We start from the raw sequence: 54,179 nt of genomic DNA on the forward strand, positions 1-54,179 counted from the left end.
TTCCACGTGTAAGTCTGGCGTTGTGCTGACACAACTGCGGAGGAATCCGCGTGTATTCTAGAATGCCATGTCGACGCAATTGCGCATTTTATCCCTCTTCACTGCATCAGCGTGCGGGATGAGTTGCTCATTTGTCTTGTTTCTGTGCGGGCTGGCAAGTTTCTAGATCCATGAACGGGAGTCGAACGTGGAAATTTTAACTGAGGCAGATAGAGTTGTGTTTTATATTACTACAACTTGTTTATAGGCCTGTATGGGATGTGAAAGGCAATTGAATACACGTATTTAACATTAATAATAAATAAACAATAAGGCCTACATCTTTGAAACTCTTTCCTATTGTATGTTCGTTCAGAGAAAAACAGGGGATGGTTGCAATAAGAGAGTATGCTACCGAAGCAGTGGTTGTTGTTACACAACTAGACATGCGACTAAGGAAGCAGCGTTGCAACATCTAATAGAGTACGTCAGTCAAACGTCCCACTTACAATTTCTGTTGTTCACACCTATGGAGTAACGGTTAGCGGGCCTGGCCGCGAAATCAAGTGATCTGGGTTCGATTCCCGGTTGGGGCAATTTACCTAGATGAGGTTTTTTTCTGGGGTTTTTCCTCAACCCAATATGAGCAAATGCTGGGTAACTTTCGGTGCTGGACCCCGGACTCATTTCACCGGCATTATCATCTTCATTTCATTCAGACGCTAAATAACCTAAGTTGTTGATAAAGTGTCCTAAAATAAAGTAAAAGTACCATCTATGTTTATTTTCAATAAAAGCATTTGCCATCCTTGTTAGGCTATTATTATTATTATTATTATTATTATTATTATTATTATTATTGGTGGCCGGGTAGCTCAGTTGGTAGAGCAGTGACTACGGACTGGAAGGTCCGGGGTTCGATCCCAGGTGGTGACAGGATTTTTTCTCGTTGCCAAACTTTCAGAACGGCCCCGAGGTTCACTCAGCCTCCTATAAAATTGAGTACCGGGTCTTTCCCGGGGGTAAAAGGCGGTCAGAGCCTGGTGCCGACCACACCACCTCATTCTAGTGCCGAGGTCATGGAAAGCATGGGGCTCTACCTCCATGCCCCCCAAGTGCCTTCATGGCATGTTACGGGGATACCTTTACCTTTTATTATTATTATTATTATTATTATTATTATTATTATTATTATTATTATTATTATTTCTAAATATGAAAGAAGTATATTTATTTCAGTCATATAATAACAGTTTTATTCTCCTATACAGTGAACATAATAAATTTGTAAATTTCACAAATTTCATAATAGTATAACCTATAACAATTGAGTCATATATTTTCTTTAATCAATACAGCAATTCGCAATCTGTGCCTTGTGTCTTTTCTTGCACTGCACTTAAAATGATGTCCAATGTAGGGGATATGTGGTTGTTATAACATTCATAATTGTGCTTCGTATTATATCACATCCGAAATCATCAAGTTTCTTGAATTTCGTAACTGTTTGTAATGTAGTCTGAACTTCTCTTTCTCTTAGGAGTATTATACTTGGTTACATTGATAGAAATTATTTTCCTCAGTAATGATCTTGAAACATCTGTAGCGCGAACAGTTTTATCAATTGGTGAATCACATTTGCCTTCTCCTTGCCTTTATAATATGTGCAGCTTGTCTGTCTAATGACTGCCCTCTTGTAACAATGATTGTCATCACTATGTTGTTCACTCTCTGCAACAGACTCCCATGGTGCCACATATTTCACTAATTTCAGTGAACACTAAACAGATAATGCAAACTACGTGCACTGCAAGTCGTTACACAACTGGCAACTATGTGGTGTTTACCTCTGCGCGGGACGAAGGAAACAGCGGTAACTTGTGTGGCCTTCTGCTTTCAGCCCCCCCGCACCCCCTGTTTTTTCTCCGAGCGAACGTACATTAATTCTGAATTACAGTACATCAAAGTGTGTTTATTTTTGTCTAAAACTGTACTTTGTACCATTAGTAAACAAGACCAAAGAAAAAAGAAATCTTAGTGTAGGTACATTCTGATTGGCTGAACTGTGTCCAACACACAACAGCCCTCTGTCTGTGGTGGTTGGAAGCTGAGCTCTGTTTAGGTGAGTGGCGATGCGAGACATGTGCGGTTGTGTCCTGCGTTCGATGCGGTGAGTCACAATTCAAGATTTCTTTCTCTGTAAATCATACAATTCAAATAGTTTACAAACCCGTAGAGGACGATGTGTTAGGACAGAAGTACGAAACTGATTTAAAGTGAGTCCTGCTTTACAACTTACAGATGTAATAAACAAGAGAACGTAGTTCGCATCTCAGCTTAAGTTACGATGTGAATTTCAGCTTTGCTGTCCGTGTGCTTTACGTGTTTCAACAGGCTTTAATTTGGATCTGGAATTACATTAACAAATGTTTGAGAACACTCGAAAATTAAAGTGCGATATAGCTTGCGATGAAATTTGATATGAGAGCTAAATAGACCCAGAATTTTAATTGCCATGTTTGAAAAAATAAACAAATTTAAGTCAAATGGCGTCTGCGAATATAAACTTTACGCATCTTAACACTACAAGCAATATACCGTACACCAGCGGTGACCAAACTGGGTATCGTGATTACATCGTGTAATCAAGACATTCACACTGGTAAGGGGAGTTTCCTGTACATTGCTGTCTCGCTCATGTACTGAAGGTAAGCAGTGTCGGTACCATGTCGCTCTACAAACCCTCGTCCCTAGCAGGAACAGAAGGTTTCGTACAGAATGGGAAGAGAAATTTATTCGCTGTTCTGTCGGAGAAAATGTAATATGTTGCTTTGCTCAACGGTTCAATTAGTAGTAGTATATAGAAGCGACATTACAGGGCATTACGCTGAATACACAGGCATAACAGATATTATTATTATTATTATTATTATTATTATTATTATTATTATTATTATTACAATTTATCAGCAAGTGTTACCATAATTCTTATATACGTGCCTGAATATATATGCAACATCTTCCCTTGAAGGATAAAATAATCACTAGACTACGCTATATCCCCATTTTTTTAATCTTTTGATGACTATTATACTGGGGACAGAAGATCTAGAAGCTTGCAGACCGTTACCTCCCGCACTAGCAAGTACGGTACCATTCCGCTGCAAAACATTTTCTGAACGGAAGTTATTGTATTGTGAGAACGCAGCTGGATCAGTGAAAGTAAGTGGTCAACATTTTCAGTTTGTAGTGCAACGAACAATTCTGCTGTGTGTGGGCTCTTCTGTAGTGACGTCACTGAATCCTCTAGTTGTTCTGTCCCCGGTGTATCAATTATTACTAGTTATTGATTTAATAATAATAATGATAATAACAATAACAACAATAACAATAATAATAACAATAACAGCAATAATTACAATAATAATAATAATAATAATAATGATAATAACAATAACAATAATAATAATAATAATAATAATAATAATAGTAATAGTAATAATAATAATAATAGTAATAGTAGTAATAATAATAATAATAATAATAACAATAATAATGAGAATAATAGTAATAATAATAATAATAATAGCAGTAGTAATAATAATAATAATAATAATAATAATAATAATAATAATAATAAAAACAACAATAATAATAGTGATAATAATAATAATAATAAGAATAAGAACAATAACAATAACAATAATTTATTTATTTATTATTTATTTATTTAGGATATTAACGTGTAAAACAACAGCACAAGGCCAATTAAAGTTTAGCACGATACAAAACAGAACAAAACAACAAATGATGATGAGAATGAATGATAGAAAATGGCAATGAGATGAAATACAAACAATATAATAGTCTACATCAATCATAGATAAATAAAATTATAAAATCATAAATTAGTACAATAAGATAATTGAAATAATGGAATAGACTACCTTAATCAATTGACCAAATGCAAGAAAAAAATAATAGTAATAGTAATAGTAGTAGTAATAATAATAGTAATAATAATTACAGTAATAATAATAGTAATAGTAATAGTAGTACTAATAATAATAATAATAATAATTACAGTAATAATAATAGTAATAGTAGTAGTAGTAATAATAATAATAATAGTAATAGTAGTAGTAATAATAATAATAATAATAATAATAATAATAATAATAATAGTAATTGTAATAGTAATAATAATACAGTAATAACAATAATAAAAGTAACAACAACAATAATAATGATAATAATAATAGTAATAGTAGTAGTAATAATAATCATAATAATAATAGTAATAGTAGCAATAATAACGATAATGATAATAATAACAATAATAGTAATTATAGTGATAGTAATAATAATAATAATAATAGTAATAATAATAGTAATAATAATAACAGTAATGATAATAATAATAGTAATAATAATAACAATAATAGTAATAATAATAATAAGAGTAATAAGAGTAATAATAATAATAATAATAATAATAATAATAATTCTGTCGTCATGTGATCTTTTATCGTCTAAGACTCTGCTTACTCAAAAACGTTCTGCCGAAGTCCTACATGTGTAGCTGCAGTGATTTCTAAATGTATGTGATCTATCTCTATGAAGTTAAATTAATTATAAGAAAAAATTTAAAAAGGCATGTAGATCAGTTATGGGAACTTTTATCAATCACCAGACAGGAAAGGAATGTTATATCTCTGATTTGAATATGTATCTATGATTTACGGTTGTGGGTTTTGACCATTCCATATCTGCAATAAACCTAATTCCCAGCCATTCGTTCTTTGAGTTTTAATGTACTTAATCAGAGCCTTCTTTAGTTACAAGCCGGGGCATGGGTAGGTTTGGCAACGCAGAGTGGAGGCGGGAGATTTTAGAGTGATATTGTGTTTGCTCATTGCTTTCGTTATACGTAACGCGTATTTTTTCAACATTACTTCATGCACAAAGGTAAGATCAAGATTCAGAGTAGTGATGTAAATTATTACGGATTCGAAAATAGTGTTTTATTGCAATCAATTAACTATACTTCAGAATACGGCGTAAGTAGGCTACTTACATACAAAGGCTGCCACTTAAAATAATTACAAAAAAACATGTTTTTATTTTAGTACGAAGGTAAATAAATAAATAAAAAAGATATTCCTTGCATCGAAAATAATAAAATCAATAATGCAATAAAGACGTAAGTTCCTACGCAGTATTCTTAAGTTCCATTCAGTTAACAAATTTGTGGCTAGCAAATTGACAATGTTTTGCGACTTAATGGTGTTTCATCTGTGAAAGGTTTAGGATATATTTTAATATTATCTTCTGCGATTATCTATCGTGTTTTTCTACAAATATTTCAGATGCCTAGAAAGTGCTGTGTGCCTATGTGTCGTAGCAACTACACTTATAATTAAAAAAATAAAAACATACTTGTTTTTTTATTGAAGGTACAAGGGAAAATAAATAAATGCTTAAAGAAATGTTACTTGTACCAAAAATAAATAAAATAATGACATACTTTCGGAATACCCTATTCCAATCAATTAACCATTATGTGGCTAGTAAATTGACAATGTTTTGCCGCTTAATGTTGTTTCACCTCTGACATGAAAGGTGTAGGATATCATATGCATTTTAATTTCATGTGATTATGTCGTGCTTTTCTATAAATATTTCAGATGTCCAGGAAGCCAGTTTTAGTTTGAACCTGGCCAGTCACCATAACAATACTGTTATCCTAAATTATTTGTTATAAACTTTTTAAAATATAATTTTAAATAAATATAACTACAGAAAACAAGCTAAGAATGTGAATTATGCAAACAGGCCTAAAATAAAATGTAAACAGAAGAAACTATTGACATTCCTATTATAATAAAAGTATGAGGATGTAAATACAGTTAAGCCAAGTAAAACAATCTATGAAAAAATGAAAACACATCCCTTCAACATAATACGTAACAAAACGCAACATTATCTATTAAGTACATGTATGTATCAATTAGCGTAAACTCAGTGGACTTTAAATCCTGTAAATACCAAGTGGGTGAATGTAGAGTATCCAACGCCCACTGAACGATTATTTCACTTTTATCACTGCCAATGTTGCGCTATAATCGTATATGCAAGGTAGGCTATAACAAAAACCTAAACTAACCAAACCTAACCTGTCAAAGAAGCAGCAAGTTACACTAAATATGTGTAAAATTGGCCTATGTCTCTATAGTGGGCGGGACATAAGTAACATTGACCAAACCAACAAAGTGATTATATGCATGTACAAATTATAGATAGTTCTGACGTATAGCAGGCATTCCGAATCTTCAACAAAACTGCAACATTTATGGGATCACAAAACAGCTGTTTACAATGGCTTTGAAAACCAACGGCGTAACTTTATTGATATAGCAGGCGAGACCCAACAATTTGACTAGAATTCTGATACACACAAATCACAAATAAGAATATAAAAATGTGGTTATACAATATTTAATAGAATAGTCAATTACTTTGTCATCCATAACCGTAAAAATTCCCAAAGACTGCAACCATTTTATTTTCATTTATTGTCTTGTTTTTTTTTATCACCAACACGCATTTAGTTTATAATACATCAACAATTAACGTTTGGTACGACCGCAAACATAATTCCATCGACACACACTTATATTGTAACATTAATTTACATTGGAAATCGGCATTAGCACAAACACGTGTACTGTACGGTCAGCCTCCGGGTGACAGATAATTACAGTGTTGCCGACGTATGGCCCCGGCTTGTAACTAAAGAAGGCTCTGACTTAATAGAAGAGAAGGAAAATGTGTTCATAGAAATGAGATTTCATGCAGTAATTAAGGAACCTGTATCACACGGTGAGTGGATTGTTGTGCAACTTCTGGACACGATAACAAGCTGTTGACTTGTGGTACCAGTCACGTGATTTATCTCTACTGATATCTGATTAATATTTATTTTAAAATGAAAGTCATTCCGTTATCTTTCCCTTAGGCCTACATTGCAACTTTATTTATTCATAACCCTTTCTCTTATATGCTGTTCTGAAGCACCACTCCTATGATCCACTATCTGGCTGTTTGTTAACCGGTAGATAAGGCACTATATAACTCCTCAGAAGCAGGGCTGCATCACTACTCATTCTCGTTTTCAACCAAGTGGTTTTTGGTTCGAACTTCTTCACTTTTCTCTCCGTGTACAAAGTCTGTGGACGATTATTTCGGAATTGACCAGAACTTCGTCACTGTTGGTAGCACCGTTCTTCGTTTCGCTCAGTGTTAACATAACTTCATTTTCAATTCACAAGGTAAGTTCTGGATGTGTAACAACAGCTTCTTCTTCTTCTTCTTCTTCTTCTTCTTCTTCATAATGATATAGGCTAACAACAGTGTGGAACTGATAAAGAAGGACGGGCTGGAATTCCTGCTTCTCCCATTTCGTCGGTGGTACTGGCTACTGGTAAGGAACTCTGCACTCCCATAATTCAGGATTTCCATGTCAACATGAAGGCTATAGGTCTATATGATACCACACATTATGATACATTATTCATATTGCCAGTGTTGGCAAACCTGCACTGTCTTTCGTTGGCTGTACCTAACTTACGTTAATTTGGTATGTGCGGTTGTTATAGTTTTGAGTTGAGAAATGCGTTATTGAAGCAGAAGAATAACGTGTCCAGCATTCAGTTGTCGGTCGTGTTTCTTGATTGCTTTGAGGTCGCTGAACTTAGGAAGGAAATAATTTGTAAAATTGTTTTGTGTAGGAAGATGTCTGAGAGCCGGAAGATGAAGCAACACGTCATAATCGCAGTGCAGTTGGATAGATAAATAGGAGTGGCCAATCTTTTTTGCTACCTGAGCCAGTAAAGTCTTAAACATTGTTGAATTGCAACTATAACCAGGTTCTATATTGATAGATGTTCTGAATTTAAAATTAAGCACATTTCATAGTTGGACCAAAAAATATTGAAACCATATGCACTAAATTAGCTAAGTGATTAGCCACAAAACTGCTGTCGCTTTACTAGAAATTGCAATGAAATCTTGAATGCAGATTACATAACTGTCAAAGTCGCGAATTAGATTTTTGGATCTTCTTTTCACGTTAAAGATTCTCAATTTTGTGTCCGAATTTCAATGAACGTAAAACATGCCTATTGGCATGGATCGCATCTGCAATGGAACTTAAAACGAAAATTAAAGCCATTCTCGATCTTGAATCATAGCATAGTTCAGCTCCGAAAGTATAAGCACTAAGTCACAAAGCCACTCTCAGTTTTTAAGCAGAATGCTTCGGAAACAAAATGTTTCAGTTCCCAGAATGCAAGTATTTTCCTTTTAATCTCAGTTACCATGGAAACACTGAGCTGTGGACTAAACCTTCCACATATTCATACATTTATTCCTCCAGATACTCTACACTCCCGCCATTCGAGCAGATAAACAATGACGTCACGGAAGTTAGATGCTAAGCGGCTCACTGTATTAGCCGTCTGTTGCGTATTAATAGCCGGCCTGCCTCGGAGTCGAACCCGGTGTGCAGAGAAGGAACCCCCTCCACCACCTCTGTGTACAGGGAAATGTGTCAGAGGCTGGGCTGCTGGAGATCGATTAAGCCAACTTAGCCATTTCAAGTTTAAATCTAGCATATTTAGAGTGACGCTTGGCCATAAATATTAAAGAAATGTTGATAGTCTGAAATATGGCATATTTTGTGTAACTGTCTAGCAAGCATCTAGTTTTTTTTTGTTAAATATTTGTCCCTAAGTCATACGAAAATGAAGCTCATATGAAACAATTGAATAGAAAATTTCATGTCATGAAAATTGAATACTGTCGTATTGTTTGACTTCAGACTGCGAGCCACAGATCATAGCACAGGAGGCCCAAGTCATTCTCTCTCTGGCCGCCCCTTCAGTGTTTTCGGTTTATACAGTAGTTACATTTGAACACAAACTCAATTCTGTTATCTTGTAATGAAGTGGTTCGCAAACGTTTTCGTGACGAGGACCATTTTTGAGTAACACAAATGATTGCGACCACCCATTACCGTACATATACTCAATTCAGATTTGCAAATCCCTATAAAATCGAAAACAACCATCAGTTTACTCAAAACCAAAGCACACCACCCAACTTCCAATGTACCGGTAACCGCAAAATAATAATTCGGAATTTTCAAATGTATTCTCCAATTCTCTTTGGCTTCTTGCTGATATGTTTTTGAACACTTGAGCACTTTGAATATTTGTTTGCAAGACCAAGATGTTAAAATAATAATAGCTAAAGAGAAAATCGACGGATTAATAAGGAATCTTGATTTCTGGTTATCACTTGACAAAAATAAATTTGATTAAATATACTTAGTAAAATACTATATATTTTACCGGTTTTGTGAAAAAAAAACTGTCATATTTTTTATTTTCGTAAATAGGTCATTTAATAATGCAGAATCACTGTACGTCACTAATTTTCTTACATACCTAAAAATCACTATAAAATAGACATGCATTTATACCTGAATTATTATCCCGAGGTATCTTGTGCACCTTGATTCCAGCTCTGGTAGTTGTCCCACTTTGATTTTCTCCTGAACTATTTACTAACTTATGTTTTTTTATGGATTAATTTATGAGGTACAATACCAGTGCTGTTATCAAGGCGTTAAATGTTGCTTGTCGTGTGATAGACTCGAAAGCAGGGTATTACGCACAGTGGCACATTGCATTCCGGACAGTAGTATCTGCTCTCCTATATGAGAGCGTTTTGGGAAGAATGGTGTAGCAGTCACTGAATATTTGTACCAGTACATCTGTTCTTCAGGTTTGTGAATAATGTTCTGCAGTATCACTATGCCCAAAAGTACACGTATTTCAGAGTCTGTAGTAGGCCTCCACGAATTATTTTCAGCATTTTGTGAACACTTATTAGCATGCCGAATCGTCTCCTCGAATATAATGTTGATGAGGTCATTATTAAAGAATAGTTTTAAAAACTGAGAATTATCGTTTTCAAAAACAATGTTAAAATTGCAGGGAATGGGGACCTCGGAGGTGCAGAAGAAATGGTGCCAGATGTCTTCTATTCAAACCACTGTCGAAAAGACGCGACATCAATTGATCTGAATTTGTTTGTTGGTCTATAACTTCGTCTTCTGATACCGATGTTTCATTTCCTAATCTTCTACAGGAATATATTCCTGATCAAAAGTTCCGGAATCACTAACTTGATCCATCTTTACACAAAACAGCACAAAAAACACGAAACACAAACAGAAACCGCCAAAACTAACTAGCATCTACTCACTACTGTGTGTGAATGCTATATGAGCATAGAATTCCACTCGCAAGGAAGAAGTACAAAAAACACCACCAGATATAGCAATATCACTAACTTCTGTAGCCATCTAGTGAGGAAAAGGTTAATGGAAGAATGGAAACGTATATATTCGGGATATAAACCTTAGCAGCGAAAATGGGACTCAAACGAGTTAACTCGGGTTAATAAATTTTTACACAAGTTAGCAACCCGAGTTAACTCGGGTTAATCAGGGAAGTGGTTAAAGAACTCGTGGAAAGTTTATTTACATGCTTCTGAATGATATGACAAATACTGAGTTAGTTTTTGCTGATATGCGATAAAATTTACACAATTTTAAACAGTCCCACACCAATCCCAATTATAACAGTCAGAAATGGAAACTGGGTCCGTTTTTAGACAGCTGTGTTTAACTGGTTGTGATTCTTAAAAAAAAAAAGGCTTAATGAAATATGTACCCATATGTTGAATCATTTTTTTTTTTTACTTTTTTTCATAAAGCATAGACTAATTTTGTATCAAAAGAATGCAGGAATATCTCGAGTTCTCAAAAGAAGTTCTTAATTTTTATAGCATTTGTAAGTTCGTACTTACACAAGTAAGTTCCTAGTCTATGATTGCCATGAAAGCAAAAGTAAGAAATTGAAAATGGTTATGAATATAGAGTTCAGATATGAGAAGATATTTTCTCAAGTGCAGATAGGCCTACATTTATAACATTAATTATTTTTTTACTTCATAATTACTGAAACACTTTTATTCTTATTTTTATGTTCAGCGTCTTTTATGTTTATGTTTCTAAATGTATGTTAGTAAGACGTTTTTTGTTTCATTTTGTAAATCACTTCGCGACCCCCTCAGCTCTTTACGCGACCCCCACTTTGGCAACCACTGCGTGTACTAGGCCTATTTAGTGTAACTGCATGCAAGTAGTCCTCTGTCGGTAAAGAATTCTTTTTTCAGTTTGCATAGTAAGATATGAAATTAAATGTTTTGCTGCATCCTGTTGACAAATACAAATTAGTTGAAGCTAAGGAACGGGCATATTTTAAATATCGTTGAACTCAATCGTGAGGCCTAAGTCATATTTGTAGCATATAATAATTAAATAGACAAGTTGGCACCATAAGGCATCACCCATGTGTCAACTAAGCCAGGAGATAATTGGTTAGGATGATCAGTTCCTTTCCCCCCTCCATTGCATACATCGCCGATTAGCTACATATTACACTAATCAGACTTCAGATGCATACAAACAATTGTTCTTCCTCTGACACATATCGCCAAGTGAGATGTACTGCCTGATAATAGGCCTACATATCAGCCAGAACCTTAATCAAAGGTCATAAATAAATATATAGTTTCATGTTATTTAATATAAATTATTCCATTAACGAATCCTGACTTCACACCGCAAAAAATTTCTCTAAATTGATCGTGATCAAGTCTCCCGTATTTCTCTGATCAGAAGTTGTTCACCCTATTTTCTAACATAAACATTATTTAAAGTCGATATGCAATAATGCATTTCGTATTTTATTCAATTTTTAAAAAAACGTCTTAAATTGGTCGGCAGGAAAGCATAACTTAACAGAATAGTTTTTTTAGTCATCTAGCATATTTATTTCAGGATAAGTTGTCAATGCCATCATTAAAACGTGTTGTAGGGCAATGTTATGTTTGTGAGGTAACAGTAGGCCATCTCTGCTCCGAACGTAAGAAAAATTGTTCAGTATTTCTAAGGTAGTCAATAAACATCATTAAATATAAGCCTACGCCTACAAAATAAGAATTTAGATCTGTTTGTGGCTATCCACATAGGCATGGGAAGGAATATAACCTAACCATGTCACCATGATATCCTGAAGCTAACAGGCTGAAGTATCTAGGCATGCAGATGAGTACAATAACATCTGTCACAGCCTGAGAACAAGTTGTGCACAGCTGAAGCAAAGGGAAGCTCTTGCCAGGAAGCTGCGTCATTCACAGCCACAATCCAACTCATTCTCTGCACATTCATTGCAGCCTGAAGCGAATATGAACTAGGGTTACGTTTCACTGCAAGGTCACAAGTGAATACAAATTATATTTAAGGATAATTAATGGAGTCGTATTTTTCGTTTTGAGCTCTGCAGGATGGCAAACACTGTAGCAATTCCTGAGCTGAAGGATCTAGTCAAGACCCTGGAGGAGGAAGTCCTGCCACTCGTTGAGGAGGTGAAGAACGTCAATGAGGTGCAGGACGAGATATCCTCAATCGACTTGGAAACAGGGAAGGAGGACAAAGGAGCGGAGAAGAACAAGGAATCTGAGGGGATGGGAGTTGTGAACAGGAAGGAGAAGGAACTGCTAAACAAACAGGAAGAACTCATAAAAGTGTACAAAGAATTAGAAAAGGTAAGGGATCGTCAGTTATCTGTAGGTACAATAGTTACAGTTAGAGGAACGAAAATTAATCACGATTATTTTTTGAGCAGTGGTTAAGGTTTCTTTTGACATATTTTTTACGCAGACTATATTCCATTCAGAGAGTGAGTGACTTGAAAGCTGAAGAGAAGGCAAGACCATATCTGTAGCCATTGAATCTTCGAAATCCTCCCACATCACATACGGAATTGACGCCTGATTCGATTTGCGTTATTTCGTGTTCGAATGAACGTGAGAGATGAAATAAATTCACTAATATAAAGTACATGCGATTAATATTATTAATTATCAATTATTCCATAAATGTGGTCTACATATTTTTTTATTACTTATATGAGTTTATTCGTTTCCTGTATTTTTTTTAAATAATATTTATATATCATAATAATTTTCACTGGTCTGATTAACGTAAACATAGATGGCAATGGGATTACTACAAAAAATTATCTTCATGCACAATCCACGCTATATTTTAAATTGGCTTTGAGTGATTTATAAAATAATGTATTCAAGATTAATTTAGGAATACATTAGACGAATTATTCTTGCACTGAAAACGGATGCTCCCTGGACCAAATCATCCCATTTCAATTATCTAAATACAATAGCATTTAAAAACATTTTAAAAGATTTATTCTTGCTCCTTGGGCAAAAATTATCGCGTTCTAATTATTTAAATACAATTGGAACTAAGAAACGTATTAAAATAATTAATTTTGCACCAAATTCCGATGCATTCTGGACCAAGGAATTATATTTTAAAAACTTCGTAGATTTTTATGTTATTTTATGAGATTGTTATGACTGATATACCCGTTAACTGCTTCTTATTTATAATAGTAGGCCATCATATAAGGACTCGCACTCAAAAGGGATGAAGGTCATTGTTTTGGATGGCCCACAAGCCATGAGTCGTGCTAAAGATGTTGCTTTGGTAATTATTCTGTATGCAGCGTTGTGTACTATACGGAACTGTTACCTAATAAGTAGACCTATATAACTTTGGCAAAGCTCACATCGTGTCTTTGTTCTTTTACAGAGTGGCTTGTTAAAATGTTGAGTTTATTTTCAAAGATATAAGTACTTTTTTCCCGTATGCATGTGGTATGGGAAGGTATCGATGTTTCAGCTATACTTTCAAAAGTTCAAAGTCCACCCACGATACATTTTTCATACAGGTCACACTCATTTTATAGTAGTTTTCTTTCAGTTATTTTTTGTGTGTGTTATTCCGTATTAGTTTATAATCAAACACTTCTTTCTGTCAAACTGAAACCTAGCTGAGTGACAGCTAGTCTGAACCCGCCTTTGTTACAGTTACAGGACCAAAAAGTCCAGCAGCTGACACAGGAACACGAGGAGGAGAAAAAGTTATTGCTACAGGAGGAAGAAGTAAGTGATGAGCTGTTGCCATGGTTACACTTATCAGAGGCATTCCTGAGCTCTATTCATTCAATGAGTAGATGTGGATTTGGTGTTGGTGCTTTTAACACTGCATAATTATCAGCATCAACATTATGATAGTTGTCACTTTGCCTTCATGAAATCTTGTGCTTCTACTCAAACTATCACACCACAATGAACTTCCTCTGAAGCAGTTTGTTTTTGTTGCAGTTTAAAGAAAGAAAGCTGGAAAGGCTGGAAAATGATTTGATAGAGTACGAGTACCGGCTGCAATGCAAAATAGTAAGTGATGAACTGTTGCCATGGTTACATTCCTTGAGATCCAGTCAGTAATTAAGTTACATATTTAAGTACAATTAGTTTTATTGCATAGTAATGTGTGACAGAGGCGCGCTTACTTGAAATACTGTATAGGTTATTGTATCATCATTATTACCAATATCACCATCACCACCGTAGTCATCGTTCTCCCCTGGTTTCTTCTTATAACATTAACTTATGCTTCTAGAAAATGTACCTTCGCTTCCTCTGAATCAGTTCGTCTTGATTACAGTGTATAGAGGAAGATTTGGCAAATCTCAGAGATGAACTGGAAGAGAAGCGACGCCAGCAGGAAGCGGTAAGTGATGAGCTGTTACCATGGTTAGAGTTAGGAGAGGGTTTCTGTTGATTTCTTTCACTCACTGAACACAGCTTTTCGTGCGAAGTAGATGAAGTCCAAGTTCATTTTCCGATAATTATTTTCATCATCGTCGTTGTAGTCGTTTTCTCTGTGAATCAATGAGGAAGAAAATGAGAGGAAAAACCTAAAAGAAACAAGAATGCAGTCCTAGCTTATGGCAGTTGTAGCAGAATGTTTGGAGATTTAATGAATTTCACCAGCAATGGAAGAAGCGCGAACAACACATCTCTGAAGAATGATAAGTCGGCAGGAATTTTGTTCTTCATTCGTGCGGCTTGGTTGTAATAGAAGGAGAGAAGTAAATTGATACAAGCTATGACTTAATACAATTACTGCTACAGGAACTTTGGAAACGAACAAGGTGTAAGTATAAAGTTACAATCTCTTGAGCCTTCAAAGAATTCAGAATCTTGCAGGCAAGTGGATAAATATTCTGCTGTCCACACTCGAGAACCGGGTTCACACAATGACAAGTGCATGTGGAATTTGTAATGAACAAAATTTGGAAATAAAATTAGAAAATACAGTCTATCCGTTGCTTCCAAAATTAATGAGCAGTTTATCATGACGTACAAAATTATTCATTTCCTGTATACATAGAAACTGAAGTATAACTACTTATATGAACGCCGATTTTGCCGTTACGTAGCGAAGAATTTGCCAGAATAAATTCGTCAATTATCCCCACACACTTCTGAAAATTTTTGACATGCTGAGTGTAAATGTGAGATAATAATAATAATAATAATAATAATAATAATAATAATAATAATAATAATAATAATAATAATAATAATACAATTAATAATATAATATTAATAATGATTTATTTATTTTTGTAGATTTAATACCGCAAGACGTTACCTTAAACTCTACGTAAGAATGAGAAATCTGCAATGTGTTGGAGGCACTTAAAGAAAAGTCTTTTGACGTGGCTGTTATTACGTTTAGTGTACATATTGACCTTACAAACTACTAATATTTAATGTGTTTGGGTGTTTGAAAGATGCAGACCAATCAGCAAGGTAGGCCAGTATAAGAAGCCGAAGGAAATTGGTAAATAGGTTTGCATATTCCGATTTCTCATCTTGAAGGTACCGGTAGATTGCAAGTTGGGTGATATCCTCTGGTTTTGAGTAAAATTGTCATTTATTGGATTTACTTTTCGACTGGGGTTAAGTAGGCCTACTGGTACAGTAATAGGGAGTCACAAACAAAAGTCTTGGTTTCCGCCTCCGAAAAGTTTGGGAACCTTTATTTTATGTGACTCATGGCATATTTATTTTAGAATTTACCATGCAAATCGGAATTACGTTCTGGGAGGGTATATGGTCCACAGCCCAAACATCAAAATTCGGATTATATATTGGTAGACTATGGTAATTGATCTATGACCCATTTCTTATGAGTTCATTATGAAAATCCAGATGTTCCGGGAGATGGTCGGTTTATTTTAGAACTAATCATAGCTTTCGTTTAACATCTTAGAATAGGCAGAATAAGATGTCTCATTTGGAAGCCTGCATCTAAACATTTAACGTTTGTAGCTGTTGTCTGTATGCCGGATGTTGTTCCATATACAGGGCAATCAGTTTCTTTGCTTCATGAAACCCGCTGTTTCAAGTCAACGTCACCTAACTAGCTGAGCTTTCTGTAACCCAGCATTGTTTATATTACAGAGTTACCAGGATCAGCTGGTGAAGCTGAGAAAAGAACTGGAAGCTGAGCGGGAGATGAGGCGCCAGCTGGAAGAAGTAAGTAATGAGGTGTTACCTTGGTTACAGTTACGTGGGAGTTTACCAGCTTTATTCAGTCACTCTATACGCTATTTCTCTGTTCAGTATAGCCCCATATCAAGTAATAATAATAATAATAATAATAATAATAATAATAACCATCATCATCATCATCATCATCATCATGGTAGTCATGTTTCTAGTCAAGTTATCACACATCCACCTGAGTTCCCTCTGAACCAGATTTGTTCTTAATTATAGAGAAAAGAGGAAGAACTTGGATTACTGAGAATAGAAGTTGAAGCAAAGGACAAGGAATTGAAGAATATGGCAGAGGAACTGCTTGCAGAGCGCCAGAGGGATGCTGTAAGTGTCAGCTGTTGCCATGGTTACGGTTAACTTACTAGATGATTTTCAGTAACGGAAAAACACAAACTGTCACAACTTAGATTGCGACCTGCTGTAGCTGGAGAACAAACGTAATTTCAGTGTTCACACTACTACTACTACTATTACTACTACTACTACTACTACTACTACTACTACTACTACTACTACTACTACTACTACTACTACTACTACTGCTACAAATAACTATGTTTATAATACTACTACCACTGCTACTATCACTATTACTGTCACTGTTACTACCACTGCTACACTGCTCCGTCGATATAGTAGAAAGTCATTGTTCACCTACTTAGATATAACACACGAAGCAAGATCCCTGCAATCGGCTAGCTTCACCTTTAGGTAGAGCCTTGGTATACAATCTACAGTACACCTATGCCCAGGAGTATGCGGGGTTGTCTCAAGGAGTACGCATCCCATTCATTACGTATGTAAAAATGCTGACATAATTATTTTATTATGCTTGTTGATAATTCATTCATTCACAGTGTTGTGGCCAAGAGCAGGTCTTTCAGTGCAAACAGCATTTTCCACTCTTTCCTATCTTCCTACTGACATTACTGCACTTATCGCTACTGTTACTACTACTGACATCACTGTAGTTATCCGTTATATTACTACTACTGATACTACTGAAGTTACTGCAGTTATAGCTACTGATGTTACTGTAAATATTGCTGATATTAAGTTCCTTACTACTGCTGATGTTACTGTAGTTATCGCTACTGTTACTGCTACTCATATTGCTGTAGTTATCGCTAGTGTTATTCCTACTGACGTTACTGCACTTATAGAAACTGATATTAGTGTAATTATCGCTGATATTAAGTTCCTTACTACTGCTGACGTTACTGTAGTTATCGCTAATATTACTGCTACTCATATTGCTGTAGTTATCGCTAGTGTTATTCCTACTGAAGTTACTGCAGTTATAGCTACTGATATTACTGTAATTATCGCTGATATTAAGTTCCTTACTACTGCTGATGTTACTGTAGTTATCGCTACTATTACTGCTACTCAAATTGCTGTAGTTATCGCTAGTGTTATTCCTACTGAAGTTACTGCAGTTATAGCTACCGATATTACTGTAATTATCGCTGATATTAAGTTCCTTACTACTGCTGATGTTACTGTAGTTTTTGCTACTGTTATTGCTATCAACATGACTGCAGTTATCACTACTAGTGAATTTACTGTATATGTCGCTACTGTTTCTACAGCTGTCATCACTAGTCTATGTTTATCTCTACTGGTACATTTATATACGCATTTTTATAATAGGTTTACTTGCGGTTTTTATTGTGTTATTCTGCCCTAGTTTATTATTGGAAACTTCTTTCTGTCAAACTGGAATCTAGCTCACTGAAAGCCAGTCTGAACCTGTCTTTGTTACACTTACAGAACGAAAAAATGAAGCAGCTCAGACTGGAACACGAGGAGGACAAAAGGTTATGGCTCCAGGAGGAAGCAGTAAGTGATCAGCTGTTACCATGGTTACACTTATCAGAGGCATTCCTGAGCTCTTTTCGTTCAATGTGTACTTGTGGTTATAGTTTTGGTGCTTTTAACATTGCATAATCATCATAATTATGATAGTTGTCACTTTGCCTTCATGAAATCTTGTGTTTCTACTCAAACTATCACCACACTGAGCTTCCGCTGAAATAATTTTCTTGTTACAGTTTAAAGAAAGAAAGATGGAAAGACTGGAAAATGACTTGATAGAGTACGAGTACAGGCTGCAATGCAAAATAGTAAGTGATGACCTGTTTCCAGAGCTATTCCTTGAGATCCAGTTAGTAATTAAATTACATAGTTAAGTACAATCTTAGTTCTATTGCATAGTAATATATGATAGAGGTGCTCTTGTTTGAAATATAGGGTACTAACTTATATCATCATTATTACCAATATTATCATCAATATCTGTATCGTAGTCATCATTGTTCCCTGGTTTCCATTTACTACTGACGCATCCAGGCAATGTAACTCCGCTTCCTCTGAATCAGTTCGTATTGATTGCAGTGTATAGAGGAAGATCTGGCAAATCTCAGAGATGAACTGGAAGAGAAGCGGCGCCAGCAGGAAGCGGTAAGTGATGAGTTGTTACCATGGTTACAGTTAGGATAGGTTTTCTATTGACTCCGTTTATGCACTTTAGGCATAGTTTTGGACCGGAGTAGATGAAGTCCATCTTCATTTTCTGATCATTATTTTCATAATCGTCGTTGTAATAGTTTTCCCTGTGAACCAATGAGGAAGAAAATGAGGGGAAAAAGCTAAAAGGAACAAGAGTGCTGGTCCTTGCTCATAGCAGTTGTAGCAGAATGTTTGCAGATTTAATGAATGTCACCAGCAACGGAAGAAGCGCAAACAACACATCTCTGAAGAATGTTAAGTCGGCACGAATGTTGTTCTTTACTCGTGCGACTTGGATGTAATAGAAGGGGAGATGTAAATTGTTGGAAGGTAGGCTATGACTTGCTACAACTACTGCTACAGGATCTTTGAAAACGCACAGATTGTAGGTATAAGGTTCCTGTATGTTGTCTTGAAAGTAATTTAGAATTTTAGAGTAAAGCGAATAAATATTCTGATACTCATGCCGGAGAACCGGGTTCTCACTCTGACAACTTCATCTGCAATTTGTGATGAATAAAATTTGGAAATATAATTACAAATTACAGTCTACACGTTGCTTCCAAAATTTATAAGCAGTTCATCATAACTTACAACTATTGCTTTCCTGTATACATAGAATTTGAATTATAACTAGGCCTACTTATTATCAACGCCGATTGGGTGGTTACTTAAGAGAAAATTTGCCAGAGTAAATTCCTGGCACTTAATTGAATGATAAATATGGGTACTCCATTATACATCACAATGTAGTGACAGTTACCGTACTGGCAATATCTGAAAGACGAAAATGGCGATAGCTAAGTGACGGGAGGCCGAGGACAGTGAGGAGGTTTGAGTGGGTTAGGTGAGGGGCTAGCTGAAGTGTGATTTATATGGCACTGCTTTTATTTGCTTTGAACAAGCTTCCTTATTCGCCAGCCAATTTGCTGGCTATATTTTCTAATGAAGCTGCTTATTTATTTCACTAGCGTCTTATTTTGAATTCCCATTGACTAAAACACACTCAATGACAAGTTGAACGTGTCCAACATTAATGCTCAGTGAAAGCGATAAGCCGGTTGATTTTACTAGCGGCTTCCAAAGAAATGGGATGTCAGGACTTCAGGGATTGAATCTCTGAACAACTGGTGAATACATCTGCCTTCAGTGCTGACACAAGCGGTGATATAGGCAGCTGTCTACAAACCACATTTGATAAGACGCATGTGTGACGTGATGCATTGTACTTGTCCTGTGTAATTGGGTCCTCCAATGCTACTTCCTTAAAAAGCAAAAGTTGCCCCCCGAGCTCAAGATGAAAAGAAAGTATTGAATACGACTGCAAAATAAACATATGTGAGAATTGTTATTAAGATATTCCACTGTTATAAACAGTTAAGAAATAAAAGAGGAGATAGGACCGTGTAAATGTTTATGAGCCAGCGTATTTTCCAGCCAGATATTCATTCTGTTAAAGCATCAAGGTGCGACAGAAGAAGCTAGGAAGCAGCGTTAAAAGCAACAACATGTAAATCATACTTAAGTGACAGGAGTCCAAGGACAGTGACTAGGAGAAAGTTAAGTGACAAGGCAGAGGACTGTGACAAGTTTAGAGTAGATTAGATGAGGAGATAGCTAATCATGAAAATCTGGATTACATATGGGGAAGTCAGGTCTAGATCAGTGTTTCCCAAAGTATGGGTCGCGACACTCTAGGTTGTCATGTAAAGATGTGAGGGATGTATTATAAAATAAAACAAAAGGTGCCTTATTAACATACATTTATCTCCTACTTAGCAACACAAACACAACATTGAATATAACAATAGAAACATGTTTTAATAGCAATAAAGTACAAAATAATAGACTAAATGCCACAAAATGTGCCTGTTGTCCGAAATATAACTTTCAAAATCTGGATTCCATATTCAATACAAACACAGTGAAGTTGTAAACAATTAGCGTTAATGTGTGCAAAACATCTTTTTGGAGTTCAGAAACTTCTAAAATAAAGAAGAAGTCGGTAAACCATCTGGGAGAGACTCCCGTGGTAGGAATAAAAAGTCAGCCGCAGTTCTTATTGTGGTCAGGGCACATACTGAAGAGTTTGTAAAAAATATTTTGATGGAAGTTTAACTGTCGAATCCCACCTCCTATCGCTAGGTTAGGAGGCACAGATGGATAAAAGTATTAAAATCTGAAGTAAATGGGGGAAAAAATCTAAGACTGGATATGAGAATACTATGGGCAATGTTATGGAGAGGAACAGTCGTATATGTAATTGAGTTATAACTTACCACTTTAGGAAGTTTCCGTTGAGTTGTTTATCGAAGAAGCGGTGCTCGCTTTTTCAAAGAAGAAAATGTGTTGTTGTTGTTGCTACCGCTGCTGCTCCCCCTCCTCCTGTTGCTGCTACTGCTGTTATTGCTCTTGCTGCTGTTGTTTTTGTTGTTTTCTAATTCCATTTGACCTCTTGCACTCCAATATTTTTCAAAGATATTGTCATGGTTAGCCACTGAAGCACAGATTTTGAGGTGTTCCGAATCCATTTCTTGGTTTAAATTGCACAATGGGCAGTTAGGGGATTGATATGCTCCAATTCTATGCAGGTGCTTGGCCAAACAGTCATGGCCTGTTGCCAATCTATATACAGCTACAGACGATTTGCGTGGTATAATTTCGATACCAAAATATCTTGGAAATATTTTTTTGGTGAAAATGAGGAAAACATGGGGAAAAAAAAAAATTAACGACGATTTTCAAGTGCAAGCAAACGCAAAACTTTAAATTCCCGAACACTTATAAATTCAGGTTGTACGACTTTACCTCTTAACAGATCATTTGATACAACAGAATTAATCAAATTTCCATTTCAGAAGTGATGTCAAGTAGAAGTGAAGTTTCCTTACAAATCTGCTAATTTTAGCTTGGGCTGTTATTATGTTAACATCTTGGCCTTGCAAACTTGAATTCAAAGTTTTTGAAAGATATATCAATAAGGAAGCCACATCTAAAAAACAAAACGAATAAATTGGAAAGTAGATTTGCATATTCCCGATTTCTCGTCTTGAAGGTACGGGACATTAGAAGTTGACTGCTATCGAATGGTTTTCCGTAAAATATTTTTTTTCCCCATTTTACAAGGATTTCTATTTTTTTAAGGAGATTACATACAGGGTAGTGGGTGGGGGAAGGGTTGTAAAAATATCTCCCCAAAAAATGGGCTGCATCTTCACAAAGTTTGACGGCCACTGGTCTAGATGACCAACGGACCATTTATTTTAGCGCTTATGAAATTCTGAATTATATTGTGGGTAGATAGGTGATCCACAGTCCATTTCTCTTACGGCTTATCATGAAAATGCAAATTACAGTTCGTTCTGGTAGTGTTCGATCTGTGGCCCATTTGTTAATACTTCATGTTGAAAGTTAAGTGTGTTTCCTGCAGATGTTCAATTTGTTTAAGGGCTCATAACATTTACTTAACTCGTTTGGGACAACCATAGGCAGAATGAGGGGTTTTATCTGAAAGCCTTTATCCAAACATTATACGTTGGTAGCTGTTGTCTCACTTCCTGATGCTGTATACCGGCCATCAGCTTGATTCCTTCATGAAACCTGTTGCTTCAAGTCAGACTATCACCTAACCAGCTGAGCTTTCTCTAATCCAGAATTGTTTATATTACAGAGTTACCAGGATCAGCTGGGGAAGCTGAGACAAGAAATGCAGGCTGAGCGGGAGATGAGGCGCCACCTGGAAGAAGTAAGTGTGAGCTGTTGCCACGGTTACAGTTACGAGGGAGTTTACCAGCTCCATTTAGTCATTGCAAATTCAAAATAAAATAGTTGTAATAAGAAATTATTAATATTAATATTATTGATATTATTATTATTATTATTATTATTATTATTATTATTATTGTTATTATTATTATTATTATTATTATTATTATTATCATTATCATAAAATCATCACCACCACCATCATAATCATAATCATCATCATCATCATCATCATCATCATCATCATCATCATCATCATCATCATCATCATCATGTAGTCATGTTTCTAGTCAAGTTATCAGCATCTGAGGTTCTTCTCAACCAGATTTGTTTTTAATTACAGAGTAACGAGGAAGCACTGCGGGCTCTGCGAGAAGAACTGCAAGCGAAGGGGGAGGAACTGAAGAAGCTGGCAGACGAACTGCAAGCGGAGCGCCAGAAGACAGCAGTAAGTGTGAGCTGTTGCCATGGTTACAGTTACTGAGCAACGATTGATACAAACTGTTACAACAGAGATTGCGACCAGCTGCACTTGGAGAGCAAACTTAATTTGAGTGTTCAGACTAGAACTGCTACTACTACTACTGATATTACTGTAGTTATGGCTACAGTCATTACTGTAGTAATGCCAACTGTCACTACTGACATTATTGTACTTATGGCTACTGTCACTACTACTGACAATATCTTAGTTACGGGTACTGTCACTACTATTGCCAATATTGTACTTATAGATACTGCCACTACTATTGACAATACTGCAGTTATGGCTACTGTCACTACTACTGACAATAGTGCAATTATGGGTACTGTCACTACTATTGACAATACTGTAATTACGGGTACTGTCACTACTATTACCAATACTGTAATTATAGATACTGCCACTACTATTGACAATACTGTAGTTATGGGTGCTGTCACTCCTACTGACATTACTGTAGTTATGGCTACTGTCAATACTATTGACAATAGTGTAGTTATGGGTACTGTCACTACTATTGACAATACTGTAATTACGGGTACTGTCACTACTATTGCCAATACTACAGTTTTAGATACTGCCACTACTATTGACAGTACTGCAGTTATGGCTACTGCCACTACTACTGACAATACTTTAGTTACGGGTACTGTCACTACTATTGCCAATACTGCAGTTATAGATACTGCCACTATTATTGACAATACTCCACTTATGGCTACTGTCACTACTACTGACAATAGTGTAATTATGGGTATTGTCACAACTATTGACAATACTGTAGTTACGGGTACTGTCACTACTATTGCCAATACTGTAGTTATAGATACAATGCTGCAGTTATGGCTACTGTCACTAATACTGACAATACTTTAGTTACGGGTACTGTCACTACTATTGCCAATACTGTAGTTATAGATACTGCCACTATTATTGACAATACTGCAGTTATGGCTACTGTCACTACTACTGATAATAGTGTAATTATGGGTACTGTCACTACTATTGACAATACTGTAGTTACGGGTACTGCTACTACTAATGCCAATACTGTAGTTATAGTTACTGCCACTACTATTTAGAATACTGCAGTTATGGCTACTGTCACTATTACTGACAATAGTGTAATTATGGGTACTGTCACTACTATTGACAATAGTGTAGTTGCGGGTACTGTCACTACTATTGCCAATACTGTAGTTATAGATACTGCCACTACTATTGACAATACTGCAGTTATGGCTACTGTCACTACTACTGACAATAATTTAGTTACGGGTACTCTCACTACTATTGCCAATACTGTAGTTATAGCTACTGCCACTACTATTGCCAATACTTTAGTTATGGGTACTGTCACTAGTTCTGACAATACTGTAGTTATGGATACTGTTACTACTATTGACAAAAGTGTAATTATGGGTACTGTCACCACTATTGACAATATTGTATTTATGGGTGCTGTCACTACTACTGACATTACTGTAGTTATGGCTACTGTCAATACTATTAACCATACTGCAGTTATGGGTACTGTCACTACTACTGACATTACTATAGTTATGGCTACTGTCAATGCTATTGGCAATACTGCAGTTATGGGTACTGTCACTACTATTGACAATACTGTAGTCATGGGTGCTGTCACTACTACTAACATTACTGTAGTTATGGCTACAGTCACTAAAACTGACATTACTGTAGTTATGGCTACTGTCACTACTACTGACTTTACTGTAGTTATGGATACTGTTGCTATTACTGACAATACTGTAGTTATGGGTACTGTCGGTACTATTGCCAATACTGTAGTTATGGATACTGTTGCTATTACTGACAATACTGTAGTTATGGGTACTGTCGCTACTATTGCCAATACTGTAGGCGATTACATCTTCTTACAGTAACTGTAATCGCCGCACCACTACTGGTGTAGCGGTATAGGCACCGTGCAAGCTCCTCTGGTGGCGACTGTTGTTACTAACTGCGGGACAGCAGCGATAGAGTTGTGCTTGAAGCGTATGAATATACTTAACATATCAGGTTAAATGATTAGAAATATGGATGATCCTAAAAAGCGGAAAGGTAACGCAAATTGCTGTGTTCTTGAGTGTAGTAATGCTTATAGGAACACACCAACCGATATTGTTTTTATTCATTCCCAAAACAGAAAACTGAAGCGCAACGACGCTAATTGTGGATCCAAGCAGTACGCAGACGAAAGTAAATAAGGCTACACTGCTTGTAACCATATTATTATTATATACTAGGCCTGATATAAAAAATAGAATGTATATAGTATTATGTTTATAAGTAACCATTAAGTTAACAACGACAGGAATTTATCATTTAAAATTCAAAAAGTACATAATTACTGAGTTCTTTACATATATATTATGTATAATATTAGCAACAATAAATAATGATATACTTATTTTTAAATGTATTCATATCGATATTTAATTCTTGATTTCAAGTGCTGATGGTTCACCTTGGAAACCAACACCCGCAGCAAGAATTTGCGGTATTCATTTTATTGGGAACGAGATCAGAACACCCCCAAACTAGCATACCGTTCCCAGTATTTTTATAAAAGATTACAAGAAAAAGACTGCCTCATCTCAACTAGCTCCGGAAAGGTACGAAAGAGACGCATAAAGAAGAAGAAAAGATGAAAATTTAAGTTTTATGGAAGGCGAATGCTCAACAAGTGTTATTTCGAAAAATGAAGTAGCCATACAGGCAGAAGTAATGAAACCATTCTCAGTGATTTTGTTTTTTCTTTCACAATTGAATTGTGTGAATTGTCTACTCAAGTGTCTATTCCATTACATGCCGAACTGAAGTCACATAAAAAATGTTATGACAAGCGTTCAGGAACAGATGATATGTTTAATGAAATGCAAAGTTTTCGAAATTATTCTACAATAAAATATGAGACAGAACTACCAGACTTAATGGGAGTGACATTTGTGGTTTCGAATATATCGTTAAAATTGCTGCCAATTGAAACACAATCATACCCGTAGAATCATAATAAGAACTATTTCCAATTCTATCATTTAACCCAAAAATAGCTACCATAGATAGTCGAAACGCCCCAAGATGTAGACCATACATATTATTTTTGCCATTTTTATTAGTGTATTTCACATCGAAAGCTTTCGAAAAATTCAGTCCAAAAGTAAGATTAGTAAAGAAAATCGTCTACTCCTATTTTCCAATTAAAATGAAAACTAGATTGTCGTATTCTGCTATGAGGGTGATGTTCGGAGTTAATCGTACAATTATAATTATAATGTATTTTTACCGCCACTTTAATGTTGTGGACATCCACAATGGTTACTGTAATTTTGGGTTTTGGCCTAGCAGAGAAAGTATTCAGGAAACAATGCTTGCAATATTGAAAAATGTAGAGTGACAATTAATTGTTCAGAAGTGGAACAGCCACCCAATGTGGATCAGATGGTGGCCTTCAAATCTAAATGCTACCAAGGGAGATCGAGTGACAACTGACTGCGGATTATTGACTCTATTAGAAGGTGGTGATGAAGTCCGATAAAGGGATCATTGTTGTTACTCCACCGTATCTGCCCGATGGTAAATTAACAGCTGAAGAAGTCGAAACTACTTACAGCGTTGCCATTGTTCGAATTCATGTTGAAAGGTGCATTCAGCGAATTAAAATATACAGTATAACATTTTACACAAACCATCAATTGAACTGCTTCCGCATGTTGATCTTGTTGTTTACTCAACTGTCCAAAGAGAAGTCTGAACCTCATAAGTGATACCAACAAGGCACCACTTATAAGGCAACTAGGCCAGAATATCATGGGGTAGCCAGTTCCTTTTCCCTTCCATTGCATATATCGCCGACTAGCTACATATTACACTAGTCAGACTTCATATGCATACAAACAATTGTTCTTCCTCTGAACATATCGTCAAGTGAGATGTACAGTCTGATAACAGATGTACATATCAGCCAGAACCTCAATCGGAGGTAGTATGTTAATGATATTGTTCATTGTGTTTTGCGTTTTAGAGAATTTGCAGTCGCCCATTCTTCAGGAAGTGTAATTAAGTCTACTTTTAGAATTAAATCACAATAAAAAAATATGTAATTTATAGAGACATTATACACACAAATATTACACACGTCATGACATCAAATATAAGTATATTAATGTTTTCGTAATATGACTGTTCACCCTCATTCAATGGTCTGAAATTGATTTAAATGCCAAACAACTTCACTGATATTTCAGGAACTTTGTAGTTACATTTTTACACTCCTCTAGCAGTACTGAACTTTCCACTGAGTCTATAAAATAATTAAAGACTGGAGATTGCTGGGTTTGCAGTCAAAGACCTGCCCTTGGGCAAAACACTATGAATCAATGAACCCATTCTTACTAATATTACAACTTTTTATCGGCAGAAAGCCGCATGTACTTTCTATATCACCCACGACTAGTGAATGACTGCGAGCCTGTAGTTAATTAGGAATGGAGACACTGCGCGGCGCCACCAGTACGACTTTGAGACCCATGCACGGTGCCTATTGCTCACAACGCCTGCTAGTAGCTTCCCCACCAATCGTGTGCTATCACTGTTATTAAGTTAAAGTTATGTTTGTATACATCTACAGAATCATCTTCAAGCTGTCCTGATCATGTCAGTGCATGAGGAACTCATTCTAGTGCTGGGGGGGGGGAGGGAAGAAACGTTTGCGTGATAATTCGATACATGAACGAGCGAAAGCTAAGATAGATCATAATATTGGGAAGACGTATGTCCCAAAAAAGTGTGTGGTAATACCTGCTGAAGTGTTTGAAGATGAAAACTGTAGCTCTGTTAGACGTTGCAATGAACTGATTTCTGAAGAAAATAGCAAATCTGCCTTCACCTGATCTTGGGCTTTAGCAGATTATTCTCGTAACTATGCTTAACTGTCGTGACTAATTGGACGGTTGCAGATTCAACAACATCGCCGTGAATACAATTCGGAAATATCAAAAGATCTCAAGTCGACCACATGAAAATGCGTTCTGAAGTTGAAGACAAAGAGCGTTAATGTGTGTAAAACATATTTTTGGAGACATTCATCATGTCTAATGGGCGAGTTCAAAAACTTCAAAAGAAAAAGAACTGTGTAAACCATCTGGGGGAGACTTGCGTGGTAAAAGAGTATTAATAAAAAGTCAGCCGAAGTTCTTTTTGTGGTGAGGGAACATACTGAGAAGTTTGTAAAAATATTTTGAGGGAAGTTTAACTGTCGAATCCCACCTCCTATCGCTAGGTTAGGAGGCGCAGATGGATACAAGTAATAAAATCTCAAGTAAATGGGGGAAAAAATCTAAGACTGGATATGAGAATAATACTATGCACAATGTTATGGAGAGGAACAGTCGTATATGTATTTGAGTGATACCTTACCACTTCAGCAAGTTTCCATCGAGTTGTTTATCGAAGAAGCGGTGCTTTGTGTTTCAGAATCTATCACTTTTTCAAAGAAGAAAATGTGTTGTTGTTGTTGTTTTTGTTGTTGTTACTGCTGCTGTTGTTGTTGTTGTTTTTAAATGCCAGGCGTTTGACAATAAAGTCATTTGACCTCTTGCACTCCAATATTTTTCAAAGATATTATCATGATCAGCAACTGAAGCACAGATTTTGAGGTGTTCCGAATCCATTTCTTGGTTTGAGTTGCACAATAGGCAGTTAGGGGATTGATATACTCCAATTCTATGGAGGTGTTTGGCCAAACAGTCATGGCCTGTTGCCAATCTAAAAGGAAGCTACAGACGATTTGCTTGGTATAATTTCGATACCAAAATATCTCGGAAATATTTTTTGATGAAAATAAGAAAAATTTGGAGAAAAAATTAACGACGATTTTCAAGTGCAAGCAAACGCAAAACCTTAAATTTCCGAAGATTTATAAATTCCGGTTGTACGACTTCACCTCTTAACAGATCATTTTGTACAACAGAATTAATCAAATTTCCATTTCAGAAGTGATGTCAAGTAGAAATCAAGTTTCCTTAGAAATCTGCTAATTTTAGCTTGGGCTGTTATTATGTTAACATCTTGGCCTTGCAAACTTGAATTCAAAGCTTATGAAAGATATATCAATAAGGAAGCCACGTCTAAAAAACAAAACGAATAAATTGGAAAGTAGATTTGCATATTCCCGATTTCTCGTCTTGATGGTACGGGACATTAAAAGTTAAAATGCTATCGAATGGTTTTCCGTAAAATATTTTTTTTTTCCCATTTCACAAGGATTTGTATTTTTTAAGGAGGTTACATACACGGTAGTGGGTGGGGGAAGTGTTGTAAAAATATCTCCCCCAAAAATGGGCTGCATCTTCACAAAGTTTGACGGCCACTGGTCTAGATGATCAACGGCCCATTTATTTCAAGGCTTATGAACTTCTGAATTATATTCTGGGTAGTTAGGTGATCCACGGTCCATTTCTCTTACGGCTTATCATGAAAATGCAAATTACAATTCGTTCTGGTAGTGTGTTCGATCTGTGGCCCATTTCGTGAAACTTCATCTTGAAAGTGAAGAGTATGTTCCTGCAGATGTTCAATTTGTTTAAGGGCTCATAACATTTATTTAATTCTTTTGGGATAACCATAGGCAGGATGAGCCTCTATCCAAACATTATACGTTGGTAGCTGTTGTCCCATTTCCTGAGACCATCAGCTTGATTCCTTCATGAAACCTGTTGCTTCAAGTCAGACTATCACCTAACTAGCTGAGCTTTCTCTAATCCAGAATTGTTTATATTACAGAGTTACCAAGATCAGCTGGGGAAGCTGAGACAAGAACTGGAGGCTGGGCGGGAGATGAGGCGCCAGCTGGAAGAAGTAAGTGTGAGCTGTTACCGTGGTTACAGTTGAGAGGGAGTTTACCAGCTCCATTTAGTCATTGCAAAGTTTAATAATAATCAAAATAAAATAGTCATAAGAAGAAATTATTAATATTAAAATTATTATTGTGTTAGTTGGGAGGCCGGCGGGAAAAAGACCTTTGGGGAGACCGAGACGTGGATGGGAAGATAATATTAAAATGGATTTGAAGGAGGTGGGATGTGATGGTAGAGACTGGATTAATCTTGCACAGGATAGGGATCAATGGCGGGCTTATGTGAGGGCGGCAATGAACCTCCGGGTTCCTTAAAAGCCAGTAAGTATTATTATTATTACCATTATCATAAAATCATCATCACCGCCACCACCACCACCATCATCATCATCATCGTCGTCGTCGTCGTCATCATCATCATCATCATCTACATGTAGTCATGTTTCTATTCAAGTTATTGGCATCTGAGGTTCTTCTCATCCAGATTTGTTTCTAATTGCAGAGTAAGGAGGAAGAACTGCAAGCAAAGGGGGAGGATCTGAAGAAGCTGGCAGACCAGCAAGCGAGCAAGCAACTGCAAGCGGAGCGCCAGAACACAGCAGTAAGTGTGAGCTGTTGCCATGGTTACAGTTACTGAGCAATGATTGATACAAACTGTTACAACAGAGATTGCGACCAGCTGCAGTTGGAGAGCAAACTGAATTTGAGTGTTCAGATCAGAAATGCTACTACCATTACTACTGATATTACTGTAGTTATGGCTAACTGTCACTATTGACATTACTTATGGCTACTGTCACTACTATTGACAATACTGTAGTTAAGGGTACTGTTACTACTATTGCCAATACTGTAGTTATAGGTACTGCCACTACTATTGACAATACTGCAGTTATGGCTACTGTGACTACTGACATTACTTTAGTTATGGGTACTGTCACTACTACTGACAATACTGCAGTTATGGATACTGTCACTACTTCTGACAATACTGTAGTTGTGGGTACTGTCATTACTATTGACAATAGTGTAATTATGGGTACTGTCACCACTATTGACAATACTGTATTTATGGGTACTGTCACTACTACTGACATTACTGTAGTTATGGCTACTGTCAATACTACTGACGATACTGTTATGGGTGCTGTCACTACTACTGACATTACTGTAGTTATGGCTACAGTCACTAAAACTGACATTACTGTAGTTATGGCTACTGTCACTACTACTGACTTTACTGTAGTTATGGCTACTGTCACTACTACTGACAATACTGTAGTTATGGGTACTGTCGCTACTATTGCCAATACTGTAGGCGATTACATCTTCTTACAGTAACTGTAATCGCCTTGCACTACTGGTGTAGCGGTGTAACTCACAATGGCTGCTAGTAGCTTCCCCACCAATCGTGTGCTATGACTGCTATTGCTATGTTAAAGTTATGTTTGTATACATCTACAGAATCATCTTCAAGCTGTCCTGATCATGTCAGTGCATGAGGAACTCATTCAATTGGAAGGGGGCAAGAAACGTTTGCGTGATAATTCGATTAATAAACGAGCGAAAGCTAAGATAGATCGTAATATTGGGAAGGCGTATGTCACAAAAAGAGTGTGGTAATACCTTCTGAAGTGTTTGAAGATGAAAACTGCAGCTCTGTTAGACGTTGCAATGAACTGATTTCTGAAGACAATAGCAAATCTGCCTTCACCTGATCTTGGGCTTTAGCAGATTATTCTCGTAACTATGCTTAACTGTCGTGACTAATTGGACGGTTGCCGATTCAACAACATCGCCGTGAATACAATTTGGAAACATCAAAAGATCTCAATTCGACCACATGAAAATGCGTTCTGAAGTTGAAGACAAAGAGCGTTAATGTGTGTAAAACATATTTTTGGAGACATCCGTCATGTCTAATGGGCGAGTTCAAAAACTTCAAAAGAAAAAGAACTGTGCAAACCATCCGGGGGAAACTTGCGTGGTAAAAGAGTATTAATAAAAAGTCAGCCGAAGTTCTTTTTGTGGTGAGGGAACATACTGAGAAGTTTGTAAAAATATTTTGAGGGAAGTTTAACTGTCGAATCCCACCTCCTATCGCTAGGTTAGGAGGCGCAGATGGATACAAGTAATAAAATCTCAAGTAAATGGGGGAAAAAATCTAAGACTGGATATGAGAATAATACTATGCACAATGTTATGGAGAGGAACAGTCGTATATGTATTTGAGTGATACCTTACCACTTCAGCAAGTTTCCATCGAGTTGTTTATCGAAGAAGCGGTGCTTTGTATTTCAGAATCTATCACTTTTTCAAAGAAGAAAATGTGTTGTTGTTGTTTTCGTTGTCTTTACTGCTGCTGTTGTTGTTGTATTCTAATGCCAGGCATTTGACAATAAAGTCATTTGACCTCTTGCACTCCAATATTTTTCAAAGATATTGTCATAGTTAGCCACTGAAGCACAGATTTTGAGGTGTTCCGAATCCATTTCTTGGTTTGAATTGCACAATGGGCAGTTAGGGGATTGATATATTCCAATTCTATGCAGGTGTTTGGCCAAACAACCATGGCCTGTTGCCAATCTAAATGCAGCTATAGACGATTTGCTTGGCATAATTTCGATACCAAAGTATCTTGGAAATATTTTTGAAGAAAATGAGGAAAACATGGAAAAAAAATTAACGACGATTTTTAAGTGCAAACAAACGCAAAACCTTAAATTCCCGAACACTTTTAAATTCGACTTCACCTCTCAATAGATCATTTTATACAACAGAATTAACCAAATTTCTATTTCAGAAGTGATGTCAAGTAGAAATCAAGTTTTCTTAGAAATCTGCTAATTTTAGCTTGGGCTGTTATTATGTTAACATCTTGGCCTTGCAAACTTGAATTCAAAGCTTATGAAAGATATATCAATAAGGAAGGCGCGTCTAAAGACAAAAAAAAATAATAATAAATTGGAGAGTAGATTTGCATATTCCCGATTTCTCGTCTTGAAGGTACGGGACATTAGAAGTTGACTGCTATCGACTGGTTTTCAGTAAAATATTTATATTTTCCATTTTACACAGATTTGTATTTTTTAAGGAGGTCACATACACGGTAGTGGGTGGGGGAAGGGTTGTTAAATGTCTTCCCAAAAAATGGGCTGCATCTTCACAAAGTTTGACGGCCACTGCTCTAGATGACCGACGGCCCATTTATTTTAGCGCTTATGAAAGTCTGAATTATGTTCTGGGTACTTATATGGCCCACAGTCCATTTCTCTTACGGCTTATATTGAAAATGCAAATCACAGCATGTACTGGTAGTGTATTCGATCTGTGGCCCATTTCTTAAAGCTCCATCTTGAAAGTGAAGGGTGTTTCCTGCAGATGTTCAATTTGTTTAAGGGCTCATAACATTTATTTAATTCTTTTGGGACAACCATAGGCAGAATGACAGGTTTCATTTGAAAACTTCTATCCAGAGATTATACGTCGGTAGGTGTTCTCCCATTTCCTGAAACCAACAGCTTGATTCCTTCATGAAACCTGTTGCTTCAATTCAGACTATCACCTAACTAGCTGAGCTTTCTCTAATCGAGAATTGTTTATATTGCAGAGTTACCAGGATCAGCTGGGGAAGCTGAGACAACAATTGGAGGCTGGGCGGGAGATGAGGCGCCAGCAGGAAGAAGTAAGTGTGAGCTGTTACCATGGTTACAGTTACGAGGGAGCTTACCAGCTCCATTCAGGCATTGCAATTTTTAATAACAATCAAAATAAAATATTTATAATAATAAATTATTAATATTAATATTATTAATGGAAATATAAAAAATATAAAAATTGGAAATTTATCTTTTTAAGAAGTGGAGAAATTTAAATATCTGGGAGCAACAGTAACAAATATAAATGATACTCGGGAGGAAATTAAACGCAGAATAAATATGGGAAATGCCTGTTATTATTCGGTTGAGAAACTTTTATCATCCAGTCTGCTGTCAAAAAATCTGAAAGTTAGAATTTATAAAACAGTTATATTACCGGTTGTTCTGTATGGTTGTGAAACTTGGACTCTCACTTTGAAAGAGGAACATAGGTTAAGGGAGTTTGAGAATAAGGTGCTTAGGAAAATATTTGGGGCTAAGAGGGATGAAGTTACAGGAGAATGGAGAAAGTTACACAACGCAGAACTGCACGCATTTTATTCTTCACCTGACATAATTAGGAACATTAAATCCAGACGTTTGAGATGGGCAGGGCATGTAGCACGTATGGGCGAATCCAGAAATGCATATAGAGTGTTAGTTGGGAGGCCGAAGGGAAAAAGACCTTTAGGGAGGCCGAGACGTAGATGGGAAGAAAATATTAAAATGGATTTGAGGGAGGTGGGATATGATAGAGACAGGATTAATCTTGCTCAGGATAGGGACCAATTGCGGGCTTATGTGAGGGCGGCAATGAACCTCCGGGTTCCTTAAAAGCCAGTAAGTATTATTATTATCATTATCATGAAATCATCACCACCATCATTATCATCATCATCATTATCATCATCATCATCATCATCATCATCATGCAGTCATGTTTCTAGTCTAGTTATCGACATCTGATGTTCTTTTCCACCAGATTTGTTTTTAATTTCAGAGTAAGGAGCAGGCATTGCAAGCGAAGGGGGAGGAACTGAAGAAGCTGGAAGACGAACTGCAAGCGGAGCGCCAGAAGACAGCAGTAAGTGTGAGCTGTTGCCATGGTTACAGTTACTGAGCAATGATTGATACAAACTGTTACAACAGAGATTGCGACCAGCTGCAGTTGGGGAGCAAACTTAATTTCAGTGTTCAGATTAGAACTACTACTACTACCACCACCACCACTACTACTACTACTACTACTACTACTATTACTACTACTGACATTACTGTAGTTATGGCTACTGTAACTACTACTGACATTACTGCAGTAATGGCTACTGTCACTACTGACATTACTGTAGTTATGGCTACTGTCACTACTATTGACAATACTGTAGTTATGGCTACTGTCACTACTCTTGACAATACTGTAGTTATGGCTACTGTCACTACTATTGACAAAACTGTAGTTATGGCTACTGTCACTACTATTGACAATACTGTAGTTATGGCTACTGTCACTACTATTGCCAAAACTGTAGTTATGGCTACTGTCACTACTATTGACAATACTGTAGTTATGGCTACTCTCATTACTCTTGACAATACTGTAGTTATGGTACTGTCACTACTAGAGACAAAACTGTAGTTATGGCTACTGTCACTACTATTGACAATACTGTAGTCATGGCTACTGTCACTACTACTGCTATCAGCTTCACTCAGCCTAGTGAACTGTCACCTAGCTGACCAGATTGTTTTGTCTTCTGCAGAAGCTCAGAGCTGCAGCTGAGATCGGGCCCAACCTGGAGCAGAAGGACAGCCAAGGCTGGACTGAGCTACACTGGGCAGCTATAAATGGGGACACACACAGGGTGCATCTGCTCCTGGATGCAGGCAGCCAGGTGAACGCCGTGAATCATGATGGCCGCACGCCCTTGTTGCTGGCAGCAGAGCAAGGCTACGAGGATGCGTGCAGTGCGCTGCTGGCTGGAGGGGCGCGGCCGGATGTGAAGGACGGATCATCTGGCCGCACTGCTCTGCATGAGGCTGCATACAATGGGCACCATGCAGCGTGTGAGGTGCTGCTGGCAGCTGGGGCGCGGCCCAACGAGCCTGATGCAGACCAGAGGACTGCACTGCACTGTGCAGTATATGTTGGCCGCGCCCCAGTGGTGCAGCTGCTGTTGCAGCATGGCGCTGAGCGGGGGGCGAGGGATAAGCAGGGACGGACGGCCCTGGACCTGGCTCATGAGTTAGGGTACACAGCAGTGGCGGCCATGCTGGAGGGCTGAGCAGGCGCAGTGCTGCCAATACGACAGCAATACCATTATACCACAGTAACCAGCGGCAATGTGTTGTGTTGGCATCACTGCTCTCGTGTAATGCTGTTACTTCATCGCTTTAGGCTGTCGTTACTCTGGTGTTGTGGTTGGTGCTTGACACGCCACTGATGCTTTCTCATCATCATTATTATTATTATTATTATTATTATTATTATTATTATTATTATTATTATTATTATTACTTACTTACTTACTTACTTACTTACTGGCTTTTAAGGAACCCGGAGGTTCATTGCCGCCCTCACATAAGCCTGCCATTGGTCCCTATCCTATTATTATTATTATTATTATTATTATTATTATTATTATTATTATTATTATTATTATTATTATTGGATCATCATTGTAATTATTATTGAAGTTACTTACTGTACAAAATAAAAATAGAGATATGTGAAAATTGTTTATGTTGGTGTCACTGTCGATTTAGAACATACAGGATTCTTGTTATTGTGTTGTGATACGCCATTGATCCTTAATCTCATCTGGGCTATTTCAAGCACAGTAAGTATGTCGCCTCACACTCTCTGATGACCTTGATACGCCACTGACTACCTCTAATATTCCTGCTGTTCACATGCACATCAATACTACGGTCATTTTTATGCCTATATTTATTCACAAAATCTATGTGAACGAAATCATTTCCGTTGGCATCACTGTTCCTCAACCAACTCTACATTCACGCCTAGAAAGTTGTCCTAGTTACGTTGATAAAGTACGCCACTGATAACTTGAAAAAGTGAAGCAGGGTTTACGGTCATGTAAGCTGTGACCGCCATACTTATATGAAAAGAGGTAAGTGTCAAATTAAACAGTTAACTTATTTATATTTGAGATAGACTATGAGAAGAAAACTTGCCTATAAACTTAGATCTAGCCTAGGTACAGAAAATAGGCGTAGGCCTGTAGGCTACACCCTTCAGTACGTTATCAGACATTTACAATTACGATTAGTACAGACGGCATCGGACACCCCTGACATATTTTCCGCCATTCAGTGACTCTACATAGACTACGTAATTCACGTCAGTTATAAATGACCCTGAGTTGTTCTTCCAATTCGCCTCCAGTGCCGAAGTCAGTATGCGGTACTGACGTTAGTTTCCCTCTCTACTTCTTATTTTCGTGCACCCCTCAATTGGTGTAGGCCTACATTACACGAGAATGAATCTGGAAGTGAAAAATGACGGCTTGCAAGAAATTTAGTCCAGCAACAAGTTAAGGCCTACTCCCGGAATATTAGGCCTACGTTAGATATGGGTAATTCCGGGAGAGTTGCCCCACTTAAAGTTTTTATCGTTTAAAAATTAAACAAACCAAAGCAGATATATTATTCATGTGTTATAGCAAGTGAAATACATTAAAGATTTATGTAAAATGTGAAACAATCGATAATTCGTACACAATTAGTAGTAAAATAAAAATTAATCAGATACGACATCACTGTAATACACACACATATAGGGGAGAGATGCCCCGCTGTGGTAATTCCCAAATTAAACTATTAATTTGATAAATAACACTCTAAATAATGTTGCTTATTTTATTTTTGCAATAAGTTCATTTTCTGAGCTCGTTTTTCAGTGCGACCACACATATGGCACTTAGCCCACATGTTGTGCAACTTCTTGCAGGAAAATCACTGAATCCAATCAACGACTTCCTTCATTTGATAAAATTTTCAAGGCACTCAACAAAGTAGGAACTATAGATGTAGATTCATTTTCCGGGCTGAGAGGCCGTGGTCTATTAGTTGGTTTTATACCAGACGTTTCGTCTGCAACTGCGGCAGACATCTTCAGTGGAGTGGTATCCGAGGTCGCTCCACTCCACTGAAGATGTCTGCCGCAGTTGCAGACGAAACGTCTGGTATAAAACCAACTAATAGACCACGGCCTCTCAGCCCGGAAAATGAATCTACATTTATAGACTCCGGCCGTGAAAGCCTACACTGCAAGATTAAAGTAGGAACTATCTACTTTGTTTCATTTGACGACACTTTCTTCATATTTTCTCCAAAAGTGTCTTCTATATCTACTAGATTTTGAAGAATTTGACTTTGAGCTTTTTGGAACTGGGAGGCTTTCATAGATGGTGTTTCCATTTTTATCTCCACCTGTAACGCGTTCTACCGATCGCTTTCTTTTGTTCACAACAAAAGAGATTGCTGGCACATAGTTTATTTCATGAAGGGATTTGAAAGGAGTCGCTGTCGCTGAATTTGCCATTGTGGCACTTGAGCTGAAATTACAACTTATTATCCCGTTATCATTAGAACTTGTAGCCAATAAAGTTTTCTTTTCTTTGAGATTTCCTGAAGAGGCACAAAAAGTAATTCTTACAGCTGTGTTGTTGATTGATGCATCATAAATACTAAAGAGGTGCTCAGGAATTGCATCTGGATTGAAAGGATAGAAACCGCTGGCTCGAAATCCAAATGACCTCTCTATTACTACCAACACAGCTTTCTAGATGGATAGTCAGGCTTGCTTTTCATAAGCCATCCATTGCTGTGATTCTCTTCTTGAAATAATGCTTGAGAGACTTAAAGTGTGAGCGATCAAGAGATTGAAGTGCCTGAGTTGCATAGGTTGGTAGGCAAACAATTGTGATTCATTATCTTCATTCTAGCATTTTATGTTATCTAAATGTGCTGAATGTTCATCCAAAATTAAGAGAATCTTGCCAGAATTCTTTCTTGGAGTAACATTTTTCTTCAATCGATTCATAAATAATTCTATTGGAACATAGGACGATTTTGGATTCATATAAACCCCCATTTCTGCTAGGAATCCGTCAAAAACTTCAATTTTTCCTCTCAAACATTGGCTTTGGAAGAAATGTTCCCTCCGAATTGCAACGTGTTATGACAGAATCACTTCCATCTTTTTCGCTTGAAGTTAGGACTTTAACATCTTTGGATCCCTTTTTCTCAACCACTTTTCCTTGTAAATTTGTTTAGTTGGATGCCACTTTCCTCTATTTTATGTGGCTTTCCTACAAATTGTGTTCATATAGAGTTGTTTCCAGTAGGTCAAAATACTGCTTGACTTCGTGTCTCGACATTCCTTGACCTCTTCAGAGAAATGGATGATCCTTCTGACTGCCTGACAGGTAACTCAAGGTTTCGCTCTAGAAAAAATTGCAGCCATTGGATGTTTCTTGAAGACTCCACTAGATTTCAGTCCGTGGATTGTTCTCTAAATAATTCCGTAACAATGCAATGCTTCATTAATTCCCAATTCCCCCAAAAATTACAGTAAGATTGAAGAAATCTCTGGGATTGCATTGATTAACGTTTGGTCGTGAAATGTGTCTTTCAAGCACAACTTTGGACATCCCTTAAAATTTTGAAGGCTCTCAACTTTGGGCACCTATTCAAATTGTCGCTGCAACAAATTTAGAATACCGGTATTCCTTAAAATGTTCATGGATTTCAACTTTGGACACCTCTAGAAAATATGTGATCCTCTAGCAAGTTTTGGTCACCCTTTAAAATTATTGGCCTCTAATATATAATAGTTCTATTCTAATATAATAATTCAATTGAAATTCCAATAAATTCAGCAAGGACACTGATAATAATTAGTTATGTACGGTAATATCACTCTTAAGTACATGGGGCGTCTCTCCCTCAAACAGGTGGGGCATCTCTCCCTTTAGCATGACCATTACGCCTTATGTATTTAAGGGTAACTGTAATGGACAATTACTTATTCTTTTTTTAGAATGGAGTACAATGCATGTACTTGTCAAATATATTGGATTAAGCAACATATACATAGCCATTATCCCAATTACGAATTTTGAAAAATTATAAATATTATAACAAAGCCTACGAAAAACAGCATTTTCTTTTCCTATTCACTTTTCACACACAAAAAAACCGTCACAAAGATTGCACTGCTTGCCTTCGAGGGTCATATACGAATTAAAGAAATGGTCTCAAGGTCGATTCCTTAGAACTTTTGAGATTAGGAGAAAAGGAGGGTGGGGCGACTCTCCCCGTGGGGCATCTCTCCCGGAATTTACACCTACTTGGCTTATATATTTTCGAGTTCAATTTCCAGTTTGTAATTTGGTAGGCCTGCAACTTGTGGTCTGAGTTATCTCACTGAAGACTTCGATTACTTATGGTTTTATAAAACCCGGAGGTTCGTTGCCGTCCTCACATAAGCCCGCCATCGGTCCCTATCCTGAGCAAGATCAATCCAGTCCTTACCATCATATCCCACCTCCCTCAAACACATTTTAATAGGCCTATTATCCTCCCATTTACACCTTGCCCTAAACAAAGTTCCTCTCCGTTCAGGTGTCCCAACTAACACTCTATATGCATTTCTGTACTCACTCATTTGTGCTACATGCCCTGCCCATCTCAAACGTCTGGATTTAATGTTCCTAATTATGTCAGGTGAAGAATACAATGCATGCAGCTCTGCGTTGTGTAACTTTCTCCATTTTCTGTAGGTCTAACTTCATCCCTCTTAGCTCCAAATATTTTCCTAAGCACCTTACTCTCGAATATCCTTAACCTCTGTTCCTCTCTCAAAGAGAAAGTTCATGTTTTACAAACATACAGAAGAAAAGGTAATAGTCTATAGAAGTTATCCAATATATTATGTTTTTTTTATCGCAAATGAATCATAATCTGTTACTATTGCACTCAATTTCCTAATATTAATCGTTATGCATCACCAGGCTAAACGCCATGTCTCTATATTTCTGTAATGTATGTTGTTATTGAATACAGCATCTACAGAACTTAGAAAATGCCTGTGTATGATGACAGGAATGCCTATTTAATTGATTCAGAAAATTAAATGAATCAATATTCATAGATAAGCAAAATTTTGTATCAATACAAGCAGTGACGTAATTTGGATGTAAACATTTACTAAATCCTCCTACTGAAAAGTTGTGAAGTCACTTGATATATTGACGCATAACACGGGCACATTATTTTGGACTGTTATTTGTTGTGTTGTACTCGTAGGCCTATGATCCTAAAAAGTCGCTTGCCGAATGGAAAAGCCAGCCTTTAGGCAATCCCCCGCACTACAGATGTGGCGAAGAAGTTGCCTAAAAACACGGCGATATTGAAGTAGAGTAAGTTAATGATTCACAGAGTCTGATTGTGTGACGATTTTTGTCGGCTGTTTTCTCATGAAGACACAGACTCTGGTCCTTAGCTGGCATGGTTCGTGTGTACGTCTGGAATTCTTTATTCTGGCGTTAGTTAAGCAGGATTTGTTTAATGATTAATTATAATTCAATCGACCCTTACCTAAGAACTCACTGGCTAGTCTCTTAAATTGAGACAACTCGTCCTGCCTAAGGTATTTCTGTGGTTTTGCTAAGACAAATGAGGGGTTCGGGAGTAAAAAATGGTAAGTGACTTTTATTGTTTTGAAGTTATAGCTAGACATACATTTATACATGCATCAGTTTGTATAGTTACCAGGAAAGTAAAATCTGTATACTTCTGCCATCTGTTGAGGTGTTGGAGAACTAACTACTGCATTAGACGAATAATAGGCTATTATACATTACATATCTCATTTTTAACTAAAATGTCAGTTACCATGTTTTACGCCCAAGTCCCTCAAATGTCGGAATGAGCATGCCCTTCTCTGTAAAGTTTCAGTAATTTTTTAGATTTCTCGACATAAATGCCCTGGCTCAGCGTTGCACACTACCCGTTGCATGAGTGAGGTTACTAAGGGTACGTACATGTTAGAGCAACGATAAACAATAAAAGAAATGATCTAGCGACGCTTTGGTATTATCAAAGAATCAAGTGTTCATATCGGATCAACGAGGACGCGGGAAGCGAACATTTTTATTTATCTGTAGTAATGTCAAGAGAGGTCTGAGATCTGCCGATAAATCCACGAGCGAAGCGAGTGGAATTATCTGGGAAATCTCAGACCTCGAGTGACATTTATTAGGACTATTTCGTGAATAAAATAAAATAAAAATTTAAATAATATATCCCTAAAATTCGATCACAAAAGTTAATAATTGTATATTAACGAATACTTAACCTATTCAGACATTGTGAAGTTGAAATACTCGTAGATGAATATCGATTATTGCAATAAAGAAATTCGATGTTATTATTCAGTAATGCCAATTGCGAAAAGCGAAATACAGGTTTAACATTGTTAATTACATGTACTGCATTTTTCTCTTATTATTATAACAAATACATTTTCATTATCTGCTGAAATCATAATTTAATTTAACAGTAACAGTGGGACAGCTATATACCAATGCTTATGTATTCACAGCGAGACATGTTGCTACACAGTGAAGCCATCTCTGTATAGATAAGCTTAATTAAAACACGAATTCTATTAGGCCATACGAAAGGCAGTTTGATCAAAGACATTATTACTATGCAAGGTCTTTGAGTTTGATATGCGATGATGTTACATAAATTTGAACGTCTATTAATTGTTTAATTTCAATACAAATGTTATAGGCTACAATTTTATAGGTTACGTTAGGCCTACCTGTGGAAGCAGGACCAATGTCAGCTGTGCCTTGTTTCGACCGTTACTTACAATGAGTGCTACACGAAAGCATTTTTTATAGCTCGACAAACGCATTCTCGCTGTAGTGTGTAACGGAACTAAAGCTGCATCTACACAGTTCAATATTCCAATCGCGTATGCGTGCAATCTGGGAAGAATAGAATCAAGTTTAAAAGGTACGTTCAATTAAGATGCATAAGGATTTTGTGTCTATATGGTGAGCCGTTTTGAACGTGGTTTTCACTGCGTAAATATATTGATTAATATTAAATATCAATCTTGCATTCATTGCTTTAAAGTTGAAAGAAAAGTTTAACCGTGTAGTTGCATCTTAATGTACTCATGATCATCAATTTACGGGGAAACAGTTGGCGACAACGACTAAACAAAAGAACGACATGCGATAAATTGATAGCGATAAATCTAGCTGCAGACATTATCGCAAAGTCTGACTGTGATTGGTTGGAATTCAAAATTTCATTACACTTCATTGGTCGAAAATGGAATGACGTCATATAAACGAAATAGTCAGTAGAAGATATTCTGTACATCCACTTAATGAAAGAAGATATATAGAAAATATCAGCTGCTAGGTTCAAGGTTAATATAACTTAAATACGTACAAAATTGAACTCGATTCTCATCCCAAAGCTAGTATAAATTCATTGTGTTGTGATTGGTTCTTGTGATCACATAGGCCTAACGTATCTCGAATAAATACACAACTGATCAATTTACCAATATTTATGATAATTAATTTAATATGCCAAAATGATAATAAATCTATTAATATTCGGATATATTGATAAGCACCGGTAATTATACAGATTAATATTATCTTAATCAGAGATCATATGAACGACAAGAGCGAAGAAAATGGAACTTTGCTTTTTCGTCGCTTTTATCGTTACTCCAAAATGCACACCTCAATAACAATGCATGCTTCAATTCTCTCTGATATAGCATCGCTGCTTCTTTTATCGTTTATCGTCGCTCCAACGTGTACGTACCCTAAGCACTACTTGCATTGCGAAAGGACAGAGAACCTTTCAATTTGCTGATTTAGACGTTGCGGCGACTCTTCCGGCGGCCTTGACGTGCCTTAGCCATCGAACATCACACCAACGAATTTTCTCGACTCCACTTGCACTGCGAAAGGACAAAGTTCCTTTTAATTTGAAGCATTACACCAGTGATCGCCAAAAGCTGTGTCGCGACACATGCCCCTGCCTCCACTCAAGCGTAACCATGGCATCTTATCCCCACCCTCTGTTTACAGCCATCACTTCGATATAAGTAAAGACATTTATCAGCAGCGGACGAACACATGTAATGTTACAAGTGTGTAGGACAATATGTTTCAATGTCTTTTCGAAAACAGATAGTAAGTAAAAACTTAATTTTAAGGAGCATGGTAGGAAAAGTATTTATTTTGTGCAGATGGCAAAAATATGAGATACTTAATTTGTTGTAAAATGTTAAATGGCGTATAAAAGAACAATGTACGTTGTTATTATAATTCTTGTTATGAAGACGACCACGCCCTTACCTGTAACTTGAATATTTCATTAATAAACGAACAATAAAAAGTATCGGCTTCTATGTCTTAATCGGTGTAAAATATTTCGACGTTTTTTCGACGTATGTAGTGTAATTTGAATATTTCATTAATAAATAAACAATAAAAAGTATCGGCTTCTATGTCTTAATCGGTGTAAAATATTTGGACGTTTTTTCGACGTATGTAGTGTAATTTGAATATTTCATTAATAAATAAACAATAAAAAGTATTGGCTTCTATGTCTTAATCGCAGTAAAATATTTGGACGTTTTTTCGACGTATGTAGTGTAATTTGAATATTTCATTAATAAATAAACAATAAAAAGTATTGGCTTCTATGTCTTAATCAGTGTAAAATATTTCGACGTTTTTTCGACGTATGTAGTGTAATTTGAATATTTCATTAATAAATAAACAATAAAAACTATCGGCTTCTATGTCTTAATCGGGGTAAAATATTTCGACGTTTTTTCGACGTATGCATTGTAATTTGAATATTTCATTAATAAATATACAATAAAAAGTATTGGCTTCTATGTCTTAATCGGTGTAAAATATTTGGACGTTTTTTCGACGTATGTAGTGTAATTTGAATATTTCATTAATAAATATACAATAAAAAGTATTGGCTTCTATGTCTTAATCGGTGTAAAATATTTGGACGTTTTTTCGACGTATGTAGTGTAATTTGAATATTTCATTAATAAATAAACAATAAAAAGTATTGGCTTCTATGTCTTAATCGGTGTAAAATATTTCAACGTTTTTCGACGTATGTAGTGTAATTTGAATATTTCATTAATAAATAAACAATAAAAAGTATTGGCTTCTATGTCTTAATCGGTGTAAAATATTTCAACGTTTTTCGACGTATGTAGTGTAATTTGAATATTTCATTAATAAATAAACAATAAAAAGTATTGGCTTCTATGTCTTAATCGGTGTAAAATATTTCAACGTTTTTCGACGTATGTAGTGTAATTTGAATATTTCATTAATAAATAAACAATAAAAAGTATTGGCTTCTATGTCTTAATCAGTGTAAAATATTTCGACGTTTTTTCGACGTATGCATTTTAATTAGAATATTTCATTAATAAATAAACAATAAAAAGTATCGTCTTCTATGTCTTAATCGGAGTAAAATATTTCGACGTTTTTTTTAAAGTATGTAGTATAATTTACAACTTCGTGACCAGCCTGGTACGTTTTTCTAATTTCAAATATCTGCTGATGTAAAGTACATGTTCTTTTTACGGTAAATAATAAAATAAATTTATTTTATTAAAAATACAAAAGTAATGAATAGTAGGATAAAAAATTAACATGGAAAAACTGTGTATAGTTAATAAGTAGAAGAATATTATATTGTTTTTGTTTTTAGGTCACAGTCCGTCTCTGCACTGTTATTCACTGCATTACCTGAGGAGATACCAACTCCACTCCTCTCCCTACAATAGTGATGTGCGGGTTGCATTTCTATTACGTCACAATTTCGTGGTGTTTGACAACCGCTGCATTACACTTTTCGACATTTCTTTCTCCGTCCTGCAGTCCTACTTTTCACCGCATTCCCCTCCCCTCGCCTATGTGGTACCGAACAGGTTACGTCCATTTCCGGCTTTTCCCTTCAGAATTTTGTCAGGCCGTGGAAACTGAACGTGGGCTAGGTATTTTCGAATAGAACGGTAGCCACTAGCAATAATTACGTCACAGGCCTGGGTCTAGGACTACTCGCTGTACTGCGAGACACGATATGAATCCAGTATAGGGCAGCTAAATTTATTAAACGTAAAAGAGAAGATGGAAACGATACAATAAAAGAACTTAAATGGGAAACTTTGCAGAACAGACGTAGGAAAACTAGAATAACATCATTGTATAGAGCACGTCTAGGTCAGAAAGAATGGGTAGACATAACGGCTCGGTTAGAGAAGCCAACGTACTATGGTAGGAACGATCATGATTTTAAAATCAAATGTAGGAAACAGAAAACGGTTGTAGGTAAATTCTCATTTTTAAATAGAACTATAAATGATTGGAATGACCTACCTGCAGCGGTCTTTGAGGGTTGTCCTTCCTTAAGGAGATTCAAGAATAACTTAAAAAGTTGTGTATAAAGTGCAAATTAAAATTAAGGTGACATTTAACATTTAATTTTTTAAGGTGACATGTATTTATCTAGGCTGACGAGTTTACTTCCTTGGTTTGAATTGTAAATTATTTAAAAATAGCGTGTAAGAGGGCCTTAGACTAGAAATGTTTAGTTTAAATGTAGTTCTGTTTATAAGTACAGTATGCATAAGGGTGTAATTATTTGACTTATTTGAACTGTTGTATCAGTGAAGCGAGGTGAGTCAGTGAAGTTATGGTTTTACAGTGCAGTGAACAGTTCCTATCAGTGATAATTTATAGCGTCAATGAAATGTGTTCTATAGTGTCAGTGAAATGTGTTACAGAGTGTCAGTGAAATGTGTCCTAAAGTGTCAGTGAAATGCGTCATAGTGCCACTAAAGTAAGTGAGATGAGAATAAAGTGAAAGACTATTGAAACTTATGTAGGGCCTATACATAATTATGTAGGTTGTGTTGTAAAATTAGGTATTTTATTTATGTTTTATTATTATTGAGTTAAATTATATTGTGCATTCTTATTGTATTGTGTATTCTTATTTATTGTGTATTGTATAATTGTATTGTGTATTGTAAATTTATTGTGTATTGCTTATAATTTTTTTTGTGTATTGTTTATATTGTGTATACCACTGCCACCGGGTGCTTGCCCACTTGCAGTGTAAATAAATACATACATACATGACTAAAACCACTTTTTTCAGTATCAGTAATACTGCATGCTAGTTACTGATGTTTTTGTTTTGTTTTCCTGTCGCAGTTATCTAGAGTCACTCGCTATTCTTTTCCATCCACCATATTGCTACTCATCAGCCTCCATTTAACTCCTAACCTCCAGCTTCTATTGTTTTACTCTCCTCCCCAGCTGTCTGATCAGAGCAAATGCAACTTTTCGTTCCGCAAATGTATTTTACAATGTTACATTAACAAATTTTGTTGGGATGAAATTTCTGCACACCTGATGGACCGAATTTTGGTTTTGTCCTTTATTATCATAATACATTGCTCTCTTAAATTAGCTGATTGTGAGCATATTGGGAATTCAATCAATGCTTTTCCCAAAGGACTCTATGAAATATTTCCTACAAAACCTTTTTATCTCGAAAAGGAAGCAAAAACGATAAAAATTGTATTGATGTATTTTGTTTGAAATATCTCAAAGAATAGCTCTCTGAAATTACTTACGTTTATGCTGTACATTTTTCAGTCACATGTGGAATAATTATAATGTGAAAAACGTACTGTATAATTATTTATAATTTCTCTTAACTGACAGGGTGGTTCGAATGGTGTGTGTGAAATGCTAAGTAGTGAAATGTATGACTATTTGAAGCAGAAATCATAAATAACATTTTTTTAAAGTACGAGATTGTTTCACCGACATATTTTGGAGTGTAATTTGAAACACTGTGATATTATGATGCAATTTCTATTACATGGGGTTGCTATTGCTGCATTTGGAATGTAATAATATTAGAACAATATTAAAATATAATTAAATAGTTTTTTAATATTGTAGTAAACTGGGGTAAACTTGATATGTGGGGAAAATTTGGCCACAAAAAAAGAAAGATTTAAATGATCAAATCATTTCTGATTGTGACCAAGAATAAATGATAAAAATTAAGTTCTTAAGAAACGGGGAAGAAATAATTAACATTAAAAGCATATACAGTGCATTTGGTATCATGATTTGAATTTTTTAAATCAAATTTACCCCATTTGTCAAGTTTACCTCAGTTTACTGTAATTAGAAATACTAACTCTATATATATATATATATATATATATATATATATATATATATATATATATATATATATAACACAGAATCAAATATTGTAAATGAGAAAAATAGTAGGTCTATCTCTTATAAAGTTATATAATACCGGTACCAGTATATTTTAGTTTTACAGAATGAAATATTAGCAGGATAACACTCTTATAATCTATGAATTTTAGGAATTGAATAAGTAAAAACTGCATTTATTATTTCGCTTTAAGAATGTTTATGTTGGTACACTATACTGTTGATATAAGAGAAACATTGGTGGCAGTAGAAGAAGGGAATGTTTGCGAAAATGTGAAAATTAGTGGAAATTATCGTAACAGGAAGTCTAATCCAGAAATCTGGCTTCATTAAAGATTTTTTTTTGTCAGTCATAAAGAGAATTTTTTATGTAGGGAATAGTTTTTGTGAATTTTTTTTTATTTTTATATTAATAAAGTTATCTTATTTTGAACAAATAAAAAGAGAAAATCTTTGACAAAATATGTAAATTTATACTGTATGCTTGTACCTCATGTTCACAGAAATAAATCAAAGTAATTTGTAATATTTTTTCAACCTCATTCACAAAATTCTATTTTCCTCTATTCTATAAAAAAAAGTGTTGGTTAACACGTTTTTCCGTTCGTGTCCTCAATTTCGTTTTTTTTTATTACAGGTACTTCTCATTACATACATGTCTGCTTATTACAACTCTATTTTTACATAATTTGTCGTAAAGTCCACTATAATGCAGGCAACCAAGCATCGCATCATGGATTTTTACATATGGGGACATTTAAAAGCAATTGTGTATTCAAGATCTACTAAAAACATTGAAATTCTTCGCCAGTGTTTTGAAGAAAGACGTCAGCAGATACCACAGACACCAGGAATGTGGAAGAGAGTAAAACAATCAATGATGCAGCGCTTAGAAATCTGTATTAGAACTGATGGTGGTTATTTTGAGCACAGTCTATAAAATTATGCATGAACTTTGTGAACCAAGATGTAAAACTAAGTTGTAATAAAAGTCCGGTACCTCTAATTTAAAAAAAAAAACAAAGCGCAATTGACTATTCATTACATTACTTTTTCTCTTGCTTTAGGTAATCCATTCACTCGTTAAAGGATATTAGTTAAAACAACCGTTATACCGGGTGTTTCAGAATTTAACCGAAGAAATGTAAGGCGTTGTGGAGAGGTTTTAGATAGGGAACTAGGGTTCTGCGTGTTCAAACTCGCACCTAATTGCGTGAAATATGTTTTGAGCCAGTACACCACTGATTGAAGTCTTGGAATAAAAAGAACTACCACGAAGGGACTCGAACTTACTACCTTTTGATTAGAGACCGGCAAATCACACAAGACGCACGCCCGTACCCGGTTGCCGTCAGGCTTGGGTTCCGGTGACGCTACAAAGCAAGTTAACTTTTAGCCTGAACACAATGAGCCCGGATTTTATAGGTTCAGTCCAGGCGTGACCCAAGAAAGCCTGCCTGTTTGCTCGTATTATAAGGTAGAGTGACTTGCATTCAGGGAAGCCAGTCTGCGCTGGTTAAGATGAAACAGTACTAGTTTGAAACCTAAGTTCGTTGCCTATTTAGTCACTTCAAAAAATCTTTATCTTATGGTCCAACACGGCAGATATTTCTTGATTAAAGAAACACAGTTTTACGATTTATTGCGCTACAGAATTCATAAAGTAATAAGACAATATTATACATTTCATATTCCTGCAAAGTGCATCTGACTCAACAAAATAGTAACATTTCGTAACTTGTGACTAGTTGAGAAGGGAAGGGAAGGGAAGGGAAGGGAAGGGAAGGGAAGGGAAGGGAAGGGAAGGGAAGGGAAGGGAAGGGAAGGGAAGGGAAGGGAAGGGAATATTTCATTTTAACTTTTTCCTTATCAACAATTAAAAGCCTCATGAATACCTGTAAAATGTATAAAAGTTTTTCGTTCTTCAGAATATTGATTTGCTATTTAACTTCTGAGGGACAGATTTCTTTCTATTTATGAAGCTGAAAGTTTGAATGGTTTGCATTAAATTTATATTACTACGATGACAAGGAAAGTGCAAGTAATTTATAATAACTGTTGGCATTTAATGGATATTATGTTGACGATAAATAGTTTTCTTTGTCTTTATTAACGGTACGTTTCAGAAGACAACAAATTAAGTTTTCAGTAGTTTGTCTATATCTGTAGGCTTCTTGTCAGGTTTGAATGACTTGGTTCATATTTATCATGCATCTGAAAGCAGCAGTCTGCTGCAGGTCGGCGGAACCCAACAGTCCTTTCGGGTCACTCTTAGGACTGTTTAGGAGTCACGTGCAACCACACTGTCTGCCTGCTTGAGAGGGAAGGTTGCAGGCGGGAGAACGATACGAAGCGTAAGCCCGCTCGCGGACGTAAACAGTCATGGGCAAGCCTGATCGACAGTTTGCCGGCCCCTACTTTTGATGTATTGAACAGTTTCAGTAATGTCTGTGAGTAATATTCAATGGACTCGTTGTTTAAAATTTCGTGAAGAAATTTATTTGATGTAAGATAGTCGACTCCGCTAATTGCATGAAGAACTTTTCTTTGAACACAGCAAAGTTTACACATCAATTTTTTATTAAACGCTGGAAATGCATAACGTATTCTTTGTCTGCTTAGCGTAGTGTAAAAGCTACATTTGGGCATGGGTGACTGAAGAAATGGCACAACTGAACTCATCGGCGAACTGAAATATTGTACACTGACGTTAAAAGATAGCTGATCCTACTAATCGATAGTGATCGATAATTTGTTGGTGTAAATGTGGATTCTTTAGTTATTACTTCTATGAATAGATGGCGAAGATAATAGTCACTGTTACCAATCGTAGATAAATATACCCGCATTATAGAATTCAACTTTTCACCCCACTCTGCTGGTTGTAAACAGTACTGAGTTCGGCTGGAAGCCGCTGATATTGTCTATTATAAGAATAATTTATGCTTAATCTACATAATCATTTTCCCTGACACTTTTTAACGTCTCTCAATAATGGTGCCACCTAGTGAGAACAAGCGGAACTCTTTCAAAGTTTGTCAATTTTTCACATCTTTGGTTCTTACTTATCCCTTGGTTAGAAAGTTCGCTTACACGATCATAAAATCGTAGGTCGGACACCGTTGAACGTCAGTGTACCATATATTTCACTAAAGAAAAATTATAACAATATGGTAGCAATCTTCGTTAACCAAGAAAGTAGTAAAGCAAAGTTCATGTTGCACTGACACTATTACCTTGTACGTACTCATATAATTTCTAAATTTTTAAATTAATAGTAATCCTATATATTTCTAAATGTAATATTAATAGTATGAATAGGTTTGTGCACCCCTGAGTGCGTTCAGTGTTGGGGCTAGTAAATTTCTGTACCATGCGAGAGGGTCGAATGTAAAGGAGTGGATATTAGAATTGGGTCAACTTCCGCCTTAATATTTCATTACGATTATTTGTATGTATGTGGGATTTCGAAGGCAGACAGACAGAAATGTCGAACAGTTGCATTAGAAATTATTTTCAACAACTTATACACACATTTAAAGCTATTCATCACCCTATATTATACTAAACGTTTGTTAATGTTCCTGAACAGCGATATCTACGTAATTTCCGTCTGCAATCTCATTGGCTGAACCGAATGGCTTGCCGTTACTACATGTTGCTGAACGCTGGACTCCATTTAGTTCAACGTACGTCGTAGAGGAGAGCGGACGGTCCTGGGTTTGGTAAGGTGGCTGTTGAATTTCCAACTTGTAACCGTGTTTCGTTCAGGTGGAGTTAAAGCATTATTTCAAAGTGAAATCTAATTTTTAATGAAACGAAAATAAATAGAAGACAATTATAGCTGTAACTTTGAATCGCGTCAGATATTTTCTGTTATAATTTAAACAAAGTTCTTGATAGTTGCAGTATCGATAGTTTAACAGAATAAAATATTAGAAATTATATAAGATATGAATAAGTTATTTTAAATATGTTTTGATTTAAAGCAATTTTACATTACAGAAGAATACGTCCGTTTATTGTAGGGAACCACTGGATGCTAGACTATTCTGGAAAATCGTGTTATCTCGACATCCAATATTTTACTCGGGGACTCCATTTTGTTAAACGACATTTTCTGCAGCCATATCAGTTTTTTTGTATTCAGACTGAAAACAAAGCGACGCTAGTTAAATACGCCATTGAAGAATGGGGTTCCCGAAGAATGTACGTTATAGGCTTGTGTTTCATACTGTTCGGGTAGGATTGTGTTAAATATCTTAGCCTCGAACGTCTTTTTCGACGCATGGAAAGAGGAAGCAAGTAAATTAAATTGATTAAAGAGATTGGTCTTAAATGTTTGAATGTAACTGGAAATTTTATCATGGTTTTTAAATGGTTAAAATGTCCACCATTTTGTGCAAATGATGAAAGTGCAGTAAAATAGTTGGAAAAATGTATGTAGCATACAGAAACTAATTTGGTGAAGGTACTCTGAATGTTAGCCATTTTGTGTTCGTGTGTTGGATAAAATTAACCGTAGTGTGTGGAGGTTTAGTAAGTTGTTAAAAAAAAAAGCTTGGTGATGGAGAAATTACAACCTACTGCACTTCTGCCATTATAAGAATTGCGTCTAAATTTTTTTACTTAAGGATGATTCGTATTTTTTTTTTTTCGTTATTTCTAAATGATAATGCGTATAAAATTAAATAGAAATGATCCCAATCTTTTTTTTTTAATTTATGCACTCATCGATTTCTAAATTTGAAATCAAACTTAAACGTTTAATTTCTCAAGTGTTTCAATATTTGCCGTCTGTTCCAGGCAGGAAACCACTGACCTATTCAAAGTACAAATATTGGAGCAAAATTAAATATCCTTAGTCGTACTTTCTACAGAAAATGTTTTAATTACTGCAAAATTATTTGCCAGGACGCATTTGACTACTCTTGGTGTATTTCCTGGATGCAATATTGGATGTCTCTAAATTCCCCTCGTCTTCGAGAGATGACGGGCAGCTGAAACCAAGATCGTTAGCGATTCATGTACAGCTTTCTCTTCACTATATTGAATGAGGGACAAAGTACATCGTGGAATAAAATCGATTAGAACGTTTGAAGCACGTCACAGGAATAGCAGTATTCTGATGTGGCCAACCAACGTGTTTAGGCTAATGGAGCTTGAAAGAACTTCACATTGAAATAAATACTTCAGGAAAAATTCACGGGCTGAATTCTTGAGGCACATTTCGGTACGCGCCGGCTTCTCCGTTTGAAATAAAAAAAAATAAAGTACGGGTATCGAACCCCAATTCTCTGGTTCGATTTCTCTGTCGCACCTTCGGCAGCAGGATTCACAAAGGAGTATTTTAACTCTTAAATAAACTTTTCAGGGATCTTAATTTTTTTAGTTGGTTACTTAACGACGCTGTTTCAACTACTAGGTTATTTAGCGTCGGTGAGATTGGTGATAGCGAGATGGTATTTAGCGAGATGAGGTCGAGGTTACGCCATAGATTACCTGGCATTCACCTTACGGTTGGAGAAAACCTCGGAAAAACCTTAGTTCTAAGCTTTCCCTTCGCCTCATGATTTCGAGAACAATCGAGACGTTCTGCTTCGTTCTGTATTCCAGAATAGTCTGTAACGTCGAAGTCTTCGTATTTTATAAATAACATCATTGAATATCTTGTCTTGTAAAGAAAGTGGGGTTGTGTCAATGCGTGTACTCTTAAATTTAATTTAGAGAACATTTAATTCTTTATTGATCCATGACATCTTTAACGAAAAGGGTCTATATACCTGAATGCGTTCAAACGATGGGTTTGAGTATATCCGCATTTCCGCGCTTCTGAGGAGTTGGAGTAGCCTAAAGTGCCCAGTTGTAATTCGTAGCTACGTTCTCACTACGTCATGAAATTGAGCAAT

The 54,179-nt window shown here is 36.1% G+C and overlaps 1 protein-coding gene across 1 annotated transcript; it reads left to right on the forward strand.

Moving 5' to 3' along the window:
* Positions 1–7,113: 7,113 nt before the first annotated feature.
* On the forward strand, positions 7,114–36,394 carry LOC138712829 (golgin subfamily A member 6-like protein 24). The gene is made up of 17 exons (XM_069844629.1): positions 7,114–7,310; positions 12,451–12,720; positions 14,068–14,142; positions 14,365–14,436; positions 14,708–14,773; positions 16,516–16,590; positions 16,834–16,938; positions 18,388–18,456; positions 18,669–18,740; positions 19,012–19,077; positions 22,796–22,870; positions 23,234–23,338; positions 30,182–30,256; positions 30,757–30,855; positions 33,865–33,939; positions 34,893–34,976; positions 35,653–36,394. The coding sequence occupies exons 2-17, from the start codon at positions 12,460–12,462 to the stop codon at positions 36,172–36,174; spliced, it is 1,896 nt and encodes a 631-aa protein (XP_069700730.1). The 5' UTR covers positions 7,114–7,310; positions 12,451–12,459; the 3' UTR covers positions 36,175–36,394.
* Positions 36,395–54,179: the final 17,785 nt, after the last annotated feature.

This window comes from Periplaneta americana, chromosome 2 (genome assembly GCF_040183065.1).
Source record: "Periplaneta americana isolate PAMFEO1 chromosome 2, P.americana_PAMFEO1_priV1, whole genome shotgun sequence".
NCBI lineage: Eukaryota > Metazoa > Arthropoda > Insecta > Blattodea > Blattidae > Periplaneta > Periplaneta americana.

Coding starts and splice junctions, on each gene's coding strand:
- LOC138712829 (XM_069844629.1), top strand. CDS start 12,460: ATGGCAAACACTGTAGCAATTCCTGAGCTGAAGGATCTAGTCAAGACC. Junction 14,143..14,364: donor TATTGCTACAGGAGGAAGAA/GTAAGTGATGAG, acceptor TTTTTGTTGCAG/TTTAAAGAAAGAAAGCTGGA. Junction 23,339..30,181: donor CGGAGCGCCAGAAGACAGCA/GTAAGTGTGAGC, acceptor TTTATATTACAG/AGTTACCAAGATCAGCTGGG.